Genomic DNA, 66,599 nt, shown 5'->3' on the forward strand with positions numbered 1-66,599 from the left:
AAGTCCGCCGCTTGTGGTCTCGCGGTAGCGTTCTCGCTTCCCGAGCACGGGGTCCCGGGTTCGATTCCCGGCGGGGTCAGGGATTTTCACCTGCCTCGAGATGACTGGGTGTTTGTGTTGTCCTCATCATTTCATCATCATCCAGGAAAGTGGCGAAATTGGACTGAGCAAAGATTGGGTAATTGTTCGGGCGCTGATAACCACGCAGTTGAGCGCCCCACAAACCAAACATCATCATCATCATCATCGAGGGCGCAAGCCCCAGAGCAGCGACGTTAGCCCAACGGCTCAGGCACAGTGGAATCGGCGTCGCCGAAAAACGGCCGATCTTTTCAAATCAGAACGCCGCAACTTGCGCGTTCATAATGCAACCGACCTCGGCTCCCGAAGGTACATACGTTGTACCATAGTAGGTAAAATTAAATTCACCTCGTTTTCTTCTGTCGAATCGGCCGATATACTCAGGCAAAAAGTATGGACTGCGAGAATCCGATAAGTTTAGTCGAAGAAACGAGGAGTTTGTGGCCTCCTGATATCATGATCGGGATTTAGCTCTGGATCTGTACGACGAAATCGCAGCTTTATTGGAAACTACCTGTTAGGCGTAAAATGTAACTTCGTTTTAATTTGTTCAAGTTGTATTTTTATGCCAGTAGGGCAGTGATTTTGTTTTATTAGGTGGTTTGCAAATGTGGTGTATGTGTGTTTCCATTTTCAGTGCTTCAGGTGCTCAGAGAGTGGGATTCTGCTCGCACGTCTAACACAGGGTGTCTAGGAAGCTGTTTTCTCGGATAGATAGACAACATACAAACAAACCTAATTGATGGCGTTTATTACAGTAAATTGAACTGACAATACTTAACTTTCCTTTTCACAACAAGGTGTCTCAAGCAGTTGGCAACATGCAAATAATCAGTGTCCTTTGATATATATAATTTCCATGCAAACAAAACGTAAGTCACGACTAAAGAGTTTCGCTTATATTCTCTTCGTATAGGTGCCACTCCTGTCGTGGTGTTGTCCTAGTCAGCGTTCTGTTCGCTGACGTCGTCTCACAGTTTTCCCTGCAGTTACGTTCCAGGCCGACGTGCCGGCGCTTGATGTTACACCGAAACACAGAGTATATTATTCTAAAATTTATGTTTGTCTTTCTCACGTGTGCTGAATGACGGAAATTGAAAGTTAACTGACACATGCATGTCTTGCTGAATTTATATGAAGTTGTGCACAGGATGCATGAATCGTACCGAGTATGTATGGAACGTTTCTCTCTTCATCCCATACCTATTCGTAAAACTTGTCTGGTTACTACAATAACTGAGGGTTCATTGCTCCCCACGTTCTTTCGAGACAGATATAGCTCATCCACATGCAGTCGGCGTCTTTTTAATAGCAATGCAGCACTCTTCTCCAAACCCAGAGGCGTTGTGGCATCCATCCCGCCCCAAGGAGGTTAAAAGAGATTCTAACCTCTGTGACAGAATAGGTTATAACCTAACCTAACCTTCGAGACCCCGCAAACACTGACGAATGAGGTCAGACGCACAGTGGCAGAGCTTCCGACACTTGTTATCGAACCGAGCGAAGTGGCGCAGCGGTTAGCACACTGGACTCGCATTCGGGAGGACGACGGCTCAATCCCGCTTCCGGCCATCCTGATTTAGGTTTTCCGCGATTTTCCGAAATGGCTCCAGGCAAATGCCGAGATAGTTCATTTGAAAGGGCACAGCTGACTTCTTTCCCCGTTCTTCCTTAAACCGATGACCTTCCTGTCTGGTCTCCTCCCCCAAAACAACCCAACTTGTTATCGGGCGGTCCCTCGCGATCTCGTCTGCCGACCGTTGTCGGTGACACTCTGAACCCTACCTGGAGCCCGTTCTACACGAGCGAGTTTCTAGTCACACTCGACTACTCAAGAGTGGTGCATATGGCTCTGAGCACTATGGGACTCAACTGCTGTGGTCATAAGTCCCCTAGAACTTAGAACTACTTAAACCTAACTAACCTAAGGACAGCACACAACACCCAGCCATCACGAGGCAGAGAAAATCCCTGACCCCGCCGGGAATCGAACCCGGGAACCCGGGCAACTACTCAAGAGTGCGTGTACCTTTAAAGCCTGCGTGTAAATGGGCAACAAATCACCACGCGAGTGTATCTGTGACGTTAATGATCTGTAGATTGTGCCGAGTATGGAGTTATAAATTTCCGAGTATGCTGCACACTGCGCATGCGCGAAAAAAGGAACTTTGGCAGTGTGTGCTAAAATTGGAAGTTAACCTATTCTGGCCGAGCTCACTCCTGTTATAAAATGGATTTTGTGTTTTAGGGTCTCCTTAATCTCTACTGTTGTTTTTCTTTTTCTCACACATTGAAAGTTTGGGAAAGGTCCCGACATTTTTCTCCTATTAGTGTTCTCTTACAAGATATACGGAATATCTGAAACGTAAAAGATATTTACACTCCTGGAAATGGAAAAAAGAACACGTTGACACCGGTGTGTCAGACCCACCATACTTGCTCCGGACACAGCGAGAGGGCTGTACAAGCAATGATCACACGCACGGCACAGCGGACACACCAGGAACCGCGGTGTTGGCCGTCGAATGGCGCTAGCTGCGCAGCATTTGTGCACCGCCGCCGTCAGTGTCAGCCAGTTTGCCGTGGCATACGGAGCTCCATCGCAGTCTTTAACACTGGTAGCATGCCGCGACAGCGTGGACGTGAACCGTATGTGCAGTTGACGGACTTTGAGCGAGGGCGTATAGTGGGCATGCGGGAGGCCGGGTGGACGTACCGCCGAATTGCTCAACACGTGGGGCGTGAGGTCTCCACAGTACATCGATGTTGTCGCCAGTGGTCGGCGGAAGGTGCACGTGCCCGTCGACCTGGGACCGGACCGCAGCGACGCATGGATGCACGCCAAGACCGTAGGATCCTACGCAGTGCCGTAGGGGATCGCACCGCCACTTCCCAGCAAATTAGGGACGTTGTTGCTCCTGAGGTATCGGCGAGGACCATTCGCAACCGTCTCCATGAAGCTGGGCTACGGTCCCGCACACCGTTAGGCCGTCTTCCGCTCACGCCCCAACATCGTGCAGCCCGCCTCCAGTGGTGTCGCGACAGGCGTGAATGGAGGGACGAATGGAGACGTGTCGTCTTCAGCGATGAGAGTCGCTTCTGCCTTGGTGCCAATGATGGTCGTATGCGTGTTTGGCGCCGTGCAGGTGAGCGCCACAATCAGGACTGCATACGACCGAGGCACACAGGGCCAACACCCGGCATCATGGTGTGGGGAGCGATCTCCTACACTGGCCGTACACCACTGGTGATCGTCGAGGGGACACTGAATAGTGCACGGTACATCCAAACCGTCATCGAACCCATCGTTCTACCATTCCTAGACCGGCAAGGGAACTTGCTGTTCCAACAGGACAATGCACGTCCGCATGTACCCCGTGCCACCCAACGTGCTCTAGAAGGTGTAAGTCAACTACCCTGGCCAGCAAGATCTCCGGATCTGTCCCCCATTGAGCATGTTTGGGACTGGATGAAGCGTCGTCTCACGCGGTCTGCACGTCCAGCACGAACGCTGGTCCAACTGAGGCGCCAGGTGGAAATGGCATGGCAAGCCGTTCCACAGGACTACATCCAGCATCTCTACGATCGTCTCCATGGGAGAATAACAGCCTGCATTGCTGCGAAAGGTGGATATACACTGTACTAGTGCCGACATTGTGCATGCTCTGTTGCCTGTGTCTATGTGCCTGTGGTTCTGTCAGTGTGATCATGTGATGTATCTGACCCCAGGAATGTGTCAATAAAGTTTCCCCTTCCTGGGACAATGAATTCACGGTGTTCTTATTTCAATTTCCAGGAGTGTACATGTTACAGAAAGAGCGTACACTACACATAAATAATAATGCAAATAGATAAAGTGCTTTAATGAAAATTATTTCAACCATGAAGATGTCACACTTATTTGACGAGAAAGATAATTTTCGTTGTAATTTGGCACTAGGAAGAAAATAAGATATGAAGGATAAAGAAAAAGACGCTATTGAATGCCTTCTGGTAATTATTGGATGTTTTCGAACGTTGCAAGTAAATTTTCTCTCGAGCAAATGAATATATACCAGATGTGTTCTGAATTGTTTGGATGACAGTTTTCCTCTTCTTTCGGTTCTTAGGAGCGTAAAGAATTTACCACACGATCTTTTGACAAGACCTTCCACTATGAATTCTGCTGTGGACCTTGATAAACTGTATTAGCATTGCTTGTTACAATATTTAACTACTATATTTCTGTTTTTCGTTAAAAAAGGGTAGTCTCTCATAACCTCACTTTCACCGTCAAGACACCGAACTGCATTGCAGACAACTGTGACAACACACGCAATTGTGTCGCTGACGTGACAACGAAAATGATCACTCGTGACAGACGAGACTTAGTACAGGAATAAACCGCCAGGGGCGGTGCAGTAGACTCACTTGTCCCGGGCATTCAACTGAGACAAGAAAGTCTATCGTGCGAAAGGGGGTTAAGGCGGCAGGCTTATAAGTCTGCCTGTACTGCTTTCGACTCCAGACAGCTATTTTTATGTCTAATCTTCCATCAAATATGTGACTCGCTCCAACGAATCATGTCTCTTCGGAGAAGAAAAATAATATTAATCTTAGTGACGCATCAGTGGCGAGTTAAAACCATATTGACTGTTAATCGACTGCCTCTGTTTCAAAATATTCTGTCTAATAGTGTGCAGCAGTTCTTGTACAGAGGTGAAGAATTCCCTCTAAGCGCTGCAGCTTATGAGACAGAAATGAATACAATTAGATCCATCCAGGGTGTCTACGACCCGGGACAACCGGGAGATCCGGGAAAAACCCGGGATTTTTCTCATCCGGGAGAAAACCGGGAAAAACCCGGGATATTTTTAGAATTCCGGGAATTTTTCATTGTTTTAGTTTTCAGTTACATTTTTGTAATTTTGACTAGTAAGAACCGACGCACTAACAAAGGATATTACTGTATCCCGCTACTGCAGAATAATACTTCAACAATAAAACATAAACGAGAGAAAAAAACTAAAATAACTTAAATTGCAAAGGAAATGCGCCATATAAAACGACGACACAAGTGCTCATGCAAGCGTCTGCCGATTGAAAATGTGTCAAAGGCTTTAGGAAGACTATGCAGTGCTTCATAACAACATATTGCCTCCAATGAGTGTGAAGTCGCAACTGTTTACATTCGATTTGTTTTAGCAGTTAACGCGCGGGCTCATGCGCATGCGCAGTAGTGTCACGTTTGAGTAGTAGATTCTCCCGCTTCTGTAAACAGGAATGTGGCTGTTGGCTGTGCAAGCAGTCGCAGCAAGCAGCTAGATACTTCCGGGGAAAGGGGGCGCCTAATTCATATTCTTGAGGGGAAAAAAACTTGTTTCACAAAGCACCTAGCATCCAGCGCACATTTGCCTATCAATTAGTCATATGATTTTGAAACGCTTCTCACATTTTAAGTTGATTTCTGAATGAATCATAAGCTGACTTTTGAATGCATGCATAGTGTACGTGATGTGTCTGTCAGGAGAATCCTCGTCGCATCTAGAAATAAACTTTCTACAGACAAAAGGGGACGGGGCTATACGAGCTGAGTGGAGTAAAGCCGAATGGATGAATGGCAATCGCTGTCTGATTATGTGGCTGATTGAGTGTGGGAATGATCAGCGTTGTTATAAAATGGTTCAAATGGCTCTGAGCACTATGGGACTTAACATCCGTGTTCATCAGTCCCCTAGAGCTTAGAACTACTTAAACCTAACTAACCTAAGGACATCACACACATCCATGCCCCAGGCAGGATTCGAACCTGCGACCGTAGCAGTCGCGCGGTTCCGGACTGCGCGCCTAGAACCGCTAGACCACCGCGGCCGGCTCAGCGTTGTTATAATTACTATCGAAATCCATAGATTCATACTATCAGAATGGAAATAAACGACTGACAGGAATAACAGGTGAGAAAGATTATGTATTATCTTCTCGGTGTGTCCAAGAAAACGAAGTTTTGACAGAAAATGTTTGGCCAGATCGCTACACTAGTAAGGACCAGTAGTACAGTCCCCGGCTACCAGCCGCTTAAGTTCTATTATGGAAGTAACGCGGAAAACGTGTTGTACGAACACGTAACAACGCCTAACCGGAGAATAATTGCGGGAGAACTAAACCAGTGATTCTGGCAGGGTTAGTGAAGTTAATCGGCGAACAAATTTTGACAGTGGCAGCAATAGCTAAAGAATTGGTGATGACAGGATTGTTTGTTAGAATGAGGACGGAGAAGAAACGAGGACATCACACAAATTATGGAAGAATAAGACTATTCCAAATTTATATAAAAATTTCGTAATACTAGTTTTCGATGCCATGCTAGAGAAGCTGGTGCATATGAATGAAACGTGAAACTATTTACTAACATAAAGCTTTTTGCTTGTAGTAGGCCTAATAGGCATTTGATATTGATACTTATTGGATTATATTGTGTCGTGTTATAAAAATGACCATTTGTGCCAAAACAGTCTCGTTTATTTGGTGTGTTATAAAATTACTGCCGTATTAGAAAGGCCTATTTTGTTTTATCTAGCAGACAGTGACAAAATAGACGTAATCAGATCGAGAAACCTCACCAGTCTTGGGTATTATTTGTATTAACAGCTTTTTCAGTATTAGATAACTACATTTCGATTTTCCATGTAGCAAAAAGTTTGACAAACTTTGATGAGGTAAAAGATTCTTTCACAGAAAGGAAAACATGCCATGTAAAGCTGTAGCAAGATTAGAGAGAAAAAAATGCTAGGAGCTAAGGTTTGAAGAAATGTGTAATTTCTTGCTTATCTCTTGTCAGTACTGGTTTTATATATCCTATATTTAATTTTATGACACACAAAACAGCAAGTTATTAACTAATGGGCAATGAAGAGTTCAAATTTTCCGAAGAGTTCTTGTTCTCTCGATTACAAATAATCCCATCCGCTATTAATTGCGAGATTTTTTTTAAAGAGAAACCGGCCGACTGGGAGCAGGAGAGGCACCACAGGACATTTCAATTTTGGACGTGCAGTAGAAAAAGAGGCATGGAACTGCACTTGGGCATACTTAAGACCTAATAATATGTCTTGCATTTCCTCGAATACATACGTTTTAGGTTTCAGACTTTTCAGAAAGATGTGCGCTACAAGATGAACATATTTTGAAAATTCGATTTTTTTTAGTATTGACCCGGTTCGCAAATGTCGTAGATCCGGGGCTGATGCGCAGAACAATCTGAGCTATAGTGGGTAGTCTCCACGTGACCCGTGTTTACGTTCAGTGATTTTGCTGTTTCCCCTTCGTTTACTCTCACGTCAAATGAAAACAAAACGGATATACGTGGCCGGGAGCTATCAAGTGAATTAAAACACATTCACATAATTACTAAAGGCTGAAATATGTCATTAGTTTCAGATTTTATTTGATTTGCACCTTTCTGACAGTCAAGCATTAATCGCCTTGCGGAACAATGAAGTTATTTTTTGTCTGTTTGCTAAAGAAATTTGACTTTTGCTAATCTTTTCCGCAGAGGCAGTCAGTTTACCTGAAACGAAATGTTTAATTCCACAGTACTGGGTAGTTTCAACTGTTCGCTGCATTTCAAGTGCACGTTTTCATTTTCTAGCACGTATGGCATTAAGCCATAATAAAGAACCAAACATGATATAATACAGTACTGGTGCTCCAAGAAAATTTACATCCTGAAAACCACACTTAAAAGCTTAATATCAGGTCGGGGTCTACGGTACTTCATTGGGAATCTGGACATACGAGTGTGCCTTTAAGTATGCACTTTAAATGTGCACATTTTAATATGGTTCACGAAATTCCGATGCTTTTGCAGTATCATCTTTCATTGATGATCTTTTACACGTACGTACATACGGGCTTCCTACGTCATGATACCTACCCAAGGGCAGTGTCGCCTGTTACCTGAGCTCTCTGGCAACTGCTGAAACGAACCTATTTGTAACAGGTCGCGGGAAAATAATACGATTGGTGGTTTGAAAAGCGTTACTTTCAAAGTAAATATCCTTTTACGTAAGTTGAACTACGTACAAGAATGGACCGTGAATTTATTAAATCACAAAGCGTTTGACTCTCATTTAAAAATCAGGCGTCTGATGACGAGCCATTGTATGATATGTCTTAAAGTGTAACACGCGCAAAAAAGATCAACAGTATATGCGAAAGCTTAGCTTCTCTTGCGGCTTGAGACCAATATTTTATGTGAAAGCTTTGCTTTTCTTGTAACAACACTATGTATATTAATTTAAACTATTAACTTTCCCTGTTTGGCGCGCTACTTAACACTGACGTTGCTATTGGCTGACTACATCACGTGTCCTAGGCTCTGAATATCCTCTGTCATCGGCAGGCGAGATCACGTGACATGAGTTACGAACGGCGTACAAAAGCGCTTCGAAATCTCGGTTTCAATGGTTCGGAAAGTAACATGCGGTGTTTGGTGGATTTTCTAATGTATGTTTTCGTAATACGAAAATACGCAGCGTACATGTTGCTGCACATCAAAGATATTTCCAAAACGTGTCTTCTTCTCTGAGTTTCGTTTTCTAAAGTGCCGGGAAATTGTACGCCCGTGTACAAAACCATAACCATTCAAAGGAGTGATAGGGGAAAATATACTGTCATCCGGGAGAAAGTGTGTTTTTAACCGGGAAATCCGGGAAAAATCCGGGAATTTTTTTTCCTTGTCCACGTAGACACCCTGTCCATCGCACATAACATTGGATATCATGAACATGAAATACACGCACTTTCATAACACATAACTAAAAGCAAAAGGAAACCTTGTGACAAGTCCACCACAGGAAACAACATACTAAGCGCAGTGGTTACCACACTGGGCTCGCATTCAGGATGACTACGATTAAAATCCGGGTCCGCTCATCTAGAATTAGGATTTCGCTCATTTCCGTAAATCGTTTCAGGCAAATGCCGAGATGATTCTTTTCAACGGGTACGGCGGATTTCCTTCCTCATATTTAATCATTCTGAATTTGTGCACGGTCTCTATTGATCTAGTTGTTGATGGGACGTTAAACCTTAATCTTCCTTTTCCTTTAACAATCTACTAAATAGAAAAATTCATCCACAGCCAAAAGTGGAAAAACAAGATACAGAACGAAGTTTCAGATTACAAGAGCTCACGTTGCTTCACCTACTTCAGTTCAATAATGCTAAAACAGAAAATACGTACCGATTAAGAATATATGCGATACTGCGTTCCAGTAGTCATATCTATGTAGCCTACTGCCGTTATTAACATCAAATTGCGCAGCTTCTTTTTGTCATACACTTCGTCAACCAACATCAGAGATGCGTCATCAAGGTGTGCAGAAGACATTGCAAGTGGCAGATAACACCAGGGTCGACACATCGATAGTTAAACTGAAACAAGCTTTGTTTAGAGCGCCATCTTGTTACTGCTGGACAGTACAGTTTATTGCAATGACATAATTTAAAATCCATAAGTCATTAAAAATTTATGGCTGAGAGCGATTTCAGCGATTTCTGAAAAGCCTTCACGTAATGAGGGATCTTGTTGAAACCAGTATTTATTTGTCGAAACATTCATGATCGTATAGCAATGAAGTCATACCTGGATACGCCTGCTCCGGATAACGTGCATTGCACTTGTATTACTTTTGCTGCATCAGTGCATAATAGCTGCGGTTCAAATGGTTCAAATGGCTCTGAGCACTATGGGACTTAACATCTATGGTCATCAGTCCCCTAGAACTTAGAACTACTTAAACCTAACTAACCTAAGGACAGCACACAACACCCAGTCATCACGAGGCAGAGAAAATCCCTGACCCCGCCGGGAATCGAACCCGGGAACCCGGGCGTGGGAAGCGAGAACGCTACCGCACGACCACGAGCTGCGGACCATAATAGCTGCGTTCTGCGTTGGAGGAAAGAGTAGGGGTTGCCTGCTTTCTACCTGCTGTGTTCCAGACCGCATCATATCGATACCAGCAGAGATCGAGTTGTTAGACAACACTTTATAACCGCTGTGAACGCTCGTCCGTTACTGTACACTGCAAAGATTCGTTTAATATCTGACTGTGAATCAGTAAGCATGGAGGTTTTGCCAAAGTATTGAAAGGAATGACCTTAAAACAAGTAATTTCTTTCGGGTACTTACTAAGCGAAGTGACAGAACGGAAGCTGTGTAGAGAAAATAGGAAGCAGAATGTTTATGGATCAAAGTGTTTTGAAAAAGTGAATGCTTCGTTGACAGCAAGAACAACTCCAATAGAACTGAAAAAGAGGCTCACCAGCTGTTTTTTCTGGAGTGTATTATTATATGGTAGCGGTTCACAGACAATAAAAAACACTTATGGAGTAAAGTGCTGAAAGTGAAGTGATCTGTCAGAGGGGCGAATGAAGAAGTGCTTCTAAGAGTAGGAGAAGAAGAAAGATTATAAACGATAAGTTGTGAAAACATCTTATACTGCAAAGTAATTGTCCGCAAAGAAGATCCATCGAAGGAAAGATTACTGGAAAGACTGAGAGAGGAAGGATGCTGGGTGACATTAAAAACGAAGTTAGCAGCAGATTGAGGAAGAGGCACAGGGCAGCGGATAGTCGCTATCGTCCAATCGACACCTGTCGTAAGACAAAGGAGATCATAATTTACCATAATAGTCCGACATAAAATAATTGAATGTCGCATTTTACAGAACTAATACTTGAAATGTGGGTTACTATGTGTGACTGTGAGAATGTTTTGCCATTACCGTTGTTTAACATAAATTGCAAAGCTTTTTCAGTAGATGTAAATTATGTCTTGTGTTTAGTACCTGCGCAGCTGTATTCAACAGATAGTGATGTAAATCATGCCAACAAGCTTTGTTGCTAAGAAAACAATACCAAGACGTCCTACAACATCCTCAGCGCCAACTGCTGAATTTCTTGCCGTATCTACTGAAGGAGTGACGTGCATCGACAAAGAGGTCGTTAGACACGCAAGTTTCTCTGCGTCACGCCCCACAATGCGTGTACACATACACTTGCATGAGACGGTGCGCGCGTTAGCCTTTGTCTGCAGCAACAGCTGTTACTTTATTTCGTTCCATTCATTTCAGTCAAGCCGTTATTGGCAAGATGTTTTCGACGGGATGTGCTTACTCAACCTCCTCTCCTTAGGTAGCTGTGTCGTTTCAACTTGACCATTTCGACGGTCCATAAGTCAGCGAATTCTTAGGCTGTCACGAGTCTGACGGCACTTAACGCAGAAGACGTTCGAGTGATCTGAAGAAATTCTCCAGAGCTATGGAAACACTTAACGCCTACTCGCTGCTCTGGAGAATGCCGCGGCACATCCTCCATCGCCGACAGTTTGATATAAACTGCCGTCTAATTTTGTAGTCTTCTAGATGTTTATTTACTTAACAAGGATAAAATTCATACATTTTTCGCTGCCAGATGGTATTATTCGAAGATGAAACTATTTATCTCCTGTTATATTGGGTTAATGATATACAGGGTGTTACAAAAAGGTACGGCCAAACTTTCAGGAAACATTCCTCACACACAAAGAAAGAAAATATGTTATGTGGACATGTGTCCGGAAATGCTTGCTTTCCATGTTAGAGCTCATTTTATTACTTCTCTTCAAATCGCATTAATCATGGAATGGAAACACACAGCAACAGAACGTACCAGCGTGACTTCAAACACTTCTTTACAGGAAATGTTCAAAATGTCCTCCGTTAGCGAGGATACATGCATCCACCCTCCGTCGCATGGAATCCCTGATGCGCTGATGCAGCCCTGGAGAATGGCGTATTGTACCACAGCCGTCCCCAATACGAGCACGAAGAGTCTCTACATTTGGTACCGGGGTTGCGTTGACAAGAGCTTTCAAATGCCCCCAAAAATAAAGTCAAGTGGGTTGAGGTCAGGAGAGCGTGGAGGCAACGTAATTGGTCCGCCTCTACCAATCCATCGGTCACCGAATCTGTTGTTGAGAAGCATACGAACACTTCGACTGAAATGTGCAGGAGCTTCATCGTGCATGAACCACATGTGTCGTACTTGTAAAGGCACATGTTCTAGCAGCATAGGTACAGTATCCCGTATGAAATCATGATAACGTATTCCATTGAGCGTAGGTGGAAGAACATGGGACCCAATCAAGACATCACCAACAATGCCTGCCCAAACGTTCACAGAAAATCTGTGTTGATGACGTGATTGCACAATTGCGTGCGGATTCTAGTCAGCCCACACATGTTGATTGTGAAAATTTACAATTTGATCACGTTGGAATGAAGCCTCATCCGTAAAGAGAACATTTGCACTGAAATGAGGATTGACACATTGTTGGATGAACCATTCGCAGAAGTGTACCCGTGGAGGCCAATCTGCTGCTGATAGTGCCTGCACATGCCGTACACGGTACGGAAACAACTGGTTCTCCCGTAGCACTCTCCATACAGTGACGTGGTCAACGTTACCTTGTACAGCAGCAACTTCTCTGACGCTGACATTAGGGTTATCGTCAACTGCACGAAGAATTGCCTCGTCCATTGCAGGTGTCCTCGTTGTACTAGGTCTTCCCCAGTCGCGAGTCATAGGCTCGAATGTTCCGTGCTCCCTAAGACGCCGATCAATTGCTTCGAACTTCTTCCTGTCGGGACACCTTCGTTCTGGAAATCTGTCTCGATACAAACGTACCGCGCCACGGCTATTGCCCCGTGCTAATCCATACATCAAATGGGCATCTGCCAAGTCCGCATTTGTAAACATTGCACTGACTGCAAAACCACGTTCGTGATGAACACTAACATGTTGATGCTACGTACTGATGTGCTTGATGCTAGTACTGTAGAGCAATGAGTCGCGTGTCAACACAAGTACCGAAGTCAACATTACCTTCCTTCAATTGGGCCAACTGGCGGTGAATCGAGGAAGTACAGTACATACTGACGAAACTAAAATGATCTCTAACATGGAAATTAAGCGTTTCCGGACACATGTCCACATAACATCTTTTCTTTATTTGTGTGTGAGGAATGTCTCCTAAAAGTTTGGCCGTACCTTTTTGTAACACCCTGTATAGGGTTAATGAGAATTTACTTAACAAGGCTACAATTCACACATTTTTCGCTGCCAGATGGTATTATTGTAAGTTGAAACTGTTTAGCTCCTGTTATATAGGATTAATGAGAACTCTAGCGACAAACTCTCAGTACTTGTTCAGGGATCTTTCTAATTATTTTCGTATAAGGGACACATGATCTCTGATGACTCGTTAAAGAGTTATTGTGTTTCGTTTGGTTTTACGCCCCTATTCGCTTTTTATCTGTACTGTACTGAAAACAGTGTACACCAGTGCATATGTAGACGGTATGCGCTGTGTCTCTTGTTTGATGACGTGACTGGTTCCATTCACTCACGGCATTTGAAGCTTGCTTTGAGTACTTGCCCTAGGACCCCATAGCGGGAGGAGAAGAGGGCCGCACACCTCACGTAGTATAACGATATAACGTAACAAGACACAATGAAATAAACACATAGACAATTAACAATTTTGACTACAGAATAACGATGGGTATTGCTGCTGTCAGAAATTAGGGAGAAAAATAATCCAGCACATTTACCTGACGCCGACTCTGGGATGATGTTTTGGTTTGTGGGGCGCTCAACTGCGCGGTTATCAGCGCCCGTACAAATCCCCGACCTTTGCTCAGTCCAATCTCGCCACTTTCGTGAATGATGATGAAATAATGAGGAGAACACAAACACCCAGTCATCTCGAGGCGGGTGAAAATTTCTGACCCCGCCGGGAATCGAAACCGGGACCCCGTGCTCGGGAAGTGAGAACGCGACCACGAGCTGCGGAACCGACTCTGTGCATCGAGCAGTCATTCGTTCCAAAATCCTATGGGATGCACAGCACGACACGAATACTCTGGAGCCGATTGTGGATAGTTTCCGCACTTTGAAGCCCAGCTGCGTCAGGTCGGAGACCGATTGCGAGGAACATGTCCCCTTCCAGTTGAAAAATGTAGCCAATGTCACAGACACCTCAGTGACGCCGGGAGGCAGATCGAGGGCGGCGTGCGAGGTGGACGGCGTGCTATACTTGTCATTGTTTCTTTTTTCCTTTTTACGGCAGTGTCAGTACGTTAACAGTGAGACACAGCGGTACGGATAGGTTTACTGATGAAGGACTGACCTATATGCACTTCGTGTGATTTTGCAGCACGTTATTTGAGATGGTGAAAAAACACTACTGGCCATTAAAATTGCTACACCACGAAGATGTACTACAGACGCGAAATTTAACCGACAGGAAGAAGATGCTGTGATATGCAAATGATTAGCTTTTCAGAGCATTCACACTAGGTTGGCGCAGATGGTGACACCCACAGCGTGCTGACATGAGGAAAGTTTCCAACCGATTTCTCATACACAAACAGCAGTTGACCGGCGTTGCCTGGTGAAACGTTGTGATGCCTCGTGTAAGGAGGAGAAATGCGTACCATCACGTTTCCGACTTTGATAAAGGTCGAATTGTAGCCTATCGCGATTGCGGTTTATCGTATCGCGACATTGCTGCTCGCGTTGGTCGAGATCCAATGACTGTTAGCAGAATATGGAATCGGTGGTTTCAGGAGGGTAATACGGAACGCCGTGCTGGATCCCAACGGCCTCGTATCACTAGCAGTCGAGATGACAGGCATCTTATCCGCATGGCTGTAACGGATCGTGCAGCCACGTCTCGATTCCTGAGCCAAGAGATGGGGACGTTTGCAAGACAACAACCATCTGTACAAACAGTTCGACGACGTTTGCAGCAGCACGGACTATCAGCTCGGAGACCATGGCTGCGGTTACCCTCGACGCTGGATCACAGACAGGAGCGCCTGCGATGGTGTACTCAACGACGAACCTGGGTGCACGAATGGCAAAACCATTTTTTCGGATGAATCCAGGTTCTGTTTACAGCGTCGCGGTGAACCCAAATTGGAAGCGTGTATTCGTCATCGCCATACTGACGTATCACCCGGCGTGATGGTATGGGGTGCCATTGGCGTGATGGTATGGGGTGCCACCGGTTACACGTCTCCGTCACCTCTTGTTCGCATTGACTGCACTTTGAACAGTGGAAGTTACATTTCAGATGTGTTACGACCCGTGGCTCTACCCTTCATTCTATCCCTTCGAAACCCTACATTTCAGCAGGATAATGCGCGACCGCATGTTGCAGGTCCTGTACGGGCCTTTCTGGATGCAGAAAATGTTCGACTGCTGACCTGGCCAGCACATTCTCCAGATCTGTCACCAATTGAAAACGTCTGGTCAATGGTGGCCGAGCAACTGGCTCGTCACAATACGCCAGTCACTACTCTTGATTAATTGTGGTATCGTATTGAAGCTGCATGGGCAGCTCTTCCTGTACACGCCATTCAAGCTCTGTTTGACTCAATGCCCAGGCGTATCAAGGCCGTTATTACGGCCAGAGGTGGTTGTTTTGGGTACTGATTTCTCAGGGTTGATGCACCCAAATTGCGTGAAAATGTAATCACATGTCAGTTCTAGTATAATATATTTGTCCAATGAATACCCGTTTATCATCTGCATTTCTTCTTGGAGTAGCAGTTTTAATGGCCTGTAGTGTAAATGGCTCTCTCTCTTTTCCTAAACTTGAATTATCAACCTGGAAAAGGCATTTGACGCCCTTAGCTGGAAGAGGCCTTTCATGATGTTGAAAAATATACATTTTGATTGGAGAAATAGAAGTACAATATCAAAGACAAACAAAAGCTGAGAATTGAAGGTTTACAGATACTATGTAAAGCTAAAAATAGAAAATCGATGACAAGATTGACTTTTATCGTTAGTTAAACCTTTTTCCATCAAAAAATCTGCGAAAATATTCAAAGCTAAGTTTTAACGTGAATGGAACTACCATACACTGCATAATATCTGTAGACAGTATTGGCGTAGTAGCTGAGAGTGAGAAACACTGGGATTTATATCCCGTATTAAAAGCTTCGAACTTCAGAAATAGTTAAAAAACACTAAAATCCAAAATTACGGTAGTAAGAAAATCACAGATGAGAAGAACACCACATATTAAAGAAATAAGCCAGTAAAAAAACGATAATTATGTTATTTAGCCTGCCTAGTGACACACCACAGCATACCACTTGGCTACGCGAAAAAGAATTGCAACAGTAAAACTAGTTGTCAATTATGGGAGCCCACCATGAGCAAGCAAATCGTTTAGTTTAGAAAATAAGGAAAACAACAATTTGGCAAGACGGTCATCTGGAGTGTGCTCCTACCAGAGCAAAATGCTTGTCAGGCCGCAGAAAAGGCGAATATGTTCCTCTTTAAAAGACTCTGTCAGGAAAAGGGAAACCAGTTGCCTCAGTCACCATTGCGCACACCATACTTCGTTGAAATGCGTACTCCGTTTGTTACAAAATAGATTACAGAATCGTCGTACTTCTTATCGATCGCTGAGCTAGAACATAATTCTGGTTTGTATTTGTCGTAGGCCGGACGAAGTGGCCGAGCGGTTCTAGGCGCTACAGTCTGGAACTGCGCGACCGCTATGGTCTCAGGTTCGAATCCAGCCTCGGGCATGGATGTGTGTGATGTCCTTAGGTTAGTTAGGTTTAAGTAGTTCTAAGTTCTAGGGGACTGATGGACCGCAGCAGTTAAGTCCCATAGTGCTCAGAGCCATTTGAACCATTTATTTGTCATAGAAGCAACCGAAACAAACATTCACAAATCTCTCCCCACATGTAATGAAAGCAACTACCTTGCAGGCACACGGATTTTTCAAAAGCGATACCAGATAACACAGTTCCCTTGAACTCAAAAAAGATGGTTCTTTCTTCGATCAATTCAATGCGAACCGCAAGTATTTGATGATTAGTGTGGCAGCAGGTGCACTAAACTGATGTAGAATTAAAAATTATATTTTCGTGGAATCTTCCCTCGAAGTGATTTCTCCATTTGTCTTTATCAACTCAGAAGCGTTTTGAATTTTTTTTCAAAAAATGGTTCAAATGGCTCTGAGCACTATGTGACTTAACTTCTGAGGTCATCAGTCCCCTAGAACTTAGAACTACTTAAACTACTTAAACCTAACTAACACATCCATGCCCGAGGCAGGATTCGAACCTGCGACCGTAGCGGTCGCGCGGCTCCAGACTGTAGCGCCTAGAACCGCTCGGCCATCACGGTCGGCGAATATTTTTTTTTTCATGAAAATGTTAAACTGCCTGTAAAAGTAAACATCAGAGATTTGGCTAATCTGTACGATCCCTCTACAACATGACAAAGACTCAGCAAAATCCATGATTAACAGGTCTGATGGTTTTCTCGCTACGATCAGTGGTTGGTCATCTTACCCCAACCGTCAGCTTTCCCAAGTTTATGTTCCTAGATGTAGCCACTGAGGGCAGATACTATACGGGAAGACAGAAATTGGGTAATAGCCAGAAAACAATAGCAGATATAGGGTGTGTAAGTGATACTCTGAGATTTAAGAAGTTGGCACGGGAGAGGAAGTAGTGACGGACTACAAACCCGCCAGAAGATTGAAAACTGACGTAAAAAGAAAGAGACAGAGAGAAAGAGAGAATGGATGTTGAAGTAGTTCTGTCAGTTACACATGAATTTTTCTCTGGATAGCCTAGCTTCATTAGACAGCCCACGTAGATTTCCTTCCAGATGTACTATTTACTGAACTGTCCTCTGAACGGCCTAACTAATATCACCTTGAGGAGGAAGCAGGCGGCAATTCTTTAATGTCCTTTGGCGTTCCTTTCGCTGCTTACTATTAGCCGAGACAGAGAAGATCCTGGCGGTCTTCGACGTTGCTCAAGATAACGAGTCCTCCATAATTTTCAACCAATTGACAGCGTTACTCTCCTGTGAAATTTGTCGCCTTTTATGTGGGTAAGTATACGTATAAACTTGAATAATTTCCTAACTAAGGCGACAATCGACTGGCACTGTGTCAGTCTTCACTTACATGCGCCCAACTGCTCAATTTCGTAAATGTGTCCTCATGTGTGGTATAATGAGGTCCAAAATCACGACGGGGTTGACTCTGTTGAACACGGACGTAACTGCCTCTCTTCAGCCACAAGTAGAGTTTTTGTCTTGGTAAACGTGCCACATCCTCCTGCTTAATTGTTGCCCGTTGACTTTCGGGTCGATTTCTCTGGTGTGAAGGTCACCACGCGAGACATAGACTGCATACCAATATAGAAATCTTGTTGAAATTAGGTCATCATAGCCATAATAACAGCTAATAATACAGGTGTGCTTGATGTCCCGGACGGTGGTTAACAAGATATGCGCTGTAATCAGTGCCCGATCTTTTGCTGTCAATTTACGTTAAGTTCATCAGTCTAAATAACATAATTATTTTTAATTTCAAGCAAAAACCAATTTCGTTTAGTTCTCCCAGGTATGTTAATTATCCATTGTTGTGTGCCTGAGTCCTCTACATAAACGAACAAGTGAAGACAACAGCAACCAGAATATTTAAAAAAATGTGTGTGAAAAATACTGTTAAGGTAGTCTAGGCTCCTCAAATTACTTTTCCCCTTACTGACATTACTGTACTATTGTAACTAATAGCCTTAATGATTCCTCCTCTCCTCTAAAGTTCAACAAAAATTGATGCGTAACTCAACAAATTTCATCTGAAGTCACCCCAATACTCAAATTTTTGTAACAGATCATGATGCTTTCTTCTTTGATAATGTTACACATAGTTTCACAAATTAATTCTGTTGTTTTCTAGTTTAGTTTAATAAGTCACATTAGTAGATTCTGAGAAAGCAACAGAAATATATGTTTTGACCAGAGGGGCCTAATTAAAGCGCTATGTCTTCTGGATAATACATAGTAGAAGCATTAGTTCGTAGGCATTCGATTTTCTGGCGCTCTACATTAGTTTCCGAAAAGACAAAGTACTACAGAATTTGTTTTGTAAACGTAAGGAATCCATCGTTGGAAATGTAAAGAAAAACGCAGTGAAAATTTACGCACTTTAGTCTTATATGGTTTTTAAATTTACCCTTTTGAAAACGCTTACACAACATATAGTATAGAGAATTCTGGACGTAATGAGAACATATTGATGGAACAACAATGGAAATGTTGGAAGAGATGAACAGAATCACGAAACTAGTTGAAAGACGAATTTCTTGTGAGGCAAGATAGCAAGAACTGATTGTTATCGAAAGTAAAACGACTGTAATCGCTGTCGGAGGCTAATTACTGCTGAAAAGTCCACTGCTTTGTGTTGCAAGAGTGAAAGAGTTTATAAGATTACAGCGAGTTCTTAAATTACGTCAATAAACCTCGACGATACTTTCAACTTGCGATATATTTGTTGAGATACGTTGTATTTAAAACACTAGAACGGTAAACGCTAAAACACGGTCAGTTTGGATATATCTAGTGACTTTGCAATGCATTATCATTGAGAACGCTCTGAAACAGAAACGCGGTTACCAGCTTCTGAGCACAAGTTCTGCGACGTCTTTAGCAGCTAATCGTATTTCCTACTCTCCCCACCCAGCTAACCACAACTGCCATGAGCTTCACCATTTATATAGCCTCTGTAGAGGCTCTCAGAAATGGAAATGTCTTAATTTCCTGGAGGGCGCTATCCAGCTGGGGAAAATACGGGTGTAATCAGGGATAATCAGCACAGAAATTGGCTTATTAAGTAGTGTAACACGAGTCGGGACGGCGCCCCGTTTTTTTGTTGGGCCGGTTCTGTGCAGAGAGAACACGCAACACGCAGTCTGTCCGCGCCGTCTACCCAGCACGCCTAACAAGACACAACTGAAAACATTGCTTGAGCAGCTAAATCTGGAAAGTAGGGGACTTAATACATTAAGATAAAGTAGCTCTTGCCGTAGCTATTTTATACAGGCTGTTTCAGGAGGAATTGTAAATATTTTAGGAGTGATAGTGTAGACGAGCCGGCCCGGGTGGCCGAGCGGTTCTAGGCGCTACAGTGTGGAACCGCGCGACCGCTACGGTCGTAGGTTCGAATCCTGCCTCGGGCATGGGTGTATGTGATGTCCTTAGGCTTGTTAGGTTTAAGTAGTTCTAAGTTCTAGAGGACTGATGAACTCGGAAGTTAAGTCCCATAGTGCTCAGAGCTAAGTGTAGACGAGTGGTAAAATATACTGATTCAAATAAAACTGATATGTTTGAGCGCGGCTCAGTACGGAGGAACCTACACCCATGTAGACAGCAAACAATAGCTTTATTAATAGTAACACAAATTCATTCTTACCCATCCTGGAGCATTCATTAACGAGTGCATTATTAGTATGGACCACAAAGTGAGACTACAGTTTCTGAACTAAATTGCCGGCCGGAGTGGCCGTGCGGTTCTAGGCGCTACAGTCTGGAGCCGAGCGACCGCTACGGTCGCAGGTTCGAATCCTGCCTCGGGCTTGGGTATGTGTGATGTCCTTAGGTTAGTTAGGTTTAATTAATTCTAAGTTCTAGGCGACTGATGACCTCAGGAGTTAAGTCGCATAGTGCTCAAAGCCATTTGAACCTGAACTAAATCACAGCATGAAACCGAGGTGCCAAAGTTCGGGATGGCCGAGCGCCCGGAGGCCTAGTCTCAGCGCATCAAGGACGAAGACTGCTGGTGATTTGGAGTACCTCCAGTAACCTGAGCATAGCTCGGAGATAGAGTGCGAGCTCCGACAGATGAGGCGTTGAGTGCAGCCGGCGTAAAGCCCGGAGCGTACTTTGAGCGAATGCTGCCTGCTAGTCGTTGAACGACGTCGTAAGTATACAGGTGGAAGGACATAGGCGTGGAGCACGTGACTCCCCGACGCAACCAAGTGCCATGATTACACGGCCGTTGATGCGCACGCTGCTGGCAGGGGCGCCTCTTGTGGCGACTGCAGGAGTTACCGCGGACAACAAGCCAGTATGTTTTGGTCGGTGTCCGGAGAGTTTCCACACAAGCGGTACGTGCGCCGGCAGGTACTGGCTGGTTCCGGCAGATGACTGGAGCCTGGCATCCCGCCGGACGTGGATGTATGTCGGGAAGCCGCAGTGGTAGGCGCGTAGTGGGAACTACCAAAAACATTCCACGTAACATGGGTCCTAGTTTCATTGGTTACAGAATTGCAACTGGATAGAGACTTAATTTTTCATTTCACAGTTTATTTATCGCTTTTCATTTTAATTTTAAACCTTAGGTTGTAAAGACGTCTTTGGAGTTTACATGACGGAATTTTGCAACTGTTATTGTGCTTCTGATTTGTTGACCAATTGTACTTCATAGTTTAAGCATGGCACACGTATTCACAAATGCTGACTATACCGATATGATATTTGTGTGCGTGCTTTATAATGGAAACTCTGCAGTTGCGTGTGGAGAACACAGTAACAGATTTCCTAACCGTAGAGAACCACATCCAAGAGTAATTACAGGTCTTCTGACTAAACTGCGAGTGACTGGTGCAGTGCCCTGCAGTCGTCTTTCATTTGTACTTGCAAATGTACAGAGTTTGGATGTAGTAGAAAACATTATTGAGATGGGCGAATATAGTCCTGCAACAAGAACACAGAATTTCTACATGTACTATCAATCCACGTACGGAATATCGCACATGTTATTTTGCATAGTCTTTCTCCTCATTATTAACACCTAATTCAACACTTTCGACAAGGAATTGAAGGCAAACGATTGTAGTTTTGTCGTTCGCTAATTGCAATTCGCCGAGAAATCGCATTTATTTGTTTATCTTATCGCTTTTTAATGGCAGTATTAAATAAAATACAAACAGTAACACACATAATTTACAGACAGAGGTGTAAATTTTTAATACAGGGTGTATCAAAAAGAATCATCCGGTTTGGCGCGTCTATATTTCTGAAACTAATAATAAACATGCACAATGAATTTTTTTCATACCTTCCCATATATGTTCAATATGCCCACTTTGAGATACACGGCATAGGTCAATGCGGTGTTCAAATTGTTCCAACGCTGCAGCGACCATGTTATGCGATCTCTCAGTTCATTCATTGTTGTTGGTGACGGAAGCATATAAACTAAGTCTATAATCGTATACAGTCAGATCAGGTGACCTTGGAGGCCAGTAATGTAAGGCTGAATCATTTTCTCCAGAGCGACCGATCCATCGTTCAGTAATCCTTTGATTTAAAAATTCCCGCACTTCCATATGACAGAGTGGCGGTGCCCCATACAGTTAGTAAATGAAGTTCAAAAATGGTTCAAATGGCTCTGAGCACTATGGGACACAACTTCTGAGGTCATCAGTCCCCTAGAACGTAGAACTACTTAAACCTAACTAACCTAAGGACATCACACACATCCATGCCCGAGGCAGGATTCGAACCTGTGACCGTAGCGGTCTCGCGGTTCCAGACTGTAGCGCCTAGAACTGCACGGCCACTCCGGCCTGCAATAAATGATGTCATTCGAATCAGTCTCCACATGTGGGATAAGAAAGTTCTCAAGCATATCGAGATATGTGCTTCTTGTAACAGTGTTCTCGGCAAAGAAAAATGGACCATACCCCTTTTCCCGAAAACAACACAAAACACATTAAATTTTGGAGAGCCCACTCGTGTTGTGGTGTCATGTGGCTGTTCCGTACCCGATATACTCAGATTATGACGTTTCAGCTTTCCATTTAAGTGGAATGTTGCCTGGCCACTAAGAACGAAATTACGGAATTCACACCTTGTTGTTTGGCACCTTCACGATGAGCTTGCAGTAGCTGAATTTTGTGTGGTTTCATGTGTAAACGTCGACACGACACACACCAGGCGGACATCGGGGATATGTTGAGCTGTGCACATGCACGGCGAACGGATTTCTGTGGCTTCTAGTGAAGCTATGGCGGATGCGTTTGACGCCTGTGTCAGACACTCCTGGACAAGACCCGCAGACCAACAGACAAACATTTTTAAATGCACTTCTGTGGTGAGTGTATCTAATACTGAAATTTCTACTTTTTTGTCTGTGTGATCTAAGTCGAGTTGCAATCTTGACGTGTGATTTGATAGATTTCAGATGTACTGCGTTTTTCTGTGTTAGTGTTGGCTGTCCTCAATTTCGTTTCAGACTCTAATGACATCTACGTTGACTGGAGGTTAAACCCAATCTCCTTTCCTTCCTTCCTTGCTATTTTTTAAACATTTTTTTAAACCACAGTCAATAAAATTGTTCTGAGACTGTGATCGCATTGTCAATGTGTGAAATACTCCGACGTTCCAGCTACTGTCGCAAATGGCCTATCTCAGGGTGTTTATATTAGTTACTTTTGCAGTTAGCCGAAACACACCGAGGAAGATCTTTTGCAACAGTGGCCGAAATGTTGGCGAATTTTACACATTGCCAGTGCGGTCACATGCCCAGAACTATTTCATTGAATGTGACAACGGCGGCGGAAATCTACTATTTCATTTTTGTTAATGTTGCGATCCCTGTAAGAAGCTTTCTTGTTGTGGGTGGGTGTGCACTATTTATCCTTGTGTATGTTTCTTATTCGAGTCAAGTGTGCATTGTTTTTGTAAGGCAGAGCCACCATTGTCGACGCAGCAAACAGATGTTTCTTGTGAACCACGAGCAGGTTACAAACTCGTGACTCTCACGCATTGTTCGTTTAAGATGTCGTGCCATTTTGACACTCGTGTTCCTACTTTTGTTTTCATACTAACTTGACAGGAGGTTAAACCCAATCTCCTTTACTTCCTTCCTTGCTATTCTTTAAACATTTTTTTAAACCACAGTCCAGCTTACCTGCTTGCGCTGTTCTTTATTTGCATCATACACACCACGAGAGGATGAAATACGAAAAGCAACTTTACCTTATAATATATAGAAGCCCTGGGAACATAGCAGATGAGCGCTAAGCACATTAGTAAATATTTTTACATCCAAACCTTGCGAAGTATGGTAAAGTGTATGACAGAGGGTACTTCCATCGCACCAGTTATTAGGGAGTCTTTCCACTCCATTCAAATATGGAGTGGAAGGAAGATGGCTGTTTAAAAGCCTCTGATACTTGTGTGTTGTGGTCTTCAGTTCATAGACTGGTTTGGTACAGCTCTTAAAGCTAGTCTATCCTTTTAATGTCTGTTCAACTCTGTATCACTTGAACCACATTACTGTTGACGAACCTTGGTCTCCCTCTAAACTGGTACTCCCAACACTTCCTTTTATTAGCAAATTGACTATTCCTTGACGCCTCAGGACGTGTTCTATCAACCGATCCCTTCTTTTGTGAAGTTGTTCCATAATTATACTTCCTCTTCTGTTCGGTTCAGTACCTCTGCATTAATTACTCGATCTACTCGTCTAATCTTCAACATTCTTCTGTAGATAGCCGTTTCAAACGCTTCTATCTTCTTAATGTCTGTGACTATTTTTGGTTCACGCTCCACTTCAGTATCTGATACACAGCAGACAAATAGCTTCAGAAGAGAATTCCTAACACATTTATGTTAAATGTTAATGAAGATGATGATTGTTGACAGTTAGATGTAAAATCTTGGTGTACATTTATTACTCGTGTATACTGCAGGTGATACAGCTCGCTAGTCGAACATATGCAAGCCTCTTCATCTGAGCAAACAATTTACAAGCTACACCGACTTGAAACTGCTTATTGTAATAAATCCTTCATCTGCTCCTACAATTTTCCTCCGCCCCCTTACCCCTCCCTCATCACACACACACATACACTTCCCTTCCCTGTACCCTACGATTAATATTTTTACGACAAAATAAAATTGTGTGGTAATACGCTAGTTCCAGACTGCGCTGTGGTTTTTCTTCAAAAAGGTAGCTACTAAAAATCAGAAAATGAAAGAAAGGAACAGAAAGTACACCAGTGCGCAGTTGGTGTGTTCAGTTGTGATATCAGTGTATGTGCTGTCGAATAAGTTAAACACAGATGCATTAGTCTTCCTCTGTGAAATAGCTTCATCAGCTTCTGTGTCGGTTTCGTTACGTATTTTATCAAGACTTTCCACCAGAGAAAAACGTGTGGTAGTTACCGGGAGCAGAACCCATTTCATTGCTTTGGCGTCGCCTGCCTCTCGTGGTCGTGCGGTAGCGTTCTCGCTTCCCACGCCTGGGTTCCCGGGTTCGATTCCTGGCGGGGTCAGGGATTTTCTTTGCCTCGTGATGGCTGGGTGTTGTGTGCTGTCCTTAGGTTAGTTAGGTTTAAGTAGTTCTAAGTTCTAGGGGACTGATGACCATAGATGTTAAGTCCCATAGTGCTCAGAGCTATTTGAAGCATTTTTGCTTTGGCGTCAGTAGTCCACTGTCCTAAGCATTAGCTCATATATATCTTATACGATCCAGTATCGGGCTTAGCTACATGGCGGATGATACCCAAACACCACTCCTAAAAAAACGGATAAGAGTGTAATAAACAAGAGAAAATATTAATGAAATGATTTATTTGGCGAGTAATGTTTGGTACAGACAACACAACATATATTTGGCAGCTAGCAGTGTGTGTGGAGAAAACACTGAAGTGTCGGGTCTTGGACACAGCACTGCAGTATTTCAGATATATTCTGAAAAATAAAGAGCAAGTAGGAAGGCGTGTTTGGCACGCAGTGCAGGGTGGAATCAGCAGCTGGAGATGTTCGGCAGCGACTTGCCGTCGCACTTGTTCCTCCAGCCGTACCAACCGCGGAAGCCGTGTCGCTGGAAGATCTTCTTGGCGCACCGCACGTCGTCCGACAGGTCATTGTTCAGCAGATCTGCGACAAAACATCCAGCAGGTTTAGTTCATCCTTTGCTCGTCATTTTATACGGGGTGGCGCAGCCGAAACAGGCCCCCACAAGTACAGGCTGTAACGGGTATAAGTGCTGATATTTTATACGTGGTACCTTAAAATGTACCTCAATGTGTTGGTTGATTTTTCCCTGCGTCAAACAGTCTTCTCACAACCTCTAAGGCCTGATGTTTCCTGCACGGTAGTAACTGCACCGCTAAGTGTCAGTCCAGTCTCATCTGACCTACTGCTCAGGAGAAAATAAGCATTAATGGCTTTCTCTCTCCACATGTACTTGGAGATATTAACCAACATAAAAAGATGCTGCTCCTAATAGCTATTATTAGTCTGCAGATTAAGTAAATACGGATGTAATGTTGTTCAGTACACCAATAGCAATATCCGCACTTACACCCATTACACTCTGCATATCTGGGAGAGAATAGATGCTTTCGAAATGAGATGCTACAGAAGAACGCTGAAGATTATATGAGTAGATCACATAACTAATGAGGAGGTATTGAATAGAATTGGGGAGAAGAGACATTTGTGGCACAACTTGACTAGAACAAGGGATCGCTTGGAAGGAGATATTATGAGGCACCAAGAGATCACCAATTTAGTATTGGAGGGCAGCGTGGAGAGTAAAAATCATAGAGGGAGACAAAGAGATGAATACACTAAACAGATTCAGAAGGATGTAGATTGCATTAGGTACTGGGAGATGAAGAAGCTTGCATAGGATAGATTAGCATGGAGAACTGCATCAAACCAGCCTCTAGACTGAAGACCACAACAACATCATCTGGAACATAGATATGGAGTTGCAGATTTCGCTAAGATGTAGACGACAACGTGGCGAATTTTCTGGTGTATGCAACTAATTTTTTTGAGTTTGTAGCAAACCCGAGACCGAGCTTTGGTAGAAGTTGCATAGTGGATCCCCCGTGCAATTTTTGTAGTTTATGTGCGTTATTCGTACATAACATGCAGCAAAATATTGGTCGGAGATCGTCCATTGTACAGTATAGGTTTTCTGAATTTCATTGCAGTTTTAGCTTTTATAATGCAGTTCGTTGAATGATGTGATTGTATGTTATTAATGGCCGGTAGAACCCATCTGGTGCTGTCCGGCCGCTTCATTGAAGTCTTTCTATTTGACGCTTCTTCGTCACCGTATTCCATCGATTAAGATGAGAAGTGCGTTAAGTACGGCAATGCGCGTTAAATATGGCGCGAAAGATCAACTAGGCTACTCTACAGGTCAATGTGTTACCAAAACCTATATTTCCCGTTCACATTCTTTGGCGTCACGAACTCGCAATCAGATTATCACCTTGCAGCCTCGATCTACGCTACAGACCGTCTGAGATAACAATCAAGCACTTACTGCCACGCTCCAGCCCAAAGTTCTAGAGTACATACCATGTTTCAAATATTTCAGGTACACTACAGCCGAAACAGCTACGTAGTTTTAATCACGCCAACGGCCTTGCCGCAGTGATGACACCGGTTCACGTCAGTTAACCGAAGTTAAGCGCTGTCGGGCTGGGCTAGCACGTATATGGGTGACCATCCGGTCTGCCGAGCGTTGTTGGCAAGCGGGGTGCACTCAGCCCTTGTGAAACAAACTGAGGAGCTACTTGATTGAGAAGTAGCGGCTCCGGTCTCGTAAACTGACATACGGCTGGGAGAGCGGTGTGCCGACCGCATGCCCCTCCATATCCGCATCCAGTGACGCCTGTGTGTGAGGATGACAAGGCGGCCGGTCGGTATCGTTGGGCCTTCCAAGGCCTGTTCGGACGGAGTTTAGTTTCTTAGTTCCAATCACAGCGTAGTATGGTATTCTGCAATTATATGTATACATCATAGCACGCTGAACATCGTAAGTTATGTTCATTAGCCGGTGCATTCGTAGAGTATGCTGAAAAAATATTTCCTCTTTCTATTACCATGTGAAAATATGGCGCTGTAATGAGTCAGAACGTGGTGTGCGTGCAGGAAAAGAGGAGGAACGCAGAAAAAGAGGAGGAACGATCAAACACATGATAATTGTGGTTCTGGCACGTTTATTTGGATATGGTCACAAGTTACAACACATTCAGTAGAGTCTCCCGACCAAACAAAATGCTGCATCCGTAAAACGGCATGGTCGACTGTTGCTCGCACCACAGCCTGTGTAATCAGAGTGATATATCATTGTATCAGTAAGAGCCAAGATACATCCCTGGCGGCCCGATCTTTCAGATATCTCCACATGGATTCAGGTTGGGGAATCTGGAAGGCCACACATCCTGAAATTGCCCAGAGATAATGCTGTCGTTACCGAAAGTTTCTTGAAGCAAATCTTTCACCTAGAAAACGTCATGTGGTGTCTCCCCATCTTTTTTAAAATAATGGTGTGGACATAGTTGTAGTCCTGCAAAGCTGGAATCACGGGTCCTGTAGATCTAACAAGCCCACGAGATGTCATCTCCTTGAGGAAAACTGGACCGAGAATGAAGGAGCTTGTGAAACCACACCATGCAGTTACAAAATTTGAGTGCATTGTGTGTTCCTGGCGGAGCAGAACCCCATACGCGACAGTTCTTCTGTATTGACGGTAGTGTGATAGTACTGTGCATTCACGGCGCCGTTCAGGGTAAAATGTATCTTGTCTGTCATCCATTTCCATGTGTTCCAAAAAACGAAGGTCCAAGTCACAGCGTTGTAGCGTATCTTGGGGCTTTATTTGGTGCACATTCTGAATCCTGTAAGGATACCAGTGTAAAATGAGCCGCAAAATCTCGTGAACTGTTGACCAGTGGAGAAACTATTGACAGCTCGAGCAGTCGCTGCTGAATTTGAAGCGTGTGCTGCACGGTTGGCGATAGCTACAGCGTCTTCATCAAAAACTGCCACTGGAACGGACCACCTCCCTCTCACTGCTGCACCATCTAATTCAACTGATTCTTCAGATTTCTTGATCGTGTTCTTTAGCCCATTGATTGACATGTGGCCTACCCAGCTGTTTCTGTCAGCGATATTCCTACAACGCAGGGACAGCTGCTATTGCTGCTTTATCAGCAGTGCACAGTCTTTATTCTCAATAGCCATTACATTTGGTACGGAAAACTTCAAAACTTCCTAACCCTTTACACCAACCGTCAGTTCACAAAATTAAGCGACACTTGTCAGCAAGTGACAAACAGCATGCTTACGTCGAAGCAGGAAACATTCCACATTTAACCGCTTATAGCGCTATATTTTCACCTTCTGGCAGAAAGTGGAAACATGTTTTTTTTTCTCTCACCCACGATTAACGAATATACGAGGGCTGTCCAGAAAGTAAGTTACGATTGATCGCGAAATGGAAACGACTATGATAATCCGATAAAGCTTTGCACAGATGTGTTGGGCAGTGTCTCAAGTATGACCCTAGATAGCATCACGTCACTCCTCTCACTTCTGAGCTCACAGTGATCGCGTAAAGTTGTCTAGAAAATAGTGTCTCCCGCCAAGTGCGAGGACCTGATGAGAAATTTCGCCTGAAGCTATGCAGCCAACATTACATAACTGTCGTGCGGTTTCTTCTACAAGCCAATTCTCAGCCGCATTCTGAAGGGGCAATGAAGATGCTCCTGCACCGTTTTCAATTGGAAATGTTTGACTACCCACAATACAGCCCGTAATTGACTCCCCCTGCGTTTCATCTCTGCTCACATGAACCGCTGGCTAGGAATACAAAATTTTGGCACGGAAAACGAAATGTAGGCCAGCGTAGAGAATTGGCGGAAAGCACTGGCGGCTGTCTTTTATGGTGAGGGTATTGGAAAGTTGGTACAACGTTACGACAAATGTCTTAGTCTGAACGGCAACTACGTAGAGAAGTAGCTGGATGGTGTAACTAACTGTAAAAAATAAAACATTTCTAATTTTCACTGTGGTTTCCATTTCGCGATCAATCGTAACTTACTTTCTGGACAGCCCTCGTACCTACGATATTTCAGTGTCCTGCGATGTATACAGCCCGCACTGCACCACACGGGACGCCGTCAGTTTAATAAAGAAACGATGAGACCGCTGCAGTTGGAGAGGAGTAGCTGCGACCAACTACAGCAGCGGGGCGATCAGAATGGAGCAGTGCAGGCAGAACAAAGTAGTGCTAATACGCATGCGCGATTATGACGACGCCGTAAGCAGTGTCAAAAGTACAGTTTCAGAGCGGCGCAGAACGGCTCAGATTTCTTTCTTCACTTGCAGTTACTGCTGGCTGTGCTCTGCAGCTGTCGAGTTGCAGATTAACACTTCTCGAATTGTTAATGTTGGCTATCGCAACGGGGGCCGGTATTTTCCCTGAAGTACCTCCACGCATGTTCTCGTGATGCTGAGTGGATAGAGGATCGCCTGTTTTGTCACCTGTCATTGTTGAAATGATGACAACTTAGAAACAGGTCAAGTTGTTTGTTTACAGTGAGTGTGTGAAGAAACAGTGTTGTGAAGAGGTCGAAATTTCCCCTGAAGATTTTCGTTTCATATATAAAATTGCTACACCAAGAAGAAATGCAGATGATAAACGGGTATTCATTGGACAAATATATTATACTAGAACTGACTTGTGATTACATTTTCATGCAATTTGGGTGCATCGATCCTGAGAAATCACACCACCTCTGGCCGTAATAACGCCCTTGATACGCCTGGGCATTGAGTCAAATAGAGCTTGGGTGGCGTGTACAGGTACAGCTGCCCATGCAGCTTCAACACGATACCACAGTTCATCAAGAGTAATGACTGGCGTATTGTGACGAGCCAGTTGCTCGGTCACCATTGAGCAGGCGTTTTCAATTGGTGAGAGATCTGGAGAATGTGCTGGCCAGGGCAGCAGTCGAACATTTTCTGTATCCAGAAAGGCCCGTACAGGTCCTGCAACATGCGGTCGTGCATTATCCTGCTGAAATGTAGGGTTTCACAGGGATCGAATGAAGGGTAGAGCCACGGCTCGTAACACATCTGAAATGTAACGTCCACTGTTCAAAGTGCAGTTAATGGGAACAAGAGGTGACGGAGACGTGTAACCGGTGGCACCCCATACCATCACGCCGAGTGATACGCCAGTATGGCGATCACGAATACACGCTTCGAATGTGCGTTCTCCGCGATGTCGCCAAACACGGATGCGACCCTCATGATGCTATAAACAGAACCTGGATTCACCCGAAAAAATGACGTTTTGCCATTCGTGCACCCAGGTTCATCGTTGGGTACACCATCGCAAGCGCTCCTATCTGTAATGCAGCGTCAAGGTAACCGCAGCCATGGTCTCCGAGCTGATAGTTCATGCTGCTGCAAACGTCCTCGAACTGTTCATGCAGATGGTTGTTGTCTTGCAAACGTCCCCATCTGTTGACGCAGGGATCGAGACGTGGCTGTCATCTCGACTGCTAGTGATACGAGGCCGTTGGGATCCAGCACGGCGTTCCGTATTACCCTCCTGAACCCACCGATACCATATTCTGCTAACGGTCATTGGATCTGTACCAACGCGAGCAGCAGTGTCGCGATACGATAAACTGCAATCGCGATAGGCTACAATCCGATCTTTATCAAAGTCGGGAACGTGACGGTACGCATTTCTCCTCCTTACACGAGGCATCACAACAAAGTTTCACCAGGCAACGCCTGTCAACTCTTGTTTGTGTATGAGAAATAGGTTGGAAACTTTCCTCATGTTAGCGCGTTGAGGTGTCGCCACCGGCGCTAACCATGTGTGAATGCTCTGAAAAGCTAATCATTTGAATATCACAGCATCTTCTTCCTGTCGGTTAAATTTCACGTCTGTAGCACGTCATATTCGTGGTGTAGCAATTTTAATGGTCAGTAGTGTATATACGACGTTCGTGAAGTGGTAACTTAACTACACTGTTTCGAATCGATTGATTAATTTTAGGAAAGACTGTTTACAGTTAGTTTGCAGAATTTGGTCGTAGGCATGCGTCCGCCACCAATGTATTCCAGATGGTTTTTATAACTTTGATTACGTATATTGCAGAAATGGGGATAGGTACTTACAGAAAGGTGCAGTTTGCGGTATAATGTTTTGTTTTTGCAGGTACGTTCCCCTCCTCCCAGCAGAAAGTGTGTGCGGAACGGTTGATGGAGAAGAAATCTTGACACCCAGATCCAGCGGCGCTTCCGGATACGTTACAGAAGCACATAATCATCACGTCCGAATACGATTGGTGGAGATGTGGAACAGGAGCAACAGGCATTTAGTCAAGAGTTTCGACATTTACAGCTACAACGAATCACGATTCACAGCTGTTACAAAAGAGACAGAAGCGTCATGTCTGCAAGGTGCGTCTGCAGCATGTGCTTCAACTTGATAACAGGCCGAAGCGCAGAGCATTTGCTATTCAGACTTTGAGTCGCGTCGACGACGAGCCACACTATCAGAGAATAGTGAAGTTCAGAGAATCAATTGCACACCGTAATGTGGACATGCTAGGCCGGACATTTGGGGGGGGGAGGGGGGAGTGGAATATCGCTTAGTAGCTATGCTGCGTGCTACAGATGGCGCACACATTGAAGTTTGTTGAGTGGCTACTAAAACATCAGGTGTATGTGAATATCACGCCGCAAACCGCTGCTTTCTACCTATCCCCATTTCTTTAAAATACCTGATCAATTTTGTTTCTGGAAAAAAAAATTCTATATCTATTCCTTACAATTTGACGACACATCATCTTTATTTTGCCATTCATTTAATTTGACCGAAGATAAGTAACGGTCTCCTATCAATTGGTGCAAGGGAATGCTCAAAAAATTCGAGTGAGAAAATTCAAAATCCATACATGCAGTTAACTGTTTGGGTGTTAACAACAGAGACCAACGAAACTGGTTTGTTTGCGAAGCTCGCTCTTTGTTCGCGAAGCTCGCTCATGAAGGAGATTTCTTGTTGCTATTTCTACACTGGACGGGCCGCGGTCATTGATTTAGAGGATCGAAGAGCAGTTAATACTGAAGAGTAAACAGCAGTTTGTTGGTGACAAGTCACCGATTAAACACAGGAGAAACAATGAAAAACTTCCCATCAGTCATCATCACCATGCCAGCTGTCCCACGATGCGTCACTGTTGACCGTCAAAAACATAGAATTAATGTCTCATTATCCATATTCACCTGGTCTATTACGTAACTACTTGTTTTTGTTCCCTCATCTCAAACATCCTACGCCCTGGCCAGGCACCTAACGAATCCTTCCAAACTCATGTTTCTGATGTACCAACACTAGAGCGGAAAAAGTTTGTAGAAGTAGTTCAGACGCATGCAGATGTGTATAAATTGTATGAAAGATAACTTTGAGAAACAACAAAACTGTTTGTACTAATAATTGTTTTTTCTTTCTTTTTGTTAAAGGAAGTGTCGTTTTCCCACTCCTGCTACTGCTGCCACTCCCCTCTCGCCCACTATCTATAACACACACACACAAAACCTCGCGCACCTCTAAGTAGTTCGTCACTTGACCTCGTTCCTGCTACCTTCAAGAGTGTTCAATACGCGTAGCACTTCGGCAGACAGATGGAGACAGACCGACATGAGAACCAGAACGACGCTCGCGGAACCGTTGAACTGCAGAACTTACGATCAGCAAGTCTCTGCCACATATGAGACTATATCTAACGATCAGCAAGTCTCTGCCACATATGAGACTATATCTAGTCAGTCCAAACAGTTTCGAGACTGTATCAATGAAAAACAGAGAAAAGTTATGAAGATGGTTTTCATGAAACTTCCTGGCAGATTAAAACTGTGTGCCCGACCGAGACTCGAACTCGGGACCTTTGCCTTTCGCGGGCAAGTGCTCTACCATCTGAGCTACCGAAGCACGACTCACGCCCGGTACTCACAGCTTTACTTCTGCCAGAACCTCGTCTCCTACCTTCCAAACTTTACAGAAGCTCTCCTGCGAACCTTGCAGAACTAGCACTCCTGAAAGAAAGGAGCTCGAGTCTCGGCCGGGCACACAGTTTTAATCTGCCAGGAAGTTTCATATCAGCGCACACTCCGCTGCAGAGTGAAAATCTCATTATGGTTTTAATGCTTCAGGTGTTGTACAGAGTGTACCCCACTTGAGTATAACGCGCAGAACGTGTACACATACGTGTGAAACTGCCAGAAAAGCTCTTTGTTGGGTTATTGACTAACTTTCGCATAATACTTGCTTCAGTATCGGTTGTGTCATCAAAGCGTTGACCCTTTACACGAACAGCTGAGTTAGAGATATTGTTCCATCACCATTTGTGATACATCAACAGACAAATTACGGACACACGTCCACTACGTAGCACTGCCTTCTAACAACTGCCTGGTCGAATATACATATGTTGTTTACAATTGTTAGTTCAAGTTGCACCTCAATTGCTGCGTTGACGTCGCTTAACACTCTGCCGTCCGGTGACACCACAATGGTGTCTTCTGCTTAGTATCGCTCAGTGGTCGGCGACACCACAGTGGTGTGAGCATAGAATCGCGCAGTGGCCGGCGACAGCACTTTAGTATCTTTTGGATTCTGTTGGTGTTTTGTTTAGGTGACAATAAATTGCAACGTCAAAAAGTTTTTTTTGTTTTTATAAGTACTTGTGCCCTTTCATCACGGCAGACGAAAGAGACGATACGATTATTTACGATGAATACGTGGAGCAAATATTGGAGGTTGTCACTACATCACGTACGTCTCATCTTGATCCGATTGACAGACTTTCCGGTCGCATAAAACAACACCAACTTATAGGCCTACGTATTTCCGAAACGAAGAAACTGCCATCTATGCTCCAAAAACAAAACAAAACAAAAAACAAGTTAATGTGCAAGTCTTGTGAAGTTGCGTTACATCTTGGAGACCGTTTTGCTGCATATCATATGAAAGAGGAATACTAAGTACCAAAGACAATGCAAATAAACAAATATATGAAACAAAAAAAATTGTGTTTATTTACGTATGTATATCTTCGAAATTTCATGAAAATAGGGGAACAGAGTTGAGCACTTATGAGAACTAACGATGAGATTAGTAAAACGTAACAGTTTATAATCTCCCGGTAATGTCAAGAACGGCCGGCGACAAGCCAAGTAATCCGAATTAGCGCTGCCGGCGCCAAGCGAATAAATTCGTACGAGACGTGCGGACGGCAAAGAGTTAAGCTCCAGGAATAAAATTTGTGTCGGAACCTTTTGAACGGATGTTGTAGGCTCCTCGTCCACAGAAGGCGTGGAAGAAAAGGAGAGAAATACAGGAATTCTAACCCCTACGCTGCTAGGCCAACGCATTGAGACCCATAAAGCGTGCAACCAAAAGCCGTGTCAACTGGCTGGCTTGCCCTAATGCCCGACAGAACGGTAGCTGTTCCGTCATTTGAGAAGCGTCGGGAAAACTCTTCTGCGGTGTGAGCTGAATGCCCCATAACGGAATAGAGGCAGCGCAAAGATCGTTACGGCCCAAATATTTGTGAGATGAACCGGCCGTCACATATCTCTAAATATTTGAACTCTCCCGCTCTCCACAAATTACCCTCGCAGGCGACTTTTACTACCGAAATATTTATAAACGCGCTACTCACGCGCACTTATAGTCGAGGCTATAAACGGGTGATTTTCCGTTACGTTGTTTTCAGTAGAGGTACATTAGTATCCGGTTATAGCCGTCTGCGTGGTTTATTCTAGCTGGTAGTATTGCTTCACAAGACGCGGAAGCCCGACGTAACACAACACTCTTCTGCAGGATATGAAGAGCACAATTTTCTTTTCCAATTTAATTGATCGCACAAAGTAAAGCTCACATGAATTCGGAACCCGATTTGATCATTACACTGCTTATGATGTGAGAATGAATTCCTCCAGGCAGTTGTGAATGGAACCAGATAGTATGAAATTGTTCTTTGGCAAACTCTCGCGTACACAAAGTATTGATACAGTACTGAATCTGTCTAAAAAGATTCTCGGAGCGACCTGGGCCAGATCCGATGCATTTACTCTTGACACCGACGCAACAGAGCAGATAGTTACAGACAATAGAAACTCATAATGAGAAGTGAATTAGAAATTCTTGCATTTGTCCCCATCTGGGAATTGTGTGGTCCAAACTACACTACCTGTCATCAGAGGCCATGTAAATGATTAGAACTGCAATTTTTGTGTGTTTAGTATTGTTGTCAAGCCTGGCAAGGTATATAAGGGGCGTGAATAGCGTCAGACCTTGAGTTATCGCTGTGGAGGAGTTGCTGTGTACTCATGTGAGACAGCGTCATCAGCACATGATAGAGTTTGCAAAGGGCCTCTTTATGTTCCTCCATTTCGCTGGCTCGTCGATTCGTCCAATATACAGGTTTGTGGGACATTCGGATGTAATAGCGGCCGACGCTGGACTGTATGACAACTGATAGCAGGCATACCCATTGTAAAGGTTCTGATCTGCCAAGTCTACGCACCAAATGGAGAACCGCCGTATTGTGCACCAAGCACATCGTAACACCTATACATCTTCGCCTGCCATCCGAGAACAGACAAAGGGAATTCTGTGTCATCCCACACCATTGGGCGAAGACTAGCAGCAGGCGGACTAGGGAATTGCCACCCCTTGTGTAGGTTGCTGCTAACACCGCAAGAAAGACGGCTGCGCTTGGAGTGATGCCGTGACCGGGAAGGAAGGACTGCCGATGAATGTCGTCGTATTGTGTTCAGCGCTGAATCGCGCACTACCTAAGATTATCATCAGCAGCGGGTGTGGCGGCAGGGTTGGAAGAAATCCCATTCTTTCAATGTTTTGGAGAGGTACATGGCGTCATTGCGTGGGGAGACTTACGGCATGACTTCAGGCCGCGGCTGTTAGACACTGATGGAATTCCGACGGCACACTGGTACGTCACGACATCCTACGTCCTCACGTGTTACCTCTCATGCGACAGGATCGTCATGACATTTTTTAACAGGACAATGCTCATCCACACATGGCACGTATCTCTATGATATGTTTACGTGATATTGAGTTACTCCGATGGACAGCAGTATCCCAGATCTGTCACCAAAAGAACGTGTGTGTGACCAGCTGGTCATCAACTCCGTGCCAATGCCAGTATGGAGGAATGTCAAGGACCAGTTAATACAGCTGTGATGCAGCTTGGCTCAGGAAAGTATAGAACGGGTTTATGACACGCTTCCAAATTCAGTCAGTTCATGCATCCAGACCATTGAGAGTGCAATGTCATACTGATAAGTGGACTCATACTGCCAAGTTATTTGGCAATTAGGTTCGATATTGTAATCACATACCACCTCAACCCTTGAACTTTCCTTTCGTTTCCTCCTTCCCTTCTGGAGTGTTTCACGTTTTATTGTCAGGCAGCACAGCGTTCAGATGTATTTTGACGCTGTCTATGTCATCTTTCTCCCTTTCATTTTTCTCTCGTTACCGTTCTCTGCGGCCTTTGTTAGATCTACATCTACATCTACAAAGATGCTTTGCAAGCCAGCGCGCGGTGCTTGGCCAAGGGTCTACTAGTCATTTCCTTTCCTGTTCCACTCAAACACTGAGCGAGGGAAAACGACTGTCTATACCCCTCCGTATGTGCCCTGACTTCTCGTTTTTTGTCTTTGTGGTCCTTACGCGCAGTGTATGTTGGCGGGAATAGAATCGTTAGGCAGTCAGCTTCAAATGCCGGTTCTCTAAATTTTCTCAATAGACTTTCTCGAAAACAGCATCGCCTCCCTCCAGGGATTTCCATTTGGGTTCCAGAAGCATCTCCGTAACAATTTCGTGTTGTTATGATCTACCATAAACAAATCTAGCAGCTCGCCTCTGAATTGCTTCCATATCTTCTTTCAATCCGACCTGGTACGGATCCCAAACACTCGAGCAGAGTTCGAGCATAGGTTGCACCAGCATCCTATAAGCGGTCTCGTTAACAGGTGAAATACTCTTTCCTAAAATTTTCCCAATAAACAGAAGTCGACCATTCTCACCAGTTCTCACACGCTCGTTTCATCTCGTAGTGTTTTGAAACGTATGACAAGATATCCCCAGGTTCACATTGGCCCTTCTAACAAACCGGTAAGTTAAGAGACGATACAAATAGACCTAACAATACAGAAAAAGAAGTTAATTGTAGATATTAATCTTTGTATTCTTAGGAGAAGCTAGGGACGGGATTGGAAGTTAGTAATTCAACAATTAATGCGTACACCTTGTGTCTTCAGTTTCCATTTTTCATAATAAACCCCGTTTGCCCTACCATGATTTCCATGTCTTCATTTATAGTCATTCTGTCATTGCTACTTCTAGCATACAATACTGGCCATTAAAATTGCTACACCACGAAGATGACGTGGTACATACGCGAAATATAACCGACAGGAAGACGATGCTGTCATATGCAAATGTTTAGCTTTTCAGAGCATTCACACTAGGTTGGCGCCGGTTGCGACGCCTACAACGTGCTGACATGAGGGAAGTTTCCAACCGATTTCTCATACACGAACATCAGATGACGGGCGTTGCCTGCTGAAACGTTGTTGTGATGCCTCGTGTAAGGAGGAGGAATGCGTACCGTCACGTTCCCGACTTTGATAAAGATCGGATTGTAGCCTATCGCGATTGCGGTTTATCGTATCGCGACATTGCTGCTCGCGTTGGTACAGATCCAATGACTGTTAGCAAAATATGGAATCGGTGGGTACAGGAGGGTAATACGGAACGCCGTACTGGATCCCAACGGCCTCGTATCACTAGCAGTCGAGATGACAGGCATCTTATCCGCATGGCTGTAACGGATCTTGCAGCCACGTCTCGATCCCTGAGTCAACAGATGGGGACGTTTGCAAGACAACAACCATCTGCACGAACAGTTCGACGACGTTTGCAGCAGCATGGACTATCAGCCGGAGACCATGGCTGCGGTTACCCTTGACGCTGCACCACAGACAGCGATGTTGTACTCAACGACGAACCTGGGTGCACGAATGACAAAACGTAATTTTTTCGGATGAATCCAGGTTCTGTTTACAGCATCATGATGGACACTTCCGTGTTTGGCGACATCGCGGTGAACGCACATTCGAAGCGTGTATTCGTTATCGCTTTACTGGCGTATCACCCGACTTGATGGTATGGGGTGCCATTGGTGACAGGTCTCGGTCACCTCTTGTTCGCATTGACGGCACTTTGAACAGTGGACGTTACATACAGATGTGTTACGACCCGTGGCTGTGCCCTTCATTCGATCCCTGCGAAGCCCTACATTTCAGCAGGATAATGCACGACCACATGTTGTAGGTCCTGTACGGGCCTTTCTGGATACAGAAAATGTTCGACTGCTGTCCTGGCCAATACATTCTGCAGATCTCCTACCAACTGAAAACGTCTGATAAACGGTGGCAGAGCAACTGGCTCGTCACAATACGCCAGTCACTACTCTTGATGAACTGTGGTATCGTGTTGAAGCTGCATGGGCAGCTGTACCTGTACACGCGATCCAAACTCTGTTTGATTCAATCCCCAGGCGTATCAAGGCCGTTATTATGGCCAGAGGTGGTTATTCTGGGTACTGATTTCTCAGGATCTATGCACCCAAATTGCGTGATAATTTAATCACATGTCAGTTCTAGTATAATGTATTTGTCCATTGAATACTCGTTTATCATCGGCATTTCTTCTTGGTGTTGCAATTTTAATGGCCAGTAGTGTAGTTGTCTAATATATTCATTCTTTCTCGGTGTGTGACCTGCAGTCTGAAATTTAGTATCCCATGCCGTTGTTTCCCGTTATGCGATTCAAAGACCCATGCTAGTAACATCCTAAAGATAGATGCGCTTTTAATTTTTTTCATCTCAGTTCAGTCACTTACTAGAGGGCGGTACTGAAAGCCTCATTTAGCATCCTGAGTTAGGTTTTCGTGATGTCACGAAATGGGTTAATGAAAACTCCCGGATGGCTTCTTTGCAAAAATTACGACCATTTTCGTTCATTACAGTTCCACATTTAAGCATGATCCGCTTCTCTAGTAATCTCATCGTTGACGGAACGTTACACTATTGCTGTCTGCTGATAACTAGTTAGCTTGCTGAAATATCACGCTATATGGACATCGCCACTAGCTGAATACCCGAACAGAGTTCAAAATAGAGACTGAGCGTAAGGTAATGCATGTCGGTTATGTCAGAAAGGATGCAAAATGCCGCAACTTTGTACGCAAAAATTTTCTGCACTTAACCTTTTTTTTTATTGTGCATGTTCTCTTTCGAAATAATCTCCTCCACAATTGATACACCGCTCCCAACGCCGTTTCCACTTCGGGAAGCAGTCTCGGTATCCTTCTTGGTGGATCGCGCGAAGCGCTGTCGGCGAATTTTCTTTTATCTCGTCTGTCATTGCAAATCTTCGTCTTTCCAACAACGTTTTCAACTTCGGAAATTTAAAAAAAAGTAAGCTGAGGCCAGGTCTGGAGAGTACGGAGGATGAGGCAGCACAGTGGTTTAGTTTTTTGTGCAAAAGTCACGCACCAACAGGGATGAATGTGCGGGTGCGTTATCGTGATGCAAGAGCCATGAATTGTCTCGTCACATTTCAGGCCCTTTCCTTCTCACATCTTCTCTCAGGCGTCGCAACTCGTTCCGATAATACCATCGATCAACAGTTTCTCCCTGTGGCACAAATTCACGATGAACAATCGTTCAAAGTCAAAGAAAGCTATCAGCACGGCTTTAACATTTGACCTGCCATGATGAGCTTTTTTTGGTCTCGGAGAACCTTTCCCGACCCATTGTGGAGACAGAACCTTGGTCTCATCGTCATTACGTCTTGACGCATGTCTCATCATCAGTTACGGTTGTCTTAAGGAACATTTCCGTCTCATTTGTACGGTCCTACAGTTCTTCACAGACTGCGAGGCGAAAGTCTTTCTGGTCTTGACTCATGAGCCGTGGGACGAACTTGACGGCAACACGATGCATTCCAAGTCGCTGTGTTAGGATTTCATAACACGATCTGTGGTGTCACCGCCAGACACCACACTTGCTAGGTGGTAGCTTTAAATCGGCCGCGGTCCATTAGTACATGTCGGACCCGCGTGTCGCCACTGTCAGTGATCGCAGACCGAGCGCCGCCACACGGCAGGTCTTGAGAGACGTACTAGCACTCGCCCAGTTGTACGGACGTCTTTGCTAGCGACTACACTGACGAAGCCTTTCTCTCATTTGCCGAGAGACAGTTAGAATAGCCTTCAGCTAAGTCCATGGCTACGACCTAGCAAGGCGCCATTAACCATTTCTAGAGAGAGTCTCACTTGTATCATCAAGAACGCTGTATACAAATGATGGATTAAAGTTAAGTATTCCAGCAGCTACGTGCTTTTCTTTATAGCATTCATTACGTATCCTGTTTCAGACCTAACGCCAGCCGGCGTGTGTAAACGCGTGCCTTTCGGTTACCCGTCACCGTGGACTAGCTGTCTTGTGAGTCCACTACACGATCCAACTGAAATGTTACATTCTTCCGCAATCCATCAGTCAGTCAGTCTTCGATTCGCATCCTGGCATGAGCGTCGAAGAGCGTCTAGAATGAGGGTCATCTTTAACTTCCGTCCAGCCACTTTTAAACCGTGTGAACCATTCGTAATACCAAGTATGGCTTACACATTCATCACCGTAGACTTCCTGCGTTATTTGGTGTGTCTCTGCCAAGGTTTTCTTGAGCTTCACGCAAAATTTAATGCAGACTCGTTGCTCCTCCAACTCTGCCATCTCGAAATGCGCAAACTGTGCGACACGGCATTCTACTAAATACAGCGCTGAGCAATAACTAACAGACATACAACAATGGAAGTTCCGGCAGTTAGACTTTAAACCCAAGCGTGTGCAGGGATGCCAACCGCGTCTCGCTGCAACGCGCCATTGGTGCGAAATTACGAATGTTCCAGAATTTTTCGAACAGACCTCATACATGCAGGAGCAACAGGATTCGTATCGCTGGAGGCCACTCCTCTCTGGGACTCCTTTATCTTTTAGTGGATGTTAAACGAATGACGGTGATTGCGATGATTTATGTATGGACGCTAATGACCTTGTTGTCACACTGTGTGGGACACACAGCTACAGCAGCGTCTAGTCTCGTGCCTTACCTTCACATTTGAGACGGCAGTCACCTGCCACTTTGCCGATGCCACACCAGTACTTGCTGTTGATCTGTGGAACAGAAGAAGTCGTCTATGAAATACGTGCCTTACTGACAATTAGAACTAGAAGACGAGTGGGAGAACAGGTTGTCCAGTACGGGTGGGAGGCAGTAGTCCACTCACCTGGAACAAGCCGTAGTCGTAGCTCCCATTCTTGTTGCGAGGGCCCCTCTTGTCCGTTCTGCCACCGCTCTCGGACTCCACCAGGCATACCCCTGCACACAAGACAAAAACGGTACCTGTTACGTGTCGGTTGCAAACAGCCGACCAGTCTGGTGAGCAGTATCAATACACGTGTCGCGAAATTCAGCGATGAAGCTTGGTTGAGGCAGTCTCTGCCGTAGCTTTTCAGGCAAATCAAACAAATGTGCTATGGTAGACGGCTAGCCTACACGGAGACAAAGGAAAATGAAACAGTCCGCCTCTGCTTATCACTCGGCTGCGCTATTATGTTTTGGGTCCTCTAGAATCGTGCTAAAGTACCGTGGGGCGAAGACTTCAAGGTTTGACAAACTGCCTATTGGCTTGTGTCTCGGGTTCTTCGACCGACTTTCATCTGATGATTTTACTGACGTTTTGCCGGCACGAGTGGCTGGCATTGTCAAAGCTTCACCCTCCATTGCCGGCGGTGAAGTGGAGTCGAGCTCGCCAACATTCGAGGGCTTCTCCGCGGTCATTTCCTGTGCGGTTCTCCTCTTGCTACCGGCAACGGTCGTTCGCTGAAGTACGAGAGGCCAGGATGCGTTTACCTTCAGGCTTTCCTCTTTCTTGTTGAAGCTGTTCGCGTGTTTTTGTATTCTTACAGCTCCTCTGAACAAGCGCGTGTGATATTGCTTCTTTACAGCCACATCTTCCGTGTCGGCAATTGATCGTCCAGTCATTCCGACATAAACTTTTCCGCATGTGCATGGTATACGGTATATTCTCGACATTGGTAGTGGGTACCTTTTCTCCTTTGCCGATCTAAGACACTCTCTGATGTTCCTTGTCAGTTTGAAAATCGTCTTTACGCCATGTTTGCGCAATATACGGTCGATTCTGTTCGTCACTCTGGGCAGAGCACGCACTGAGAGAGACCGACCAGGAAATAAAATTCTCCGACACGGAAGTTCTAGCTGTAGAGAAGCACTATCACACCAGCTTGTTCAGAGAAGCTGTAGAGATACAAAAACACGCGAACAACTTCAACAAGAAAGAGGAAAGCCTTAAGGTAAACGGATCCTGGCTTACCGTACTGCAGCGAACGACCGTCGCAGGTAGCAAGAGGAGAACCGCACCGGAAATGACCGGGAAGAAGCCCTCGAACGTTGGCGCGCCAGGAACACACAGTCTGCGGCCGCGAGCTAGGCTCCAGTTCACCACCGGCCATGGAGGGTGAAGCTTTATGCCAGCCACTCGTGCTGGCGAAACGTTAGTAAAATCATCAGATGAACGTCGGTTGAAGAACCCGAGACAGAAGCCAATGGGCAGTTTGTCAACAAAAAATGGCTCTGAGCACTATGGGACTTAACATCTGTGGTCATCATTCTCCTAGAACTTAGAACTACTTAAACCTAACTAACCTAAGGACATCACACACATCCATGCCCGAGGCAGGATTCGAACCTGCGACCGAAGCAGTCGCGCGGGTCCGGACTGAGCGCCTTAACCGCGAGACCACCGCGGCCGGCAGTTTGTCAACAAGTGGCCACGAAAGCCTTAACAATTTTGTACGTGAAGGTTTGGCAAGAGTGCAGACATGTACCTGCAAACTATCAAAAAATTAACTACGCAACTCTGTAATTTATCCACATTACTGGATGGCGAGCTCCGTTGCTGCAGATTATATTATTTTAATAAATACAGCAACCAATCACTTTCTTGCGTATTTTTTTATTTAAGCTAATACGCATTTCGGGCTTTAACCTCAGGGACTTGGTGTTGTGTTGTCCTAATCATCATCATTTCATCCCAATCGACGCGCAAGTCTCCGAAGTGGTATCAAATCGAAAGACTTGCACCCGGCGAACGGTCTACCCGACGGGAGGCCCTAGTCACACGACACGACATTTACATTTACCTGTCTTCAATTTGCGTAATACATATTTAAGTCTTCAATCAGTACGTAGTTTCACCATCGACTGCAAGTTGGATTCTGCAGCTGCCCTGCGCAGAGTAACAGTTTTGTGTAACTACTGCAGTTCGCGAGTTGTTTATTTATGATATGCAGCTTTTTAAGTGTACTTACCTTCTACTGTGCTTTTTTTTCACGTTTATGGATGTGGCACAAACACTTTTTTTACTCCTGTTTTGCATAAAAACAACCCAGTGTCCGCCATGTTGCCGACTGTCATCTTTGTCTGCATACAAAAAATACATTTATGGTCAAAGATTATCTTTTGCTTACAGGTTCTGCTATGGTCAAAGTTCTAGGTTGCTTATAGGTTGTGTATGACTAAAAATATTGTTTTGCATGAATGTGCTAAGGTACTGTAAGGTAAGGTAATAACATGGCTATTAAATAAGCGCATTAGTGACTGTTTAATTAATTTTACGGAATATTTAAAAAATAAAAATAATGTACTTCTACATAGTCACTAATACACTTATTAAATAACTACACGGAGTACTCAGCATATTCATGCTAGGTAATATCGGGTATTTTACTCGTATAGAACCTATAAGAAGTATATAACTTCGACCATAGCAGAACCTGCAGTCAAAATATAATCTTTGACAATAGATATATTTTTTGGATGTAAACAAAGGTGTCAATCGACGACATGGTGTATGCTGGGCTCTTTTTGTGCAAAACAGAAGTAAAAAAAAAGTGTTTGACACATTCATAAACGCGAAAATCGGAATAACAACAAGCATAGTAGAAAGTAAGTACACATAAAACGCTATGTATCATAAATAATCAACTCGCGAAGTGTAGTAAATAAACAGAATTGTTATTTTGCGTAGGGCACAGCAGCATCCAGTTTGCTGTCAATGTTGTAACTGTGGACTGACTGAAGATTCAAATATGTATTTCGTTAATTAAAGATGGGTGAAAGCCGGAAAAGCGAATTAGCTTAAATAAAAAAAAATGATAAAGTGGCTGATTCCTGTATGTACTAAAATAACGTAACTCTTATGTTTTGGAGCTGATACTTAAAACTTTTCTAGGTATGTTAACGAATTAACAACTGCCCGTATACATACAATTTATTATAATTACATATCTTGCGCTTGTAATAACACTGTGTTTGAATTATCGAACGTATGTCCTGTTTATTATGTGTCCTGTGCTACAACAAAGAACCCGACACTGTCACTTAGCGTTAATATGTCTATCAGAAATTTTATGGAGGTTTGTATTGTATCGCATGTATGTTAACCGGGGACCTAGAAACGACGGAGAGGCTCCGTTCCCGCCGCAGCCGCAGTGGTCCACAACCCCACGACGACTACCGCAGTCCACTTCACCCCTCCGTCGCCCCACACCGAACCACTCTTTCAAGGTTATTGTGCGTTTCGGCCCCCGGTGGACCCCCCAGGGAACGTCTCACACCAGACGAGTGTAACCCCCATGTTTGCGTATTAGAGTAATGGTGGTGCACACGTACGTGGAGAACTTGTTTGCGTAGCTTATGGAGGTTACTCAGTCTGCCTTATCTACCAGATGCAAGAGCTTGGGTGTAAACTGTGGCTGGAGTAACTCCCACAGCTCAGGCAACGCTACTTGAAACAGTAGAAGCTGCAACTCGATAGAAGGCATAAATTTTGTAGTACTTAATGTAGAATAAAATTATGCAGATAGTCTGATATCAGTTTAAATGTGAATTGTGACACCGTGAAGCTTAAGTTTTTAGAGAAAGCTCCTTATAGTGCATCATCAAGTGGCATACTTGTTTCAGAATACACTTCTTTCAAGTCCACCAATAATTTTTAAATATGCTTCCTCCTACCTCCTTCGTACTGACGTTCAGAAATCTGTCGTGTGACAACAAATTCTATTTTTCATATGAATGTAACGTACTGCTCGTATGAGAAAGGGTGCGAGCATGAAAACAGAGCGACTCTGTAACGTGCCGACGGTTACGATAAAGCGGAAGACTAGTTCCCTCTGCCTCTTTAAATATTACAGTTTTATATATATACAGGGAATGGACAACGGCTGTTGACCGTGATCATAAACTCCCGAGACGTACTACAGCCACCATTCCACACTATGTTTGCCTCTGTCATTAACGGCAGGAAGCTAACGAAGGTTTGTTTCGGTGTGAATTACGCACCTCGGGGAAAGGTAGCCGCCTTTGTGCCTTTAGAAAATTCAATTCGACGCACCACAGAAATTGTTTTGTCTTGTTTATACTTATGCTTTCTGTGGACACAAGAAATGAAATATGCTGCACATGGTGGTATGGTTGAGAAACTGTTGATTGTAGCTTGGGTATAAAAAAGACTACGAGTAACCATATAAACAATAGAATCAGTGACACGAAGATCGAACAACAAAACCACTTTGATGACAACATAAATAAAATGATATTTTTACCTAGACCACTACAGGGTGGTCAGAAATAGTCTGAAAAGCTTGTAAGGGTGTTGTAGAGGTGGTTGAGCTGAGAAATAACTGTTAAGAAAAAAATCGATACGTTGGGCGGTTTGCGAGTTATTTAGCATCGAAGTTAGCCAATCAGGTCGTCGCACACGCAAATTCGAGGAGCCTGCCGGGGACAGCGTCACTAAATGTGTTCTTCGTTTGGTTTGCTCAAACAAAACAACCATAGCTTTTACACATACAGCTTAAATTCATCACTTCGTAAAAGCCAGATCTTAACTGGTAATGAGTATTGGAACAATTGGTAATTCACTGTATTACCATATTTTAGCGCGTGGCGGGACAAATACTTGAATCTCCGCTCGCAGTGGCCTGATTGGCTAACGTCAATCTAATCAAATCGAGAACGGCGCAACATATAAAATTGTTTTCTTAACAGTTATTTCTCAGCACAACCTCCCCTGCAACACCAGTATAAGCTTTTCAGATTGTTTATAACCACCTTGTATATCGACAAAAAATGGCTCAAATGGCTCTGAGCACTATGGGACTTAATTTCTGTGGTCATCAGTCCCCTAGAACTTAGAACTACTTAAACCTAACTAACCTAAGGGCATCACACACATCAATGCCCGAGGCAGGATTTGAACCTGCGACCGTAGCAGGTGCGCGGCTCCAGACTGTAGCGCCTAGAACCGCCCGGCCATCCCGGCCGGCGTATATCGACACAAACGAAATTTCTGCACGTTGCTGAGTAAGTGTTTGTCGTGTCTTATTAATGCCCGCCGCCTTTCAACCTTAAAACTGAGTTTGCTTGCTTTTTCGTCATTGTGCCAACCTTCTGACTCCCACTTCAATTTCCTCGCCTCTTCCCTTACTATTTTTGCCCTTTACAGCTCCCTCTAGAATTACGGAAGTTATTACCTAATGTACTCCTACGCGTCCCTTCTTATCATCAGTGATCTCAATATGTTCCTTTCCTCACCGATTCTGCTAAGAACATCCTCATTTCTTATCTTACCAGAGCACTTGATTTTCAATATTCTGTTGTAACATCACACCTCTAACACTTCGATTCTCTACTTTACCAACTCTCGCACTGCTTGTGATCCACTTCCTTACAGTGCTATGCTCCAGGAAATTTTTTGGAAATTTCTTCTTCAAATTGAGGTCTATGTTTTATACTGGCAGACTTCTTTTAGCAAAGAACGCCTTGCCTGCATGTAATAGTCTGATCTTATGTCTTCTTCACTTCATCTCTCACGATCTGTTTTGTATCGAAAGTAGTAAAATTCCTTCACTTCGCCTGTTAGGCGGTCCTCACTTTTGATGTGTCAAGAGGCACCGTATCGAAGATTTATACCGCATACAGGGAAAACGGAAAAACATTATCCGATACGTGCGGGTGGAAGTATATGTTGAGTATTCGTCACAGACGGTTATTGAAGAGGATCGTGACAAAAAGTTAGAGGACAACAGCTACAAATGTCGTTGCAGAACTGAATGTCGTACTCAAGAATCCTGTTAGCAAAACAAGCAACGCGAATGGAGCTCCATCAGCTGGGAATTGCAGGACAAGTTGAAATTCCAAAAACACTCTTCAGCGATGCAAACGAGCGTACCACGGAAACGGGGTGCCGAAACCATAAAATCTTCACACCGTTTCCATCTTCTGGCCGAGTCAAGGTCCCAAGTGTAAAACATGGCGCTGGTTTAGTAATGATATGGGCAGCCGTATCGCGGTGTTCCGTGGGCCCATAGTCACTCTGCCAGATTGCATTACGTCAAGGATTATGTTACCATTTTGGCTGATAAGATCCATTCAATGGTACACTGTTTGTTCCAAAACGATAATGCTGTGTTCCAAGACGACAAGATTCCTGTTCACACAGTTCATATCGTCCAGGACTGGTTTCGTGAGCACGAGAATGAACTGTCGCATCTTCCCTGGCCATCCCATCACCACATGGCACTATTACTGAGCCTTTGTGTTGTGGTCTGTTATGGAGAGAAGGGTGCCCGATCTCTGACCACCTCCATCATCGTTACGTGAATTTGGCCAGTATTTTACAGGAGTAATAAATAGTATAAGAGTACCCCTTGAAATCCACACTGGATCTACATTTATTCACTCCGAGACGACTGGAAGCTGTTTTGAATGCTAACGGTTTTCCTACACCGTATTAAGCAGGATAATGTGTTGTGTTTTTGGTGTTTCCGTATTTTGGTTCAAATGGCTCTGAGCACTATGGGACTTAACTTCTGAGGTCATCAGTCCCTTAGAACTTAGAACTACTTAAACCTACCTAACCTAAGGACATCACACACATCCATGCCCGAGGCAGGATTCGAACCTGCGACCGTAGCGGTCGCGCGGTTCCAGACTGTAGCGCCTAGAACCGCTCGGCCATTTCGACCGGCTTCCGTATTTTGGTCCACCCCCTTTACATCCCACACAATTTGAATGAAAAGGATTATCATTCACGTAAAACAGTGGAAGAGCTTAAATTAATTAAAGTGTCATATCTGAAAATTAGTTCACTAAACGTACACTGCTATGCACTTATCGCACGATGTGGAAGTTATGTTAACAGGGACGACGCAAGGGAACCTCCGATTGCTTCATACCGTCCAAACGAAGTGTAGGCCTATCCAGCAAGGAACCACTCTGTCGAGTGTAAGATGTATCCAGGCCGTTGCCGTAATGGGTAGGAAATCTTCCGGTGACTTGTTTTCCTTCCACGTCGTTTACAGACCTCAGGCGTTAGCACAGATAACAGGTCGCCATCTACATATTATCGCCGGCCACTTCGTAGGCTCTATGCGTGTTGCGACGGTCATTCTGTTAATGTCTGTAATTACGTCAGACACGCTGGACTATCTGTGTTGTACGTACTGTAGATCGGCCGCGACCCTAACCAATCGTTCCCGCCCGATACCGGAGTAGTGGTCCATATACGTTTTATTCTCTCACTAAGAGTCCGGCTGTGTTTGATGCCAAGAAAGATGGCTTACCAAAATACGGATAACGCGATACATTTTCATGAAGTAGTCATACATATTTACGCGTAATAATCAGTTGCTGTAAATGAGAGCACCTAATCCATTTACACTTAATAACTACAGTAACAAAATCAAAGTTTGCTACGAGGAAGAAACAGACAGAAAAGATGCAAGAGAAAGTATAATACGGTGAGAGAAAGCAGGGGACAGTGACTTGGGGTACTAATCAGGAAACAGCAAACTCTAATGTGCACGAGCGATAAGAGATAAGACACATTTTCTTTAGACAGTGTAGAACTGTTTAACTGCTCTGATCAGTTGAGGCTGGATATTCCATACTAGAGAAACGCGGAAGGACTTGGCATAAGCCGTTGTCGCTATGACGAAGTGCAGAAAGTAATTTAGAAGGTAATAATCGAGTCTCTTGTGAGTATTGGTGAGTTAGGAATGCAGGACAGATATTCAGTGGTCTGCTTACTGAAGAGACGGTGGAAAACGTGGAGCTTGTTGTCGCACATTGTAACTGCACGAAACCAGTGCAGGTCTCTGTAGCAAAGAGTGACGCGGCTGCCCTGCTCAGTCTTTCCTATAGTTGAGAGTGGTGCACTATCGGCCGGCTCGAGTTTGTTAACTTTACTATCTCACTGTGGTGATTAGTCGGAATATTAACATACTATTCTCTTACCTCAAGATATGTTCTATGACCAGTACAGTACAATGATTTTTATTTTTTTTTATATGTAGTACTTAAACAGCCAACGGCCTTGCCGCAGTGGTAACACCGGTTCCCGTCAGATCACCGAAGTTACGCACTGTCAGGCTGGGCTAGCACTTGGTTGGGTGACCTTCCGGTCTGCCGAGCGTTGATGGCAAGCGGGATGCACTCAGCCCTTGTGAGGCAAACTGAGGAACTACTTGATTGTGCAGTAGCGGCTCCGGTCTCGTAAACTGACTTACGGCCGGGAGAGCGGTATATTGACCACATGCCCCTCCATATCTGCATCCAGTGACGCCTGTGGTTTGAGGATGACACGGCGGCCGGTCGGTACCGTTGGGCCTTCCAAGGCCTGATCAGACGGAGAGAGAGTACTTAAACACATCGAAACTAAAGGAGCTACAACTACAAGGCTTGTAGAAAATGTGTTGCACTATCGGTAGTTGTCTTTTCTGTGATAACATCGAATGTCAATGATACACTGCACTGATACTTATCGAATAGTAATAGTGCACATGAGCATGGAAATTTATTGTTACAGTTCCACCTCGGTTCACGAATGTTTAGCTCGCTGTTAACTTTTTTCTCGTTTTCCACCATTTCAGACTAAAAAAGAAGTAAGAAGAAGAAGGAAATATACACTCCTGGAAATTTAAATAAGAACACCGTGAATTCATTGTCCCAGGAAGGGGAAACTTTATTGACACATTCCTGGGGTCAGATACATCACATGATCACACTGACAGAACCACAGGCACATAGACACAGGCAACAGAGCATGCACAATGTCGGCACTAGTACAGTGTATATCCACCTTTCGCAGCAATGCAGGCTGCTATTCTCCCATGGAGACGATCGTAGAGATGCTGGATGTAGTCCTGTGGAACGGCTTGCCATGCCATTTCCACCTGGCGCCTCAGTTGGACCAGCGTTCGTGCTGGACGTGCAGACCGCGTGAGATGACGACGCTTCATCTAGTCCCAAACATGCTCAATGGGGGACAGATCCGGAGATCTTGCTGGCCAGGGTAGTTGACTTACACCTTCTAGAGCACGTTGGGTGGCACGGGATACATGCGGACGTGCATTGTCCTGTTGGAACAGCAAGTTCCCTTGCCGGTCTAGGAGTGGTAGAACGATGGGTTCGATGACGGTTTGGATGTACCGTGCACTATTCAGTGTCCCCTCGACGATCACCAGTGGTGTACGGCCAGTGTAGGAGATCGCTCCCCACACCATGATGCCGGGTGTTGGCCCTGTGTGCCTCGGTCGTATGCAGTCCTGATTGTGGCGCTCACCTGCACGGCGCCAAACACGCATACGACCATCATTGGCAGCAAGGCAGAAGCGACTCTCATCGCTGAAGACGACACGTCTCCATTCGTCCCTCCATTCACGCCTGTCGCGACACCACTGGAGGCGGGCTGCACGATGTTGGGGCGTGAGCGGAAGACGGCCTAACGGTGTGCGGGACCGTAGCCCAGCTTCATGGAGACGGTTGCGAATGGTCCTCGCCGATACCCCAGGAGCAACAGTGTCCCTAATTTGCTGGGAAGTGGCGGTGCGGTCCCCTACGGCACTGCGTAGGATCCTACGGTCTTGGCGTGCATCCGTGCGTCGCTGCGGTCCGGTCCCAGGTCGACGGGCACGTGCACCTTCCGCCGACCACTGGCGACAACATCGATGTACTGTGGAGACCTCACGCCCCACGTGTTGAGCAATTCGGCGGTACGTCCACCCGGCCTCCCGCATGCCCACTATACGCCCTCGCTCAAAGTCCGTCAACTGCACATACGGTTCACGTCCACGCTGTCGCGGCATGCTACCAGTGTTAAAGACTGCGATGGAGCTCCGTATGCCACGGCAAACTGGCTGACACTGACGGCGGCGGTGCACAAATGCTGCGCAGCTAGCGCCATTCGACGGCCAACACCGCGGTTCCTGGTGTGTCCGCTGTGCCGTGCGTGTGATCATTGCTTGTACAGCCCTCTCGCAGTGTCCGGAGCAAGTATGGTGGGTCTGACACACCGGTGTCAATGTGTTCTTTTTTCCATTTCCAGGAGTGTAGTTCAGAAATAGAAATTATTTTTGGCCAGTAATGAAAGAAAATCGTGTGGCCGGTACCAATGAAACGAAGAATACCACCTACTTTACACACGACTGAGCCTACACGATCATTCCGTTTCAGATCCCTGCAAATTGTTTCACGCCTGTTTGTAAGAGTTCACTAATTCCAAGTGTAGCTCAGTGATATTGTAGTCGTGGGACAGTACGGTTTGCCGGTCGGTGTGGCCGTGCGGTTCTAGGCACTTCAGTCTGGAATCGCATGACCGCTACGGTCGCGGGTTCGAATCCTGCCTCGGGCATGGATGTGTGTGATGTCCTTAGGTTATTTAGGTTTAAGTAGTTCTAAGTTCTAGGGAATGATGACCATAGATGTTAAGTCCCATAGTGCTCAGAGCCATTTGAACCATTTTTGACAGTACGGTTTTTACGAGAGGCGTTCAGTAAGTAATGCAACCCCTTTTTATATCGACCAATTTCGCTTGAAAAAATTCTGAATCTTTCGCCGGACATCATGAAATATTTCTGCTTCATCCCCAACATTTTTTATGCAGTTCGGGTGGCGCTATACATTGCCTTTAGAATGGCGCCTGTAAAGGTGGTGCGTTCCAGTCAAAAAGCTGTCATTGAATTTGTTTTGGTGGAAAATTAGAGCATCGCAAATATTCGTAGATGCCTGCAGAATGTCTACAGAGACCTAACCGTGAACAAAAGCACGGTGAGTCACTGGGCGAGGCGTCTGTCACCACCACAAAACTGGACTGTTGTTCTTCACCCACTGTGTGGCCCGGATCTCGCACCCTCCGACTTCCATCTGTTTGGCCCAATGAAGCATGCACTCTGCGGGAAGCGTTACGTGGATGATGGGGAGGTTATTGGTGCTGCAAGGCGTTGACTCCGACATCAACCTGTACAGTGTTACCATGCAGGCATACAGACCTTCCCAGAAAGTGGCGTCAGGCTGTCGCATTGAATGGAGATTACGTTAAAAATAGGGTTTTGTAGCCAAAAGAGTGGGGAGTAATATGGTGTATCGAAATGTTGAATAAGACCAACCTGCTTTCAGAATAAAATGCGTAGCATTACTTTTTGAACGCCCCTCGCATTATTGTGAAGTACACAAGTTTACATTTCTGATAATTGAAAGTAAGCTTTGCAGTTTTATCAAGGTCCGACTGAATATTTGTGCAGCTATTTTGAGAAAGTCCGAAAAGTCAGAGCCTATTATTAATTCTGTCTGCTAGATCATTAAGAGACAAAATGAACAGCAAATGTTCTAACACACTTGCCTAGGTCGCGCTTGTGGTTACTTCTACATCTTTCGATGACTCTCCATTGAAGATAACATACTGGGTCCTCTCGGCTAAGAAGCCCTCAATACCGATACAAACTTCGCTTGTATAAAGTTATCACGACGCAACGCATATAACAGCATAATTTAAATAAAACTGCAAACTTGGAACACAACTGAACCCATTGTTTGGATGACACGTTCAGTTATTGGTGAGAACGAAAACAGCTTTAGAGGTTAGACTAGGGGTTCTCAAACGGTGCTTCGCTGTTCTCAGGGGCATCGTGGTGGTTTCATTAAAATAATAATTTAGTTTACTTGTTTTCTGAATAAAGAAACTGTGTATGCGCCAGTTGTGATAACTGGCGGATACGAATAATTAAATGTGTTCAAATGGTTCAAATGGCTCTGAGCACTATGCGACTTAACTTCTGAGGTCTTCCGTCGCCTAGAACTTAGAACTAATTAAACCTAACTAACCTAAGGACATCACACACATTCATGCCCGATGCAGGATTCGAACCTGCGACCGTAGCGGTCGCTCGGCTCCATACTGTAGCGCCTAGAACCGCACGGCCACTCCGGCCGGCAATTAAATGTTTGTTGGGCTATAAGGATCTGTGAAATTTGCGTTACAAGAAATACGACTTTCAAGTATCAGTAACTAACCTGACAGACAGCAAATTGAGAGTGGAAAGATTAGTGTAATTCATTAATAAGTATTTCGAGACTCAGAGATTATTGCAACTTGTGACGCAGCAGTTAACGATTATCTGTGAACAACTTAGCAACGCAATCAACAGCTGCATGAGAATCTTTGACGACTCCGACGAAGATTTTAATGATCGAATATCAAGATACATAGTACCCCTTATCCAAGAAAACTTTTATCAGTACGACCGTGCAGTAGTGTAAAATCTCCGGAGATACCTTGCTACACTGGTCCTTCGAAAAGACGCTTAACAACTTGCAGGACTAAAACACGCATAAGACACGGCAATTTGCGTGTGCTTTAATGGTAAACCATTCGAGGTCGTGCACCAACAGAGACTCTACATTGAAAGTGAAGTTCGTTTCCTCGTCACTGCTTGAGTTTTGGAACTTGGTGAAACAGGATTATGCGCAAATAGGTATCAAAGCCCTACGAAAGAAAATGGTACAAATGGCTCTAAGCACTATGGGACTTAAAATCTGATGTCATCGGCCCCCTAGACTTCGAACTGCTTAAACCTAACCAACCTAAGTACATCACACGCATTCATGCCCGAGGCAGAATTCGAACCTGCGACCGTAGCGATCGCGCGGTTCCGGACTGAAGCGCCTGGAACCGTTCGGCCACAGAGGCCGGCAAGCCCTACGAGTTTTGACAGCTATTAAACCACCACCTTGATGAGAGGTAGGTTTTTTCAGCATTGGCAGTCATCAACACGAAATATAGTTAACGAACGAATGTGAAGAAACAGACGCGAGTCGCAGTTTCCAATCTTGTTCCGAGATTTGAATAAATGATGGTGAAGAAACAAGCTAGTCGTTCCCGTTGAACCGAGCGAGATGGCGCGGTGGTTAGCACACTGGACTCGCATGCGGGAGGGCGACGGTTGAAACCCGCGTCCGGCCATCCTGATTCAGGTTTTCTGTGATTTACCTAAATCGCTTCAGGCAAATAGCGCGGTGGTTCCTTTGAAAGGGCACGGCCGATTTCCTTTCCTAATGTGAGCTTGTACTTTGTCTCTAATGACCTCGTTGTCGACGGGACGTTAAACGTTAATCTCCTCCTCCTTCCCATGATTTTGTTGTAAGAATAAGATGTAGTAACCAGAATGAGATTTTCACTCTGCAGCGGAGTGTGCGCTGATATGAAACTTCCTGGCAGATTAAAACTGTGTGCCGGACCGAGACTCGAACTCGGGACCTTTGCCTTTCGCGGGCAATTGCTCTACCAACTGAGCTACCCAAGCGCGACTCCCGCCCCGTCCTAACAGCTTTACTTCTGCCAGTACCTCGTCTCCTACCTGCCAAACTTTACAGAAGCTCTCCTGCGAACCTTGCAGAACTAGGAGACGAGGTACTGGCAGTAGTAAAGCTGTGAGGACGGGGCGCGAGTCGTGCTTGGGTAGCTTAGCCGGCACGGTAGCTCAGCGTGTTCGGTCAGAGGGTTAGCAGCCCTCTGTAATAAAAAAAACTGAGCTATTCGATCAACAACGAACTTAAACGGATGTCTTACGACGTCCGCCCCGAGCATATTCAACGAACGAAAACGAACAAAATGAGATTAAAAAAAAAAAAAAAAAAAAGTTGGTAGGGCACTTGCCCGCGAAAGGCAAAGGTCCCGAGTTCGAGTCTCGGTCCGGCACACAGTTTTAATCTGCCAGGAAAATTCAAGATGTAGTAACATTAAAGGTTTTGTATCAATAGTTAATCAAGAATTGACAACTCTTATTCATTTATTTTAGAAACTTAAATTTATTTACACCACATTTTGGGTGGAATATCGTGTGTGAAAGGAGCCATGGGTGTTTCTGTTCTGGTCGTGAGAGCTGCAGACTCGAAAAATTTGCTAAAGATTGTACTCACAGTTCCTGAGGTCGCTGGTAATGCCGTGACGTTTGAGCGCGCTGACGATCTCGCAGCGCTGCAGCTTCTTGGCGTCGGCAGAGCCGAGGACGAGTACCAGGGCGATGCCCGAGAGGACTGCGGCCGACGCGCGCATCTGTGCAGTGGTGTGACGCGGCTGCTCTCTGAGACGGGTCCAGTGCGAACCGCGGCTGGCGACGTGCTTTTATTGCGTCGCTTCGCGCCTCGTCTGAGCACACAGCCCCCACCTCACCTCACCCCACCCCACTCCGCTGCATCCGGGGCCTGTTGCGCTGCGCCGGGGACAGCAGCCGCAGCTTCCGAGAAGCCCAGCTGTGCCCTGCCTGGCTGCCAAAAAACACTGTGCGACGTCAGCTAACTTGGCCGAACAGCTCGTCTGTTTACAATAAGCGTTTGCTTAAGGCAGGGGCGGGCAAACGTTGCACGCGGCTCATGAGCGCACAGCGCTGCACGTGTGTTGCTCGCGTGCACGCGTCGACCAGGGCTGTGGAAACAGCCGGCAGGTTGCGGCAGTGCAGTGCCAGGCTAAGGTGCGGACGTTGATGCGAAGCGAGCACTATGTAGTGAACGTTGTATTTCAAGAAACGGAGAAGTGGAGATTTGCTGTCTTTTAAAAAGTAATGGGAGAATCATTTTTTCTTTGTGCAAAAACGTGAAAATTCGAAATTTTTAATATGTGGCAGTTTTCTCGCTGGTCAACGGAAGTTTAGTATTGAAGGCCATTATAATAAATTTCACAAGGACGAGTACAATTTATTGTCGGATTCTGAGCGGATGGGGAATGGAATGAGCTTAAGAAGAGCGATCTGACGATACCAGATGAATCTGTCGTAGTTGGCCGGCCGGAGTGGCCGAGCGGCTCTAGGCACTACAGTCTGGAACCGCGCGACCGCTATGGTCGCAGGTTCGAATCCTGCCTCGGGCATGGATGTGTGTGATGTCCTTAGGTTAGTTAGGTTTAAGTGGTTCTAAGTTCTAGGGGACTGATGACCACAGCAGTTAAGTCCCATAGTGCTCAGAGCCATTTGAATTTGTCGTAGTTGCTGTTGTCACGAGAGATCTGCGACTTTCTTTCGTCATGTCTCTCATCTAACTGATTTAACATTTTTGGAGCACTGTTTTCAAGTTTTCAGGACGACAACAATAATAGCCCAGCGGTATGTGCAAGTTATAAGACTGCGCTTAATATAGCGAGAGCTGGAAAACCATTTGCTGAATTAATAAGTCTCGGTTAAGAACAAACATCAGTGATGAAAATTTACGTAACTGTTTGTGTTTGTCTGTATGTATAAATTTTGTTCCAGATATTAAACGTATTGTAAACTCCACCTGTGATAATTAAATAAAACGTATCGTAGGTAATAGGTACTCTTTCAAACCATGATTTCTTTCAAGCACTCCTACTAACCTTATTCATTCACTCAATAAAGCAAACTAGGAAACAAAACGCATTACAGAGGAAGGAGCGGACAGAAGGTATGGTGGGGATGGGAGATAAGCGGGTGGCCAGCTTGCCCCTTTGTGCACGCGGAACACCTGTTAACTGCACGCGTGCAAGTGCACCGCACATGTACAGGATTCCTGCCCGCCCCTGGCTTAAGGCGCGTACACATGAGGCCAACGAAGACCAACGAACGACAACCACTGAATTCTGCCAAACGTTGGTCGTTAACGCATTGGCGTTCGGTCTCTCATCTTCACCAAACCAAAGGGTCCCGCAATTCGGACATTTGGAAACTCAGTTGACTCTGAAAACTTGCCATCGTTATTGTTATGAAGAGGATTTAGCAGCCGTCGGATGTGCACCATTTGCACTGAAGAGCCCAAGAAAATGGTACACGTGCCTAATATTGTGTAGGACCCCCCCCCCCCCCCCCCCGAGCTGGCAGAAGTGCCGCAACATGACGAGGCGTGGAAATAGTGCTGGAGGGAAATGATGCCGTGAATCGTGCAGAGATTTCAATAAATCCGTAAGAGTACGAGGGGATGGAGATCTGTTCTGAACAGCACGTTGCGTTGCACCCCAGATGTGCTTAATAATGTTCGTGTCTGGTGAGTTTGGTGGCCAACGGAAGTGGACTCAGAAGAGTCTTCCTGGAGCAACTCTGCAGAAATTCTGGACGTGTGGGGCGTCGCATTGTCCTGCTGGAATTGCCCAAGTCCGTCGGAATGCACAATGGTCATGAACGCATACAGGTTATCAGACAGGATGCTTACGTACGTGTCACCTGTCAGAGTAGTACCTAGACGTATCAGGGATCCCATATCACTCCGACTGCACACGCCCCACACCATTACAGAGCCTCCACCAGCTTGAACAGTCCCCTGCTGACATGCAGGGTCCATGGCTCAAAATGGCTCTGAGCACTATGGGACTCAACTGCTACGGTCATAAGTCCCCTAGAACTTAGAACTACTTAAACCTAACTAACCTAAGGACGGCACACAACACCCAGCCATCACGAGGCAGAGAAAATCCCTGACCCCGCCGGGAATCGAACCCGGGAACCCGGGCGTGGGAAGCGAGAACGCTACCGCACGACCACGAGATGCGGGCGCAGGGTCCATGGATTCATGAGATTGTCTCCACACCGGTACACGTCCATCCACTTGATACAGTTTGAAACGAGACTCGTCTGACAAAACAACATCTTTCCAGTGATCAGCAGTCCAATTTCGGTGTTGACGGGCCCAGGCGAGGCGTAAAGCTTTGTGTCGTGCAGTCATCAATATACACGAGTGGGCCTTAGACTCCAAAAGCCCACATCGATGATGTTTTGTTGAATGGTTCGCACGCTGACACTTGTTGATGGCCCAGCATTGAAACCTGCAGCAATTTGCGGTTGGGTTACACTTCTGTCACGTTGAACGATTCTCGTCGGTCGCTGTTGGTCCCGTTCTTAGAGCATCTTTTTCCGGCCGCAGCAATGTCTCAGATTTGATGTTTTACCGGATTCCTGATATCCACGGTACACTCGTGAAATGGTCGTACAGGAAAATCCCCACTTCATCGCTGCCTCGGAGATGCTGTGCACCATGGCTTGTTCAAATGTTCAAATGTGTGTGAAAGCTTATGGGACTTGACTGTTAAGGTCATCAGTCCCTAAGCTTACACACTACTTAACCTAAATTATCCTAAGGACAAACACACACCCCCATGCCCGAGGGAGGACTCGAACCTCCGCCAGGATCAGCCGCACAGTCCATGACTGCAGCGTCTGAGACCGCTCGACTAATCCCGCGCGTCCCATGGCTTGTAACACCACGTTCAAACTCACTTAAATCTTGATAACCCGCCATTGTAGCAGCAGAAATCGATCTGATAACTACACCAGACACTTGTCTTAAATAGGCGTTGCCAACCGTAGCGCCGCATTCTGCCTTTACATGTCTCTGTATTTGATTGTCATGCCTATACCAGTTTCTTTCGCACTTCATTGTGTTTTATTGCAAGAAACTGATCATCAGGGACTCAGTTCGAAGCAGGACTGAAGACTGATAACCAGAAAAGACGTTTCTATTGACGGCCCGGAGAGTGGTGGGACACCATCTTCACTGTTGCCCGCCGTACGGCACGACAGCCGGGAGTGATGGTCTGCAGTGCCTTTTCATTTCATAGAAGGAGGCCTTCTTACACCAAAGAGATACGTCAGTGATATTCTATGGCCCATTTTGTTGCCTATCATGGCGAGCAATCCGGGGCTTACATTTCAGCAAGATGATGCTCGCTCCCACACGGCGAGAGAATATACTTCTTGTCTTCATGCTTGCCAAATCCTGGCCAACAAGGGCGTCGGATCTCTCCCCAAATGAAGAAGGTATGGAGCATTATGGGCAGGGCCCTCCAACCAGCTCCGGATTTTGACAATCTAACACGCCACTTGGATAGAATTTGGCACGATATCCTTTAGGAGGACATCAGCCAACTCCGTCGATCATTGCCAAGTCGAATAAATGCATGAATAAGGACCAGAGGTGGACCGAATCGTTATGGACTTCCTCAGTTTGTGAAGCTCTTTCCATTGAATCAGTCATCCAATTTTTTTTATTCTAATCATTTGTTTCTCTGGAAGAAGGGCCAAGTCATAGCAATCTATAAAAAGGGTAGAAAATCGGATGCACATAATTACCGGCCAATTTCACTGACATCGATTTGTTGTAGAATCGTGGAACATATTTTGTGTTCAGACATAATGACCTTTCTAGACTCTGAGAAGTTCATCTGCAGAAACCAGCATGGCTTTGGGAAACAGCGGTCATGCGAGACACAGCTGGCCCTCTTTGTGCGTGATATACAGCAGGCTCCCAGGCTGATGCCATATTTCTCAACTTTCGAAAGGCGTTCGACTCAGTTCCGCACTGTCGCTTGCTACAAAAAGTGCGCGCTTATAGTCTATCCAATGACATTGCGGTTGGATAGAAAGTTTTCTAACAGACGGGGAGCAATATGTCGTCCTGAATGGGGTAACTTCGACAGAAACAAGAGTAACTTCAGGTGTGCCCCAGGGCATCGTAATAGGTCCTCTACTTTTTACGATTTACATAAACGATCTGGTTGATGGTATTGACAGCGGCCTTACACTGTTTGCCGATGATACTGTAGTCTACAGGAAAGTATTATCACGCGAGAGTTGTGAACAAATCAATGAGGATTTGCAGAACATAAATGCGTGGTGTAATGACTGGCAGTTGTCTCTCGATATTAGTAAGTGTAACCAACTGCGTATAACAAGGTGAAAATCCTCATTAATGTATGAGTACTAAATAAATGATCAGCCTTTGGAAGCGGTAACATCAGTCAAGTATCTGGGTGTGACTATTCGAAATGATCTCAAATGGAATGACCAGATTACACAAGCAACGGGTAAGGCGAACTTTAGATTGCGGTTTATTGGTAGAATTCTGAAGCGATGCAGTCCTTCAACAAAGGAAATAGCTTACAATACGTTAGTTCGTCCAGTCTTAGAGTATTGTTCGTCTGTATGGAACCCTTACCAGTTGGGTCTGATTCAAGAAATTGAGAAGGTCCAAAGAAAAGCGGCAAGATTAGCCATCGCGAGAGCGGTACAAATCTCATAGAAAGTTTGAAGTGGGACACACTTGCTGATAGACGACGCGCTAAACAGAAGGGGCTGCTCACTAAATTTCGAAATCCAATCTTCACCGAGGAAGTAGAGCATACATTATTACCACCAACTTTCAAATCGCGTAATGATCATAAGGGAAATAAGAGCTCGTACTGAGGCGTTCAGACAGTCGTTTTTCCCTCGCGCGATCCGCGAGTGGAACAGGGGGGGGGGGGGGGGGGGGGTTGGAAATATGACTTTGGCGCTGATTGTGCCCTCCGCCACACACCGCTTGGTGGCCAGCGGAGTATATGTAGATGTAGATATGTACATCACATCTACCGATTTCCGTCCCATTTTGATAATTCCTTCGTGTTGTGTCTTTTTTTTTGTCTTAGCTGTACATTTGTACTAATTAGGACAGTACTTCATACTGTGGTCAGTGTCAGGTCGTAATCTTATATTTGCATCTAGTATCTCTGGCTCTTTTCGGTGTTGGACTTAATCTTGCGACGTACACGCTAATGTAAAGATTATATCTGCCTGTATGAATATAGTAACGATTCTTCCTATTTTTCTTTTGTTCATTTGCAACGTTGTTGAGTGTTAAATTCTGTATACGGAAGAATGACGCCTGCCAGTAACTGATGTAATTTCTTTCCTTGCCTATTAGCAATCGCCTACCTCTGCAGCGGGCAGACCTTCACATTAAAATGCCACAGGCTCAGAATTTCTGTGAATTTTAAGACTGGTGGCAACTCTTAGGATAACGAATAGCTAGTACTCAAGGATCGCGGTACAACTTGACGGCAGGTTAATGAGTCGCGTGCCGCATGAAGCTACTGAGCACGCCTGTTTCAGCAGCGGAAGCGGCGCGTGACATTTACGGCTGTTCACCGCAGCCGGTTTCGTAAGAGGCGCCGGAAATCCCGGCTGTCGCTACCGGCCAAACAAGTCGTCTTCGCGTGAGAAACGTGCTCCGTGATCTACAGGACCTGATGTTTATTTGGCACGTACGGTTTGATACTCTGAACTAATAGGAAATCTTGCGTTCTAGTTATCCAGACAAGACTAACTGAAGGACCAGCCTGAGTGACGCATGAATTACATGTCGACGGCCGAGAAAGAGAACGACGGAGATAATAACAACGTACGCTCCGGTATTCTGCGTTACTTCGGCCGCTAAAAGTCGAGCAGCAGTTAAAATACTGATTAGGCTTATTGTTTGACTATACTGTTCGCCCACTGTAGCTAATTCATCCTCTATTCATAATGCGTAATATATCCTATGTCGTCTAAGAAAGTCTTCGGCTGGTAACTTTCGATGTTTTTTATCCTAAACATACACCGATGAGCCAAAACATTATTACACTACCCACCGCAAGACTTAATGCCCCCTGGCACGTCTCGGGCACGTCACAGGATCAGGAAAGTATGTACGCGGCGTATTGGCGAATGTAGAATCAAATGGGGAAATCTATTGACTTTCACAAAGGACAATGGTTTTGTTCTGTCCTCTGGGAACGAGCGTTTGGGAAACGACGAAGCTCTTCGCAGACTACTGTCGTGAGGATCGTTGGAAAGTGGTTGTAGGATGGTGAAGCCACGAGTGGGCGACAAGGTGTTGGACGCACATCGTTGAAAATTAGATTCCGCAGCAGACGACCCCTACATCTTCCCATGTTGATCCAACGGCATCTTTGCAGTGGACACGAAATCATCAACATTGGCCCACGGATCAATCGAAACGTTTCATGTTACACCAGGTCGATGGGTGTGTCTATATCCACCATCATCCACGTGAAGGGCTATGGGAAAGTTGCATTGCGTCGCCGATGCAAGGCAGTGGAAGAGCTACATGATACAGGTGACATTCACCTGTGCTTCCATGAGACGTGTGATAGAAATCGAAGACAACATGACACTTGTAAACTCTGTGAATACCATTGCACAAAGTGCATCCCTCCATGCTTGATGTCTTGCCCGATAGATAGCTGTTTAAGCAGGATTACTGTCTATGTCATAAGCCCAGAATACATCACAGTGGTTAGAAGATCCTGGTGGTGAACTCAAGTTCATGCCTTGGCCAGAAAATTCGACTGTCTGGAACTCAAGGGAACAAATCTGGGACATTATCGTCGGCCATTTCGGCACCGCATTTCACCAATTAAAAACGTTTCACTAGCAAATTACTTGTTCGGCATTTTTTTTTCGTAGTCTTCAGATTTAAGACCGGTTTTATGCAGCTTATCCTGTGCAATCCTCTTTATCTCTACGTAACTATTGCAACTTACATCCTCCTGAATCTGCTTACAGTACTCTTGCTTTGGCCACTCTCTACAGTGCTTGTGTCCGTCAACAAATTAGCTTTCTTTGTCCTATCAACCGATCCCTTCTTTTAGTCAAGTTGTGCCATAAAGTTTATTTCTCCTCAGTCCGATGCATTACCTCTTCAATAGCTACTGAATCAACCAAATTAATCTTCAGGATATTTTGTAGCACCACATTCCAAAAGCTTCTGTTATACATTCGTTTTTACTATTTGCGACCACTTTTATATGAGGCTACACTGCAGGCAATAACTTTCAGAAACTATTTCCTAACAATTAAAAATTTTATATTCCATATACCCTATTTTCTTTTTTGTAGCTTCAACCGAAAGCACGTCAGGATTAAATCTCCTCCTAAGTCTGGAACAACAGTTTACAGTTCCAGTCCATATAGTCTTGTTAGCTCTTCTTAGAAGCAAATGGATTATTTGGGTCGGTTGACATTGGAGAGTATTATCGCATCTGTGATAAGATAATGTTTACAGAAAGTTGTTTCAGCACAGCAGGTTCTGTTATGGTTTTGCTAATGCTTTTCGTCTCGTAAAACATGTTCTCGTACACTATTAACTGTTGAAAGGCCTATATTAAATTAATGTTTATCCAGGGAAAAAAGACGGGAATTTTCTTAGTTTACAAGAGGTGGATGTCCGATACTTAAATAAATTGTGACACTGATGAAATCAGTGTGTGTGTTCAAGTTGTTGTTTCATAACTTTATACGGGTTTATGGGGGCGTATGTTTGTAAGTGATCTGGCGCCGCACAATGTAGGCCACCCTGTTGAGAACTCACATGCAAAGTAAGAAAACAAACACCGACTTACAAATAACGCTAGAAAGTTGAGTAATACGTAGTTTCTTTCTCAGCCCAAGTGGAGCATTGTCTTTCTAGAGCACACTATGTTTATAGCAACATCCCAAAAGGATGGATACTCTGCAAATCACATTTAAGTGCCTGGCAGAAGTTTCATCGAACCACCTTCACACTAAGCCTCTGTTATTCCAATCTCGTACAGTGTGCAGAAAAAACGAACACCTATATCCTTCCGTGCGAGCGCTGATTTCCCTTATTTTAGTATGACGTAGGCTGGCCTCAACAAAATATTTTCGCATTCGGAGAAGAAAGTTGGTGATTGAAATTTAGTGAGAAGATTCCGCCGCAACGAAAAACGCCTTTGTTCTAATAATGTCCACCCCAAATCCTGTATCATTTCATTCACACTCTTTCCCCTATTTCGCGATAATGCAATACGTGCTGCCCTTCTTTGAACTTTCTCGATGTACTCCGTCAATCCTATCTGATAAGGATCCCACACCGCGCAGCAGTATTCTAAAAGAGGACGATCAAGCGTAGTGTAGGCAGTCTCCTTAGTAGATCTGTTAAATTTCCTAAGTGCTCTGCCACAAAACGCAGTCTTTGGTTTGCCCTCCACAAAACATTTCCTCTGTGTTCTTTCCAATTTAAGTTGTTCGTTATTTTAATTCCTAGGTATTTAGTTGAATTTACGGCCTTTAGATTTGAGTGATTTATCGTGTATCGGAAGTTTAACGGATTATTTTTAGCACTCCTGTAGATGACCTCACACTTTTCGTTATTGAGGGTCAACTGCCAATTTGTGCACCATACAAATATCTTTTCTAAATCGTTTTGCAATTTGTTTTGGGCTTCTGATGACTTTACTAGTCCACAAGCGACAGCATCATCTGCAAACAACCAAAGACGGCTGCTCAGATTGTCTCCTAAATTGTTTATAAAGGGCCTACAACACTACCTTGGGGAACGCGAGAAATCGCGTCTGTTTTACTCTATGTCTTTCCGTCAGTTACTAAGAACTGTGACCTCTCTGACAGAAAATCACGAATTCAGTCACATAACTGAGACGATATTCCAAAAGCACACAATTTCACTACAAGCCGCTTGTGTGGTACAATGTCAAAAGCCTTCTGGAAATCTAGAAATACGGAATCAATTAGAAATCCTTTATTAATAGAACTCAACACTTCGTGTGAGTAAAGAGCTAGTTGTGTTTCACAATAACATCGTTTTCTAAATCCGTGTTGAATGTGTCTCAATAGACCGTTGTATTCGAGGTAATTCGTGATGTTCGAAAACAGTATACGAGTATGTTGCAAAAGCCTGCTACATTTCGACGTTAATGATATGGGCCTGTAATAACGTGAATTACTAACTACTTTGAATATTGGTGTGACCTGTGCAACTTTCCAGTCTTTGGGTATGTATCTTTCGTCGACCGAACGGAGCTATTGTATCAGCATACTCGGAGAGGAACCCAACAAGTATACAGTCTGGACCGGAATTTAAGCCACATCTGGTCTACACTTACATTGCTCATTTGGGAGGAGTGGAGATCGTCTCTCAGGAAGGCGTCAATTGAGTTTTTGTTGATGAATTCGTCTCGGGTTATCAGCCGAGTGGTGGCGTCATCTTGCCGTAACGTTTCAATGAGTTTCCTACCCATCATCTTCTAGAAGAGTCGAGGGGCATGAAAGGGAAGCAGTGGTTGGGAAGGGAGTGAGACAGGATTGTAGCCTATCCCCGATGTTATTCAATCAGTATATTGAGCAACCAGTAAAGGAAACAAAAGAAAAATTTGGAGTAGGTATTAAAATCCAGGGAGAAGAAATAAAAACTTTGAGGTTCGCCGATGACATTGTAATTCTGTCAGAGACAGCAAAGGACTTGGAAGAGCAGTTGAATGGAATGGACAGTGTCTTCAAAGGAGGATACAGAATGAACATCAATAAAAACTGAACGAGGATAATGGACTGTAGTCGAATTAAATCGGGTGATGCTGAGGGAGTTAGATTAGGAAATGAAACGCTTAAAGTAGTAAAGAAGCTTTGCTCTTTGGGGAGCAAAATAACTGATGATGGTCGAAGTAGAG

The 66,599-nt window shown here is 44.8% G+C and overlaps 1 protein-coding gene across 1 annotated transcript; it reads right to left on the bottom strand.

Moving 5' to 3' along the window:
* Positions 1-25,561: 25,561 nt before the first annotated feature.
* LOC126191302 (lysozyme-like) lies at positions 25,562-56,471 on the bottom strand. Its single transcript, XM_049932130.1, has 4 exons — positions 56,279-56,471; positions 42,228-42,319; positions 42,051-42,114; positions 25,562-25,887 (listed from the first exon to the last, which is right to left on the bottom strand). The coding sequence occupies exons 1-4, from the start codon at positions 56,412-56,414 to the stop codon at positions 25,754-25,756; spliced, it is 426 nt and encodes a 141-aa protein (XP_049788087.1). The 5' UTR covers positions 56,415-56,471; the 3' UTR covers positions 25,562-25,753.
* Positions 56,472-66,599: the final 10,128 nt, after the last annotated feature.

Source organism: Schistocerca cancellata, chromosome 6, assembly GCF_023864275.1.
Source record: "Schistocerca cancellata isolate TAMUIC-IGC-003103 chromosome 6, iqSchCanc2.1, whole genome shotgun sequence".
NCBI classification, from domain to species: Eukaryota; Metazoa; Arthropoda; class Insecta; order Orthoptera; family Acrididae; genus Schistocerca; species Schistocerca cancellata.

What these genes read in the sequence shown, in the direction of transcription:
- LOC126191302 (XM_049932130.1), bottom strand. Translation starts at nt 56,414, where the DNA reads ATGCGCGCGTCGGCCGCAGTCCTCTCGGGCATCGCCCTGGTACTCGTC. An exon ending in TACCAGCGACCTCAGGAACT is followed by an intron (nt 42,320 to 56,278) that starts GTGAGTACAATC and finishes TCTTGTGTGCAG; the next exon opens with GGGTATGCCTGGTGGAGTCC. An exon ending in CTGCCGTCTCAAATGTGAAG is followed by an intron (nt 25,888 to 42,050) that starts GTAAGGCACGAG and finishes GTTTTGTCGCAG; the next exon opens with ATCTGCTGAACAATGACCTG.